At 39.3% G+C, this 72,089-nt stretch overlaps 1 protein-coding gene across 2 annotated transcripts; it reads right to left on the bottom strand.

Moving 5' to 3' along the window:
• Window positions 1–47,921: 47,921 nt before the first annotated feature.
• On the bottom strand, window positions 47,922–71,505 carry LOC137278204 (lachesin-like). 2 transcript variants are annotated; one of them, XM_067810411.1, is made up of 8 exons: window positions 71,189–71,505; window positions 57,023–57,150; window positions 54,078–54,282; window positions 53,802–53,951; window positions 53,081–53,209; window positions 51,905–52,192; window positions 50,593–50,811; window positions 47,922–50,266 (listed from the first exon to the last, which is right to left on the bottom strand). In XM_067810411.1, the coding sequence occupies exons 1-8, from the start codon at window positions 71,271–71,273 to the stop codon at window positions 50,142–50,144; spliced, it is 1,329 nt and encodes a 442-aa protein (XP_067666512.1). In that variant the 5' UTR covers window positions 71,274–71,505; the 3' UTR covers window positions 47,922–50,141. The 2 variants fall into 2 exon arrangements, with proteins under 2 accessions (XP_067666512.1, XP_067666511.1); XM_067810410.1 differs by having other exon boundaries at window positions 50,065–50,266; window positions 50,608–50,811; window positions 71,189–71,370.
• Window positions 71,506–72,089: the final 584 nt, after the last annotated feature.

The following is a 72,089-nucleotide window of genomic DNA, read 5'->3' as shown; positions in this document are numbered from 1 at the left end:
CAAAGGATTCGTCATTGACTGTTGTTCCTATTCCCGATGTCGCTGGCTCACATCTTTGTATTGTTTCAGACATCGCCCGGAGCCCAACGTCGAGATTTCTTCCGTCACTAGACGAGTTTTAAGGACACAGAAAGACGGGGACACAGGTTCTGTGATCCTAGGATTCAAAAGGATTCTTCCATTTTTCTTTTGACATTACATTGAACCGTGCCTAGAATAGGCAAACATTGATTAAGTTTGTACACAGTCACAAAACAAATGCGTTATGGATGTAACTAAATGGATGAAGTAATCACACCCGCTCTAAACTGCTACGATGTTGTATGACATGCAGCAAACAGTCGTCGGTCCCATCAACCGCAATTATATGTTTTTGCAAATTAAGTTTGCAAATTTCAATTAGCCATAAAATCATGCTGTCAAAGATTCTCCGTGATGGCTGATGGAAACAACCGGAAAAGAATCATAATCATATTAAAAAGAATATTCATTGCTGGCCAAGATGCTGCACATGTCATTCACATTGCGGCTGTCAAATGTTCTCGTTCAATGTCGGTTTTGCAGGATTGTTGTTTGAGTTTTTGTACGACCCACTCTGCCATGTCATAGAAGGGCCAGCTCGTGTCAAGGGACATGTTGAGTATGCGCTCTGTGTGTGCAGTTGATTTTATTTGATTGACAAGCTGAGACAAGGTCTTAATCGGACGTCATGACTCACATGATCACATCCTTGGATACATGACCACATCGTTGACTTGGGTTAAGGACTATTGTACTCTCGGCAATAATACAGCAGTCTAATTATCAATATGTCAAGAAAATGTCACAAAGTTATAGGGCTGATGACGTATATGCTATGACAATCTGGCAAGATACCAAACATTGTACAAGGGAGTAGAAACCAGACGTTGGACCTATTATGAAAGTAATTAATTTCCAAGATACAGACGCTGAATATTGAAACACCAGATACTGTTCATAATAGTTCATTATTGTGTTAATTAAATCGCAATGCACATTTGCTCACGTGTCAACAGCTTCAACAATGACAAACCTGTACAATGAAAACTGAATATCATGTAAAACTCAGTTGATGTTATTTCAAAATTAATAGTGTACGGTATTTACATTGCAATGTTAAAAAGGCGTGACGCTATCGGTACTGTACGCAGCGGAAACAGCGAGGTTGTATATTGATGAGTCGCTTCTCCACCTTAGCAGACAATGTGATGGAAAAAAGAATGACAGTATGGCTGTGTTTAGTTAAAAGGATTTGGAGCATGGTATAAATTATATTGCCTTTAGGCAGCCGTAAAATACCAGCACTTTCTTTGTAAGGTTGCATTACGTATTGTACGTATATTATTTCATATCCCTGATAAGACATCTCATATTGACTAGAACTGATAATGTAGAGACAGGGTGACATAGTTGGCGTTCTATATTCATCATGGACTTACAAACTAGTGTCAGGATCATATTGACTAAGTTGAGTTTATGACAGAATCTACAGCAACATAACACTGATGGCTGTTGATTGTAACGTTGTCTGAAATCTACCATTTCTAGTCAGACTTGTAGATAATCCCTGACTACCGAAACGATTTGGTGAATTGTTTTTGACATATATAGTGTGAGTACTGATTGTTCTTATTGTTCTTCTTGACGTGCCCTGACTACATTCAAACGTCAAGTTAATTCATGATTTACATGTTGAGGAACATGCCACTGTTTAACATATAAACGACACGGCTATCTTTCTTTAGTGTTGCCAATCATTCGTTTCAGAACTCGGATCATGAAGCCTCTCTTCAAAAGATCGCGAAGACCTCTAAATCTGTCACCTCTGATCGAAGCCTTGGAGATTTACAGGGCGTTCTGTGCTAAAGCTGGTCTGAAACTGGAAATATTTTCTTCCCCTAGCCGATTCAGGAAGGATCTGGAACCGTGACGGCGCATGGACAGTTCTATTGACAAAATGTCTCCCTTGGATAGAGAGACCAGTTATCAACTTTCTTGAAAATACATGCAGTGTCGGAGGGTCTTTACAATCAATAGGCTATCAATGGCAAGGAGATGCTTATAACCCTAAAGTCAACACAGTCTTGATTTGCCATGTACTACACCCGATGGGCCTTGATAGAACTTGGACTGTGGTTTGTTTAATGTAGCCAACATGAGGCTCCCGCTGGTTGGAGAATGACGTGTTTATGGCGGCGCTTGGGGTCGCCGTACACCGTGTTGCACTATATGCGAGGTTATTGTTACTGCTCATGTTTGATCCTGATAAAATACGAACGTTGAATGTAATAATTATGTTTGCTCTCCTTGAAAATTATTTTTACTTTTTCATCAAACCGACTTTATCTAAGGTCTGGATTGAAGGTTCTAACAAGTCAGGAATGTGAAAGGGAACGTGTGTGTTCTTACTGGACTTACTTTTTTATCTGTGATTAAATGTGTACACATATTCTTTTCATTTCATTTTAGGCAAGATTGGGCCTGTTTTTTCGATTTCTGACAGGAATTAATCCATATTTTTCGTCTTTAGTTGTAGGTTTTGCATTAAAAATGAAATCTGTATTTGTAAACCTTTGTACAAGTGTGTAGTTAACTCACACACTCACAATCTCTCTCTCACTCCATCTCTCTCTCACAAAACGTGGTGTAAATGCAAATATATATTATCTTGGGAGACCGACCATTAGGCTTACTATCATTGTATGCCATTCACATGGTAAATCGTAAAAACAGTGTTTAGCTAACTATTAATGCGCAAACATTGGCAGACATCGATACCAACCCAGTATTGCCGACAGATTTCAATAAAATTACATCTAACAAATATCGAATCGAATTGAAGTCGGAAGTTACAATTAATAACACACTGAGAAAAATACAATCTAAACTAGTGGTAGCAGTACTGAAATACACTTCTCTCCTGAAGTACAAAAGCTACAAACAAACGTTAACCCAAATCAGCCATGTTCAGCTGTCAATGCCGTTAGACTATCAGTTTTTACTACATTAAGCATCTAGCAAGAAAAGCCCAAAACACATGTGTTGGCAGTAAACTCGGATAGATAGTACATGCGTCTGTAGGGCATATCTTTCTGACAGTAACGGACACCTTATAATGAGTAACTAAGATTACATTTGAACATCAACGTTGCTACGGCAAAGACTATCCAATTAGCTTTCACGTGTCCAAGGGTTTTCAAAATGGTTTTTGAAATATGACATGATAAGAGACAAGTGACATATACACCAGTCAAATATATGAAGTATCGCATTTGAACCTATTAAAATAAATGATTAATGTATCTAGATTTCATGATGAGACATTTCCTACATGACTCATCTTACAAAAGTCGGAATCCGATGTACGTCGTGATCTCACATACCTGGTTTGTAATTAACTACCACTTTCGTGTGCCTGAATTAAGTACCTGACTAATGTGAACATATAAATAAACAATAAAACAATAAAACAACATATGAAGGATTAGTGAGGGCTGCTACATTCAGCATGGACACACATGAAGACCTGCACGCAGCAAGACACTTGGTGTAGACGTGCTGGAGGATCTTCACCAGTGACTCATGCACTATCCTCACATAAAATATTCACACAGCGTATGTCTTAATGCTGACATTTGAGGGACTACATTTTAACCAGACCTTGTTTTTTTTGTTAATCTGTTGAAACCTTTTTGAACTGAATTACGTTTCTTCGTGGTAAACGGCACTGATGCAAAAATCGTTGTATTTACTCACTGGTTTAGCTAAAACAACCCACACACAACAGTTTGTTTTTGGAAGCAAACCAATTTCTCGTACAAGCAAATCAAGTTTAAGAATGTTCTAAGACGGTGTCTCAAGCCCAGATTTACTTGCCAACAGGATATTGCGCTATTACAGCTTGACGAGTTAGCTCGCCATATCACGCTTCAGAAATTCGGCCCTCTCGGAGTTTTTTCAGTGATGTAACACCGGCCAATGTACGAGTCTTATTTCACACTGTCACAGATGCATGCGTAAGTTATCCTCACTCAAAGTAGCCATAGGCTATACAGATTTTTCATCATTTAAAGTAGCCATAGGCTATGTAGATTTCCATCATTCAAAGTAGTCATGTGTATATAGATTCCCCCTTAACGTAGTCATAACCAAGGTGTTTCCTCATTTAAAGTAGTCATATGCTATATAGATTTTTCCTGATTCAAACAGAATGTAATATGGCCACATATATTTACGCATTCAAAGTAGTCATATGTCATAAATAGTATAATTCGTTTCTGGTCTTTTGTATCACGGCCTCGTTCAAGCAATAATTTCTTAAAACATTCGGTACTGAATATCTGTATGGGTTGCAGCTGACACTGTCCACATTAACTCATGAGGAATTCTCTTACCACACTGTCACAGTTGCCTCATACATTTTAAAGATGAATGAGAAGGGAGGTGATGTCCATACTGAGTGTCTCTGCCTGAGGAATTGACCAATTTAACACCATGTCCCTTTTAAGTGTGATGTTTATCAAACAGTGTCATTTATCAAATAGCCATCTATAACAAACGTATTGCACTTTCTCTACTCCCCAGTGGTCGTTCTGTGGGTTCTGGAGAACAGATTATGCTCGTTGACACAAGTGGGACTGTACGTGTTAGAACTAACACTCTACAGTAGTAAGGCGACTTAAGTCAACTGTGTCGCATTTTCATACGCGGCATATTTGTTTCAGATACCAACTTAACATATTATCAGTGCAGTGATATAATCTGTTCGCGAGTTTGCCTTGCAGTTATATTCAGCTAAAACAAATGGATAAATATTTGATATATCGCTGTCCTGTAAGCGGGATTTCAAAGGGGTGAGAGGACAGTCTAGCACATAGTCACATTTGCATTTTCATTGTCAGATTGCTCAAATTATAAATTTATAGGATTTGACATGTTTGTAGAGTTGGTAGGCATGTTATTAAAACATGAGAGAAAGGATGTTTAACTCATCAATCCATTTGCCTATTGGTTCGGAAAAAAAACACGCCTTCAGACGGAAGTCTTGACGCTGTGTTGCTCGATCTGGGCCAGTAATAGCCAACATTTACAGGTTAGGAAACATCTTAGAACGGATTTAAATGGAACAGTTTGCTGACACCTTTATCTAAAATATCACCAAATCCGAAACACCCATTCTCTGTTCTTTCCGGAGTGGACACACTTGTACAACACAGGTCCTATTTAAACGGCATCGTTCATTTAAGTAATTAAGTTCAAACTAATATTTTAGGGTTAGGATCGATTGTGTAATTTGCCAGGGTAGCCATTGACTCCACAAATGGATGCCTATCAGATGATGAGGGAGCGGGCAACTCCATGATTTAGGAGCAGTTGCGTCAGCACTAGGTCCAGAGATTTGTTTATTGCCATTCATTTAATTTCCTTCTAGTATTTGAACAAAGTGTATCTGCTGGCCACAGTCTCTGATTTCATGAGCTCACCGGCGTTAAGCTGTTACCAATCACACAAAAAGTGGGAATCGAGCGATTGGGGGCAACTAATCAACGGGAGGCTCGTAGAAGCAGTAAATCAATGGCATGTAAAAGAAGCGGATCTCAAGCAGGAGCGGAGGAAATTACGAAAAAAAACTACGCTTTTCCCAAATTTTTACTTTTGGTATTTACATCAACGGTAAATGATTGAAATACACCAGACCATGGATACGTTGAAAGTGTCGTGATTGATTTTACAATTTTTAAAGAGTCGAAATGTCTGTGAAATGTTGAAACACAAACAAAGAGAGCATCTCTGTCAACTGGTGGGCATGTGTAGTCTAAAAATTTACTACTTTAACTTTCTCACCGGAACAAAGGCTTGATTGAAATTGAAAGTTAGGTCTAATGGTATTCAAACTCACGCCTGTTGAAATGGCTCCAAACAGAGTGGCAACTGTGGAACTTGCAGACGCTTGAAATTAATCGGGTTTGGTTACCTCCCTTTGACTATGGAATGTATACTTGATAAATCAGATATGACTGATTGAGGATACGCGTTGCATCAGCGAACCAGTGTCCTTACTGAAGACAGTAGTATATTAAACAATCCTCAACGCAAGTAAACAAGTCACATTACACAGCAGCGTGAAATGAATACATAATATGAATGTAACTGCAAAGATAATAAGATACCTTACCCTGTGCCCTATTATGAAAAATCTTGAAGCTCCAATAAAAGTACATTTAATAATCTAGATGCTAATCAGCAAGAACGCCAAGAGGTCTTTAAACCAGTAATACATTCCGACCCCTGTGGATTCCAGGCAGATGTCCTGTGTGTAATTCTCGTATCAAAATAAGTTATATTCTGTTTATAAGATTTAAACAAGTGCATATAACCCTTTTGGTTACAATTAGGTTTACAACGGTCTCTGCCTAGAGATTGGGAACCGATGCACATGTCTGATCTTTGGTTAAAATGAAATAACCCCCTGCAAAGGGTAGGTCGTAAAGTTAGGTGATGCGTTAGGCTCCAGACACTCTTAGGGACCGGTAGGACAGCTCGACAAATTCGGCCTCACTCCGACCGGTACTAAATTGAGCGTAGTCAAGAAACTGCGAGCTTACTCAGATAATATGATGAAACTCCCGTGAAGCAAATAAATAAAGCTCTCAATAGCCCTTTTAGGTTTGTGTGCATTATCTAGAAGGGCTAAAACAACAGGAATGTAATGACGAGGTTCGAAGCCCTAGTCCCACGGGTCTAATAGCATTAACTACATAGCGTTTATCACCCCAATCATAGAAGACGGTGACAGAAGAACGCGCGCTTGTCGCCATCACCTCCAGACACTTTCATTTGGAACTTTAAACGACACTAAAGTGATGCTGAAACAAAGCACCCTTTCCCCTTACGGGCAGTAGATGTGTGTAATGCTGGTGTGAACAGAGTGAGTTAGTCGTAGGATTAATGAGTGAATTGATCTGTCAGAATCAATTTTTTTCAGTCAGAGTCAGTCACAGAGTCATTTACAATGTCAGTCATTTACAGAGTCATTTAGCCAGTCAGTCAGACAGAGTAGTTGAGATAGAATCCCGATGTCCAGATGTTTAGATTCAACAAACCAGATCCCTTTCAAACTTTCCCTTTCAAACGTTAACATCCTCCTAGTCACTGTCTTTCTACCTGAATCATTCAGACGTCTCTTACATAACTGTTCTACTCCAGAGTGAGTGAGACATTTCAGTCGTATGCCGCTTTCAGCAAAATTCCGACTTTATGATGACGGGGCACACCAGAAATGGGCTTCATACATAGTAGATGTGAAGCAGAGCACTGAGTGCATCAATACATGTACATTACTACATCAACTGTTCCAGGTGAGTTTATTCTGGTATTTCAGCACAGTCACGAGGGGACCATGAGTTGAGGAACATAAATAACCCATGGTCTCCGAGGGACCAGTGAACAACGTATTTATCTTATCGAACACCTCAGTGTTAACTGTTTGAAGCATGGGTATCGGATCGTACACTTCAGCCAATCTGTGTGAATCAAACGATTCGAATCTTGCTTGTTGCTGTTTTTCCCGTAGGTATTGTGTTTAAGTCGCCGCGATGTAGTACCCCTCCTTAATATTTACAGGGACTACATTTGAACGTTTTGTCTAATTATATTTACTGGAAATAGAGTTGAATATTTCCGTAGCCATCGCTAGATTTTGCGGACGACACAAGAAGAGCAGATTTACAGTTATCGCCCTTCCATCGATTTCCATTCGCAAAACATCGGTACTTTCCATGCATATAGCGTCATTTAATGTTATTCAAGATAAAAAGTAACTACCACGAAGCACCGAATGGGATACTATTGGCAGCAGGGTTGTTGCAATGCACCTCGCTTGTACTCGGGGTACATTGAAAATAATGGAAGAGCGATCAGCCAATCAGACAGCGACGTTTATGTGTGAGGTAAGATAAATATTATGCATCAGAAATATTCTATGGTCAAGTTTCATCGCTGGGACATCCCGGTATTTTGGGTGATACCTCTAGGAAGTTCCACATGCCAAGCGTTAACGCTTAAACGTTTTACTTGCCAAGCGCTTGTTGTCTGCTAGTATTCCACTGTAGCCTCGAGGCCTCAACGAAACCGACTGGCCTGGTTGTGGTGGGTAAGCTGTGAAGAAGGAGCAGGCTGGACCACAATCACACATTACAAAAGACAAAAGCCATTTTGATCCATCTAATTTCCATTGATCGCTTACTCAGAAGCCATTTTACTACAGCACTCGTACCAACACACATATTAATCTAATATTCTCCTTGTGAATTATTGTTTTTGAATTAAAGATTAAAATTCTCCAACAAAGGGGCAAAGGCCCACACTTTCCACATTGAGTTCTTATTGTGGCATCCATTTTTTCAGACAAAAATATGTGCGTGTATTTGTGAAACATGTTTAGCATATTTAGATGTCTACATTACGTGTTAACAGAAAGTACATTTGCTGGCAAGTGTTCTCTATGGTATATATAGCTCTGTATGTGATTCAGATGAGCGGTTTTGCTTCCATCGAAAGGTTATAAATACATACACTAAGCACTCCTTTATGTTTAATTAGAATAGTAAACAGTAAAATCCAACCAATCATGTCACAAAGGAAAGCAGTTTTTGTATATCTGTAACGAAACTAAATGTCTAACGATCGTTTGAGAAAAACTGAAACGGTAAATTCAACAAGTGCAAACTATCCTCATCGACCGACCTGCTAAGTACGCTGTACTGTGTGGTGTTCTTGCCACCTAACATAGTTCCCACCCATACCAATACAGCTAAGCATATAGTTGGTATATAGACGTATGATCAGTTCAGAGCAGCTTCCAGGAAATCATTACTGTGAGTCCGCCATTACCAACTTTGTCTTCCCGTCATCCTTTGCCATAGGCGCCATCTATCACACTTCCTCCGGGGATATGCCCACGGAATTGGAATGGACGGAAGGAAAACATTTGCGCAGATTACCTCGTTTACCGGTTTATCTTCCGATGTTTCCAACAGCTTGTTATCGGCAAATTTGTGCCACGAAGCCTTTTGGGTATAGTTCGGCTAAAATTAACCACGAACCGAAATGATGATACTCCAACGTTTTTAGCAAAAGCACAGGCTAAAATATGTTACCACATAACAGTGATATGATGATTTGCCTCCCATCTTCTACAAGGTGTAGACGTCCAGATGTTTATGTTCCCATTGTAGATACATGAGGTAGGACACGTGGTTTATGTCATGGCAATCATGTCATACAGAATCCATTTAGAACTTCTAAAAGACTAAACATACATACTAACTAAAATCATCCGTTAGTTACAATCAGTGCTGCAACATATAAACAGTTCATTCAAATGATCCCGATACATCACGCCATCGCCGAAGTCGATTTAGGTTTACACTACGGCCATTTTCTAAAAATGCACGGTCTACGTATACACTTTGACGTTTAGTTTGCTTGTACTACCCCGACCTCGGTCCACTTTATCAGTCATTACGGCATTGTGTGATGGGTAAATATGTTCATGTCGTCCATTATCTTTTAAATCTGGCATGGCAATTGATTTAAAGTTTAAATAAGCTATAATTCACATTTGAGATAAGAAAACGATTTGCTTCAACTTCCTGTAAGGTTTCCATGGAAAATAGGTTTCCAGTCCTCAACGTTCACAAGAAGATTAAAATACAATGGTGGGCATAAAGAAATGAAAGCTCAGTGGGTTACTGTCGGAGGTTGGTCAATACTGAGTTGTGAATGAGCAGCGCTTTCTCCTTGTGCAATGCTCTGACATCAACTTTGACACAAATGTCATTCCGCCAAAAATAACACTGAACAACGTTGATCCTATTTAAATGATAATCATTGTAACATTGACGGTTTTAACACTGCATTAAAAGTGTAACTCCACTTGAAAGACACTACAGAACATGTCAATGGTAGAAACGTTCCGCTCCTGCCTTGACCCGGACATAAGACTATAGGCACTAGGGGCACATTACTGCCATAACAAATTCAATTAGTCTCGGAAGATTATTCCCAAAGTTGCTAACACTGCCTTGATCTTGTTAATGTCTCGTCAGAATAACAATAAATACAAACTGATCCACTTTTCCGTCTGTATATTAAATAAATGATGCTCGGCATATGCATTGCCACCAGCTTCATCAAATGTATATTTTTATTCCGTGTCCGCTTGATTTACATGGTGCATTAATAACCTCAGATAGATAGGTAATAGAATCGTAAATAATTCCTGGTTACTTCAAAATTTAGATTATCTTTGTCTGCCAAATGTGATGAAACACAGCATGTGATAAATACATTCTACACGCAGACTTTAGCCTAAAGCGGTTATCAATAAACCAGCGGGTACCATCGAGAGGAAGGCAGGTTGTAAGACTGTTGTATTTATTGGGTAACGTGTAGTTGTACCAACTCCAGAGGCGTGACCTGGGACTTGAAGCTTGTTCTGGTGTGCTCACTTACTGAAATGTTGAAATCTTTCCCGTGTCAATGGTTGATAACAAGATATCAAATACACAGGGTTCAACAAGTTATACTTGCTGGTGATTACCATAACGGTTCAAGTGGAAAACCATGGCCCCTTATTTAGACCATTAGAATGTGTGTGGGGACTAAACTATTTGTAACCTTGGGAGAGACAGTTCCGTATGTTACACTCTAGCAGCAACTGCATGTGCACTTTCAATATTGGTAATGGTCATGATAATAATGTTTCTAATGAACATGACAATAAAATCCTTCTCTAGACAGGATTAGAATGGCGAAGACTTTCATATGAGCTTTGTACAACCTCCAATGCGAACAGATAGCCACAAACAGATCCCATGACAAGCACCTGTTACGCCTGCGTACTATCCACGTGACCTGTCCCATGCCGTCCTCTATTGGCTGTTTTACAGCAAGAACTCTACACACTGACGACGCCGCGGCTCCTAACGACGTGTTACGGTGACCTTGCTACATTGTTCACCCCGTGATAATGCAAGTGGCCATTTTCCACGTGGAAACATTTCTCATTTAGATACTGGGTTTGGTTGTAATTTGGTCTATGAAGTGGGAGAACCAATACAACATCGTTTTCTTGTCAAGAGGTAAAAACCTACCTCGGGAGATGTGCTAGTTTTCAATCAATTCAGCTGAATGAGCGTCGCGATCGAATGAATTTGTCATCAGACGGTGCAAGGAGCTGATGGAATTTAGAAGTCTCCTCTGCCTTTCCCACTGGCCCCCATCAGCGAGTGCACTCGGCCGGGGCCTCTTGCTGATCGCAATTGAGCGCGAGTGACTCGGTGATGAGTCCAAACTATTGAATTTTCCGGCTCATTATCTATCATTGAGTTAAAATAGACGACTCTCGCTTGCAGTAGCTAGTAGGTAATGTATCTGATTGGGGTTTAATACGATCTCTCTAGCGGCTGGATTAAGGTAGTTTGTGTGGTGATGGGCCCGAGGCCTTGATCCCTGGAGACAACTCGGCAACTGATACCCATATCAACGTGTCGCTCTGACACGACAACTCCTGTAACGAACTGGGATATTAAGAAAGATCACAGGGACTAACCTTATAACGGACTGTATGAATCTGAAATGCGATCAACTGATTATGTGAGTGATGTTTACATCAGCGCATAACCTGTGTGTATAGCCTACAGTTAGACCACAACATTATGACTGCAAACTGGCCGGTGGTGTTGGGCATTATGCCATGGTTGTCCTTAGTTTTAACTGTAAGTATATACTGTCACTAGGGGTTGTCGAGTGCACAATGCACTGTACATGCATTGCTTACGTCACATAGTTACGTCATAGTTGCTTACGTCACAATCACACTACAACCACGAACTTCAGTAAGCAGAAACTGTTACAATACTGGCTCGAGGAATGGTATGTAACTGTGTGCATTGTACAGTTCGCTTCCCCAGAAAGGCGCAATTGTCTCAGTTGAGATTTGGTCCTACTTTAGCGGGGCACAGAGTCATCTTAGGAACGACACCCGGGGTTAACCTCTGGCCACATGGACAAGGGGTCCTACGTCTGATCAGAAGCTCGGTAGTTTGAATCTCAGCAAGGGACTAGGAAATTTACATTTAGCTATATTACCGGCGTGTGCCTGTGTCCTACCAGCAATATCGAGCAGTGGAGACTTGGTTGTGGGCGATCTTTACAGTGGAGTGACAAACAGACACGCTGTCCGAAGTATGAAGTATTGAAAGAAAACAATAAGCCTGACACCTCTTGTGTCCGTGACCAGCTTGATGAAACATGATGTGATGCAGCCACATCTGGTAAGCAGCAGTAACAGTCGATGGTCCTCTCTATACATCAAAGACATTGCTACAATACGTGAGGTTTACTGTACGACGGTCAGATAATTTCACAACTGTGTATCTCCATTCTGTATAAGAGACACCAAACCTACACATGCATGTAACAATGCAAGGTCAAAAGATCAAAATGCAAGTTGATTCTTTATACAGAATATTTAATATCAATGCTCATATTACTCCTGGTGTACAATATCAGTGTTTTCTCAATCAGGTGTTTGCCCCATTCTTTCTCATGGCTGTCAGGTTTGGGGTTTTATGGAAGCCCATGCAAGGGAGCATTTAAAATTTATGAAACCTATTCTATATGTGAAAATGTGAACTTCATCATCATTTCTATATGGGGAACGTGGTACAGATTTAAGGCCTGTACGTATTATCAAATATTGGATTACGATTTTGAGAAGTAACCCAAATAGATATGTTGTTCTCATATATAATTCATTATTTGATTGTTTGAATGTAAATCCCATGTTTATCCTAATTACTGAAAATTGGGCAACTTTGTTTTGTTGAGGGATACCCGTTTTAGGTTCGATTTTGGTTATGTGTGGGTTGCTCAGTTTGTTCCCCAAAACGATGTTTTGTTAGAGATATATATTCCCAAATGTGGAAAGATCAGTTGTCAACTTGAAGTGACACCAGATTATATATTTATGTGAAGGAAACTCTTAATTTATGTAATATTGACGTAAAAAAGTACAGAATTGTTATGATACGTTTTCGTCTCCTCAGTTCCCACATGTTTATGATTGAGAAAGGTAGATGGGGTGTACCTAAAATACCATTTAGTGATGGGGACTGTCCCTTTTGTTCACATGACAGTGAAGACGAGTATCATGTATTAGTTATTTTGTCCTAAGTGTCAGGAAATACGTCAGCGTTATCTATCCTCTACTCTTCTCGAAAATGCAGATGTGTTTAACGTTGATGTCAGAATGCTATAAAGTGATAATGATGAAGTTATATATACCCTTGCTCTTGGACAGTATCATAATCAGTATAATAATATTATCCTGCCATGCGCTGAAGATCGAGATCACAATATTGTAGGCGACATGTGTTATGTTGGCCTTTGAACTAATACAGCCTTGTCTTGCCTTGTCTTGTAAACATTTGGAGCCGGCGAATTAAAACACAATATGAAAAATGAGGTGTATAATGATTACGTAACAAGCCAAGGCACTCACGTTCATTTTGACATTTGAAAATGCCAGCAGCAATTAACTTGAAGAAATGTCTTAACCACGCAAATGGAAAGGAAAGTAACACTAGTCTCCTCTTAAATTGTTCCAAATGCAAAATGCATCTCATAACATGAAGTTGCGAGATTTTGATGGTAAGGACAAAAATGTGATTTTTACTAAAATAGTGTACACTTGAAACGAATGAAATACGACATTAAATAGTTGATGACATTATATTGCTACTGTGTTCACTGAGACTTGCAACAATGAGTCGATCAGTGATTAGCGGACAAGTGGTGATTAGTGGGATTAGCCACTTCATTCTGGTTAGGTATAATTTGGTCATAAATTGTAATCGCCCGCTCTTAATATAGGTGTAACTACGTGTAAGTATCTCTCTGTCCTGATCGAATATGAGCTTAAACACACTGACTAATACAAAACATCTCAGATGTATATGACATTTTTCGACTGCTTGGTACTGACTATTTCTAATATACCAATGGTATAAGTAACTAAGCTACATATTAATTTCAAAAAGATCTCCTATTAAATTATGCCATACAATTTTCAACATGTACCTTTGCAGGACAGCACAATGTATGTAGATGTTTACCGTCCTGATTTGCTCATAAATGTGAATTCGTGGCACACAGTTTTGCTGTTTGTATGTTTGTTGAGAGCTCATCGCGCCGTGGGTATGCCAAGAAAGGAAAGGTGCAAACGAATTGCCACACATTTATACTTTCATAAAAAACGAACGTTTATGTTTGGCAGACGTTACTTGCACATGTGATGTCAAATCAGCATTCAACCATGTTCAGTTGGTGCATCCACGCACGCGATACAAAACTAACATGAACAGTTTGGGCATTTCGTTCGTTAAGTCAAATCCGAGAACAGCATCTTGTTTGACGTCCATCCGGAGAACCCAGCTTTTCCTCTGGACAGCAAAGGCGGTCTCTCACGTGTCCACACTCGCCGAGGGATCGTTTCAGCGAATTTCAGCATTGACAGTTTAGGTGGATGTGTAACGGCATAACATGACTTCACAACTTGTGTTTCCGCGGAAATTTGTGTGGCATAAGCTACATGGACGAACTCGCCCCAGAGCAAGTTTTACGCTTAATGGAAATGAAGGGACATAAAGTCCGATCACATTTTGTCTCTAAAGTAAGAGACTTGTACAACGTTGCTATACTGTCATGGTCGGCTGTATAGATCAGATGTATAGATAGATGTGTTTATTTATATATATATATATATATATATATATATATATATATATATATATATATATATATATATATATATATATATATATATATATATATATATATATATATATATATACACACACACACACACACACACACATAATATATATACATAATATATATTTAGATAGATGTTTGATATATACATGCATTACGTTTATCAAAAAATCTTTGTACATGTCCAAACTTACAATTTGGTATAATAAGGATTTGTCATTTCTAATTTAATCCAACAACACTACAATAGGTCTACCTTTAGAATACAGCACCACAAACTTTAAAGACACGTCATAATACTATTTTACGTAATTGCAGGTGATTTTGTTCAAAAGCAAGTTCTTGAAACAATGCCCTCTGACGCTGGCATAGCAACAAGGTCGTCAAGCTCAGCGAGTATAAGCTCCGCTCACTGATGTTTCATCTCTACCAGCCATGGCATTACAGAAACCCAACGATGTTGACTGTTTCCAGTAGTCGTTCCCCGCGGAGGCGCAATTTTTCGCAAGCACCAGTTTTAAATATTTTTTTCTTTTTTGACTAATATGCTCATATTTCTTGGTATTAAGAGGTGCTGAGGTATTATATTTTGTGTATTTGTACATTTTCTATTTTTAAATTTAGTAAGAATGACTTACATTGGTCATATTGTGCCATGTTTTATTATTCGCAGTTTTGGTCAATGTAAAATAATCTAAATGTATTTTACATTTCGGTTTCAAACGTAACTATTTGGATCAAATAAATTATAACTGTAAACTAATATACATGCATATCTTTGTCATTCTGTAATTTGCACCATTACAAAGAAATATTTATTTCTCGAAGCGATAAGAATTCATTACACTGGATACGTCAGCCATTTTCGTGCCGATTCGGTGAGCGTATTCTATTTATTAGAATTGTTCCAAGGGTTAGGGATAGGTTTAGGGTTAGGTTTAGGGTTAGGTTTAGGGTTAGGTTTAGGGTTAGGGTTTAAGGTTTAGGGTTAGGGTAAGGGACCTAATCCCGTGTAGTAGGTAAATGCATGAGTACCAATTGTTTTCCTTTTCCAATTTTAATACTTTGTTCACAAAGAAAAACGGGAGACCAAAAACGTCAAAAGTTAAATAAACGATGAAATGGTTTAATGTCGAAATTTTGGGCTGATGGAAATCGGCCTCCAGCAACTTTCACCTCTAGATCTACATCTATTCAATAATGATTCGAAGTCTAACTCACCAAACATGCCCATGTCTCACACATTCCTTAGCGCGATCCACATTATCCTTACTGTGTTCCCTACAACACTTTTCTGTCACGAAAGCACACAATGATTTTTATACAAGCACGTCATTCATGCATGTACAGTGACATCAACGTCTGACGCCTGACGCCAACAACAGTTTTCAGTTCGAACCATATCGACTCATTCAACACAGCATGGTATCTTGTAGATTACGAAATAGGACGATTATGCCAAATGATATCAGGACCATCCGGCAACCATCAGTAGATTGAAAGCACGAGGCACCAAGTCTACCCGTAATCTTCTTAATTCGACTCTTTCAGTTCATTTCCGTGACGTCACAGGAATTACTAGCTAAATTTGCACGTTGTGCAACAATGTGGACGTAGCTCAGTCGGTTAGCTGTCGGGTTAACAATTCGAAGGTCGCGGGTTCGCGTCCGACGGGTTCTCACAAACTGGTTGCCTGTCTCACTGACATGTGACCTACGGCTGGGAACGTCCTCACGAGACATTGTGGTGCAGAATTCTAACGGTGCTCCCATTTCTGGAGTGTGAGTCAACTCTTAAGACTAAGATAGGAACAGAAGCTAGAAGCGACTGGTAACACCAGATTCGTTTGTCCAGTGTTTCTTGATAGTTGATATGACATCCCGCAGGCTGCTCTTGATTATCTGTTGCATTGTCCTTTAGGTCTTGTCGCTTTTATCCATGACAGTTTGCACTTATTTTTATTTGTGTTAACTAATTACCAAATATGTTATGTTTTGATTTACAACAACGTGTTATTTCCCTCAACTATTGTGTTTTTCCTGTGGTATATATATATTCCAGATATAAATTCTTTTAGAAATATGTGAATAATGTTTACACAACTGACTATATTTGACGACAGTGGCTGCTGTTCAACTATGTTACTGTTCAACGTCTGACTTGCTCTCATCATATAAAAAGCTTGAACACGACAATTCGCAACGAAGGGTAATTGCGATGGATCTGGCCTGATTTTAACCTTCTGACAACTTGAGTTGACTTAATCCCCCGATAATGACAAATCTAAACTACTCAATAAAATGTTGCTTTTTCATAGGTCATGAATGCATGCTTCAGGAAATTTGAATCGATGACCCCGATTTATTTATCATGTTTTGTCCTAATTTCTCTGTTACGACACTAAGCTTTTGTTTAAGAACGTGTAATTAAGTGAACTGTCACAAGTGGCCATCCCTGGAACTTGTTATTCACGACTGACAGCCATACTTGGAATCTCATGTTTCCTCAGTTCCCTTGATGCACCTGTTCTCACTATATCTCGTGTAACCACAAACTTAATATTGGATCAATAGAATATTGCACACATTTAGAAATAATATGAATTGGGGATAGGCATAAACGGAATGATTTCCTCGACTGGATTGGGTGGCGTTAGGTGAAGGGATTGCCAGGATATTTTGCCATCTGTTTCAAAGTAACATATTATCACATCGAGCTGCAAACGCATCACATTATATGTGTAGTGAAAAGCAGGACTGTATACTGGCTGTCGATGGTTATACTGTTTGTGGTAGTTACTGCTGTGCGGCGTCTTGCACCAGCACACACACACACACACACACACACACACACACACACACACACACACACACACACACACACACACACACACACATACACACACACACACCTTCCCTTCATAGACACGCACCTTTCACACGCTTACGAGTCTTCTGTCTATTTCTTAGTCCCAACTATTCCATATTAAACAATGTGTAAATTCCAGTTAAATACATGCATATATATTTCGAAGCACTGACGATTTTGAAAATTGGAACAAAAATAAAATTTATAATCAAAACTGTTGACAGCATTTGATTATAGAACCTGGTGCATGTACGGTCTTAACTGACGTGTTTGAGTCAACAGATAAAACCAGCAAAATGTTCGGCAACAATAACACCGTTCTATAATTAAAACTATAATTAAATATGCATGGGCAATTACAAGTAAACACTGTTGACATTTTGCAAAATAGTTAATTGAATTACTTTATATTGCATAACGCACATAAAAGGCAAATAAAGCTAACGCGAAACCTCAACATTTGGTTCCTGTGAACGGCTTAGTGCCCTGTAAGCAACCTCCTCTCAATTATCCCTCAACAGTCCTGTCAGTTGCTTCCCTGTGAGTAATCGGAGGAAATTATTATCAAGTTATAGCCAATGATTATTCATTGACCATTTGTCGCTGGCAAGCCACCTTGATGCCCGGCAATGTAAGTGTCAGTCAAACATGAAATATGCATGAAATGTACAAGCAAGCAATATGTAATGTGTTACACATCTGGAACATTGTGCAATTATGAGTCACAGTTTTGAAGAATTATCTGCCTGCTGACAATCATGCTTGTTTATTCAGAATATATCAGAATGGTGTGCTGTGCACAGATGTGTTTACTTTCCAGAACAGGAAGACACAAATAGAAGCTTTCCTGAATTTCGTCAAAAACAGTGAAACAATATATCACGTACTGTCGTGTTTCACCATCATTACAGAGAATCTGTTACTTAATATCGTACGGTTTTTATGTGAATGTCCTCAGGTTTTACATTCTATTAAAGTCGATTAGTCAGCTATCAGTTGCAATGAACATTATATACGTAAGCCATTTTAGAAAAAAGAGAGAGGTGAAGCGTCGTTAAGTCTTGACAAGGGACATAATAAACAAAAAATATTGCTGAAAATAGATAAGAAATATTTAATGTCACATTGGTGGAGTTGGACCACGGACAAAGGTTGGATTTACAACAACTGCTCAGAGAGGGTCCTTAGATGAAACAAAAGGATTGGTATAACGGATGACGATAATGATGCCCCGCAGTCCTACAGTGCTGGAAACAATTGAAACTGTCCTAAATTTACTACAGGCAAATCACAATGGCAATGCACTTTGCAACCCACAACGTCTTATCACATGGCTACCATGTATTTCATTCCAAGCGTTATATTTCAATCAGCCGTGCTGTTGACAGAAGGATGTTCATTGCACGAGTCTCTTCTGTAAGATGGATGACACTTAACTCTTCAGTTGCACTCGAAAACCATACATTTTCTCATCGAGTGTAGCCGTCACGTAGCACAGCGGGTTATTGTGTTTAGGTTGCCGGAAACGTAGGTGGAGTAGCAAAAACAGTTCATATTAAGCTTACGTTTTGTTGTTTGTACTACAGCATGAGCGCCGACACTGACCGTCAGGTGACGTGTCTATCATGTGAAGTTATCTGAGCCTTGAGTAGTTTATATAAGAGAATTATACGCTAATGATATATATATGCAATGGAATCCAACTGTGTCAATTAAACACATTATGAAGAGTGTTTCACGGATGCTTTGCATGGACATGTAATAGATGTGTTGCTCCATAAACATATAGTGGCTACGTATGTCTTATTACATTCTTATTATTCTTACATGCTACACATCTCGACGCCTTTATCCCAGTGTTTACAGTGTTTACATTAACATTTCCAAAGGTATTCCACTAAACGAGTTCAAAAGTTCTCTACGAACCGAATTACACAATTTTGCTGAGAGCGATGACTAATCGATGAATCTTGTTAAGCTACTGAGTGGGAAACTAAATGGGACGTCAAACAATCCATCAATGCGTTTTTGCAAACAGTCTAAATTACAATAGAAAATCATTAATAAATGATGGTTGCGACAGCAGTTGTGGTTGATAAATTTCAACATTAATTACTTTGTTGAAAGACACGACAAGTCTAATCTTTTGCACACAGACGTTGTTTCATTGTTATCCGGCGTAATTCCTTGTCAAATGGTCACCTGCACAAGTAATCAGGGACAAAGTCAGATAAAAACGGGAGCTTATCTTTACCAACACCTGTCGGTGCAATTTTCAATAACGGCACCAATGCTTAAAATGTGTGAAGATCGTGTATGAAAAGCTTGGCAGCAGTAGATTGCAGTTAATACCGGTGTGGGAGTATCTTCTTGTCATATTTCTATTGCATCAAATGATTGTATATACTTTCCCACATTTCTACCACACCTAATGTATGTGCTCTCTTCTCCGCATTTCTCTCACATCAAATGTCTGTCTGTACTTCTCAAGGGTTGTATAACATCAAATGTCTGTACACTCTTCCTCACATTTCTGTCACATCAAATGTTTGCAAACACTTCCTCAAATTTCTGTCACATAAGATGTTTGTAATTAATACTTCCTCACATTTCTCTCACATCAAATGGCTACATGTACTTCTCAAAGGTTGCATCACATCAATTGTCTGTAGACTCTTCCCACATTTGTGTCACATCAAATGTTTGTATATACTTCCCCATATTTGTGCAACATTAAATGTTTTTATATAATTCCCCACATTTCTGTCAGATCACATTTTTGCATACACGTCCCCACATTTCTGTCGAATCAAACGTTTGCATGTACTTCCCTATATTTCTGTCGCATCAACAGTTTGTAAATACTCTTTCATCAAATGTTTGTATACACATCCCTATATTTCTGTCACATACACATCAGTGTCGCAGTTTTAACATATGGAGGGAATGACGCTCTTCTTGATCGGGTACCCATTTAGAAACTGCTTTATGATGTAGCAAGCGAAAATATGTTATATCATTAGATTAATTCACTGGAAGTTATATATCCAATATTAACAATGAGTTGTGAACAACGATGTGGATACCTTGATCCCCATTTCGTTCATAAGTATTAAATGTTAATTCTGACAGTCAGATGTTTGTATCGATATATTCATTGTTCCTAGAACATGAAATATCATTCAATTAAAATACATGCCCGGTATGCACACTGCAAGGACAAGCTCAACGTCGTTTGTTTTGCAAGGATCATACAGATCAACCCGAAAGACGCTGGTCATGAAATAGTGCTTTTATGACACTGTTAAAAGAAAAAAAATAGAATGGGTTCTGACTTGAAAGTAGACAGCCTTTCAATAGAGGGATATTAGTTGTGATCAACCTCGAAGTTTTTTAAATTACTAATGAGAGACAGAAATGTGTTCAAAGCAGAGAACAGAAGACGAAGAGAGAAGACACGCTTAATACGGAGAAAAGCCTCTGGCGTTGAATTTTAAACGACAACAATAGGCTTTTCACTCTTTTGTTATGAGGTGTCAAGTATGAGGTGACGCAAGAAACTGCGAACTACATTATTTCCATAAAACAAAAAAAGAAGTATTCTCCTTCGATGCTACATCTGACCACAGTTTCACATCAGTGTCAAATTCTTCACAGCTAAATATCAACACACTAAACAGCCTTCACAGAGACAAATACTGCATATTTGATCTTCAGTGGCAAAACGGTCATGAATAGAATGAAACAACAAACACCCATGCCGCAGCCGTTTTTCAGTTACAGTAACCTGTAGCCAGAGTAGTTCTGTGATGAACCATCCTCGAGCTCCTTCATGGGAAGTTACAAACCTCAGTTTGAGTGTATGCTCATCAGATTATCGGGAGGGCATTCATGAGGTCAGGATACCCCATTCCATACGAGACTGGTATAATTGTTATCTGTTATTGCAATCCTGGCCTCTTACCTCCGATAGTATTACTTGGAGGAGTGACATCACTGTGTCGGCACGTATATGCATACTTTAACTACTGACACATTTCACAAACTGTGACACGCAGTGAGATAAAAACTGATTCCATGTCTTGTGACTCCTGTAAAAATCACGTCCTCAAATTCATCAATGTATCGCAAGAATTTGTAACCTTTCTCAAATGATCTTGCAAGCACATCATTTCCTATTGCTGTAACATTTGTAAAAATGTTTCAGATGATCTGAGCAATTTGTAATATGCAAACTAACTTGATGTATTATTCATTTCCAAATCATTGCGTCTCCACACAGTCCACATGTCTCGTTAATAGCCCCACTATAGATGTCCTCCTACTTGGAATCTCCGTAATGTCTCTCAAATGTCCCATTGTCATGATATAATTGCTGCAGACTACATTCTAACGTATTATTATATACTCTCGTGTCACAGGGGTTGTTACTGGTTTTGCAAATCGCCCTGATAAAGAGAAAACCTGAATACAAAAGCATTGTGAATAAGATACACATCCACAACCTCCAGACCTTAATATCACTGAAGTCTGATCGGGCACATCCCGCTGGACGCACAATGCTCAGCATGGCTTGCTCAAATTAGTACGACACGATAGAAAATATTTTCATTAATCATCGTGTGCTGTTACAACTGCCACACTGTCATTTGCTTCACAAACCTTTTACCACGGAGTATTAATGACTACATCAGTGTGTCATCTCATGTGGACACGTTTGTTCAGGGCTGGGAGGGTCCAACTTTGAAAGGTTTAAAAGTTTGTGAATAGCCAATACCTGTGTATAAATTCGGCTCGAGACGCTTGCGTATACACCAATGAAATAAAAATGAACAAATTAAACATCATAGTTTTTACTTTGACAAAGGCATTTGTTAAGTACAAATTGTTTATAGTTATGAACTCTATCAAGGGGATCATTTGAATCGATACCGTTACCACATAAGCTCGTTTGAATAGCTGGGAGATATGGGTAATCATGTCCTCGGTAAATCTTCATATATAATGTAAATACCACGAAGCTTGACTTAGTCCCGAGTGTATGGGACATATTACCAGGCGTTTGTGAGGTTTTAAGGGACGCAAGAGACTCAAGTGTAATAAAGAGTCTACAAAAGTCTACCTGCGTCTGCGTCAAATGAGAATCCCAGTTTGAACCAACACCTTAATCCTAAATCGTCATCAATAACAAATCCAGATCCACTTTCTATACTCTAAGTCAATATGTGTAAATGAGGCAGCTCGTAATTGGCAATAACTTCTCTTACTGTGTTGTCCCTTGTCAAACGCCCCGTGTTCCCGAGATGTAAAACACCCCCTACAATGTACGTCTCACCCCACACAACGCCTCCGAAGACCTTTAAGTCACACAAGCCTATTTTCGTCAAAGAAGGGACGATAAACCTCCTTGCTAATGGACCCCGGCCATAAAGGAACATGTTTAGATGGTGCACGATGTGCGAACAGCGAGTTTCATAGATTTTACGAGGTAACACATTTTCTTCAAGTGAAGGCTGTATCACGGAGAATGGGCCAGTCGTATTGAACTATCAATAGCACTGAAGGTATACGATCTGAGCAAGAACGGACTAGCAGAAGGTGCCAAGTCCACTCCAATTTGATGATTCACAACCGAAAGTAAGAGACAAAATTAATAAATCATGAAGAAATGAGAATTCCCCCGTTTATCTTGTGAAGGTACCAAGTGTGGTAATTACACACTTGCTGCCTTCATACAGAGAGTTGATATAAACACAACCTTTGCATTTTAAAATTGACCAATTTATATTTTTAATAAGTGTTGTCACATACTCTACTTTGAAAATTATTTACACTGGTTTCCATGAAACTATGTTCAACACGAAGTCAAGTTAGGCTATTTACACATTGAATTTATAGAATCATTAATTAGTCATATTGTCTCCGACAAGATCATTAAAGGAACAAAGTAGAATCGTCGTATCGACCACGGATATGCCTGGAACCATGATTGGCAGGACTATTACTGACTTCACTTGGACTACCGTTTGACATCTGATGAAATGAAAAGGAACTAGTGTACATACGAGGGGAAGTCAATATGTTCATAGAACTCGATATAAAACAGAACACAATGGTTGTGATATTGGTTTTATTTTTCAATATAGTCTCCCTGAACCTCGATGCATTTTGCCCAGTTGTCTTTGAGACTGTCTATGCCCTTGAAATAGAAGTCTTCAGATTGGTCCCTCATCCACGCCTCTGTTGTTGCCTTGAGGTCATCATCATTGGCAAATCTTGTTCCACGCAAGTGAGATTTCAAATTGCGAAACAGATAGTAGTCGCTGGGGGCCAGATCTGGACTGTATGGGGGATGGTTTAGTTGTTCGAAGCCACATTGTTGAAGAGAAGCTTGTGCAACACGGCTCTTGTGGACTGGTGCATTGTCGTGGAGAAGCATGACTCCAGCTGTCAACTTCCCACGCCTCTTCTCTTTGATGGCCGCTCTCAATCTTTTCAACAAGTCAGCATAGTAAGCCCCTGTGATCGTAGTTTTAGGTGGTTTATAGTCTATGAGAATCACACCCTTTGAATCCCAGAAAACGGTTGCCATGATCTTGCCAGCAGAAGGTTGTGTTTTGAACTTCTTGGGTGCAGGAGAATGCTTGTGCTTCCACTGCATGGATTCTTGTTTGGTTTCGGGATCCCAGTGATGAATCCAGGTTTCATCCCCAGTAACCAGACGAGCATGAAAGTTATCAGGATCAGCGTTGTAGATGTCCAACAGCTCACGACTGGATTCAACTCTCTGGTGACGATCATGTGCATTTAGGTTACGAGGGACCCATCTTGCGGATACCTTGGACATGTGCAGGTGTTCATGGATCACTGTGCAAACACTTCCATGTGAAATGCCACACTCTGAAGCTATCTCGTCCACCTTTATTCTCCGATCGGACATAATTAAGCGTTGGATCCGGGCAATTGTATCTTCTGTAATGGCTTCAGAAGGTCTTCCTGACCGTGGGTCATCTTCCAAGGAGCTGCGACCTCGTTTAAACTCAGCTGACCATTTTGCCACAATGGAATATTGAGGGGCTTCCTCGCCATACACATTGATCATGCGTTTGTGGATTTCGGTTGCATTCACACCTTCTTTAGTGAGAAACTTGATAACTGCACGAAACTCAGTTTTGGAGGTTTCCATGATTTGTGCAGGGTAATCGTCTCTTAAAGGCTCTAACTCTCAAGTAAATGCTCGAGGAAGGTTGGGTATCAGTATACAGAGTCACAGATGAATCAACTCAATAATGACACCAATGACAACATCACCAAGGATATATCAGCACCCACTTCTATGAACTTATTGACTTCCCCTCGTATAACTAGCTTCATTTAGGACATTACAGTATGTGCTGGGCGGAAGACGGCTCTAAAGACAATGACTTCTGTGTAAGCCATCATTCTATCGTCCCGTGTATCTGAATTGTTTCTAAATAGTGAAACAAATGAGTGGCCAATGAACGTGAAGTTGCTGCGACAGCAAGACTAGTTACACAGAGATCCTGTTAATATGTGTTTTACAGAACATCGTGGTACAGGGACGATAGCCATCTCTTGAACTGTGTCATACCTCAAAAGTCAAACGAAAATATGAGAACACTCTGAAGAAAGTGTACAATGCTGTAGCAAGCAGCCAATATGCCACTACGGATTTACCCAATTAAACAAGACGTTACAGCCAGGAGCATCGCGTCTCTCTCAGATCACCGCATAAAGATATGCAGTGACAAAAATAAACTCTGGACAAGGCTGTATAACAGGATGATGTTTCCAATAGTTAACTTTCCCTATATTTCCAGCATTATTCCAGTAGTCCTGTCTTTCGTTGTCAACATTTAACAATGTTTAATATGCTTCTGGAATGTTTCGAAGAGGTTTATAGTGCGGCGTTAAACAACCAACCAGCCATCAAAGACCCAAGAGTACCATGTGACTCGTACTTGAAAGGTTTTGATCAAGGTTGCAACATTCAATGCATCAATACTGCATCGAGCGGGTTTTGTATAAAAAATGTGGATCACATTTCCCATATCTGACACCCAAAGCGTTTGTTTCCGTGTTTCTTGACATGCCTCTGCATGTGTTCGTACCCCATGCCAGTGCTGGGCCCTAGGTGATTTATTCGCGGACACCTGCAGCTGACTGTCATTATTTGATAGTAATTCATAAATACTCATGAGATACCCGGCATCGTGCAATCGACTTTGTATTCAGTGGATGTATATTGTGCTTAATGAAAGGACTTTTCCTCATGTATTCTAAATAACACTAAAACACAATTAAACATAAAGCCTGTCCTCGTTCGTTTCCAGTATTCATATTATTAATATGTTTTAACTCAAACGAAACTATTTTGTAAGGCACTACCCCGCACGACCAACTTAAAGGAAAACTTGATTCCTTTATCTATGGGGCATTAAATTTGTTCCTAGCACAGACACAGGTGTTTTTCACAAAAAGAAAATAGCAAAGTTTGACAACTTATCGAATGCTGGGTTTCCAGAGAGATGATAATGTTAAACTGTGTATGGGAAACTGAAGGTTTGAAATCTAAGCAGGAAGACCACATCCCCATGAACACAGTTGTGCTGCCCTCCAAGCGGATCTGATTCTGTAGCCAGATTGGTAAAACAGTGGGATTTGATTATTATAACAAGCTTCATGCATAACGATCTGAACAAGAGGTAAAGGAGACCTTGGAGACTGCTTCGTCAGTTTAGGTCTATGCATAAATATTCATGAATCACAGACACGAAAAAACCCTTTAACGGTGATTGTACGACAAGACGGATACCTTGATCTTAGGAGTAATCAGCTTTCCTTTAAGCTGAACTATAGCCCAGCAATCCAAAATTTGGTGTCTACACTTCTGAAGTACAAACGAGCATGATCTTTCCCTGAAGATTTCAGAGACACCTTCATACTTTTCTTGATGGTCAAGGGCGGTGGGGTAGCCTAAAGGTTAAATCGTCCGCTCGTCACGTCGAAGCCCGGGCTCGAATGCTGTACAATGTGTGGAGCCTGTTTCTGATCTTCCCCGCCATAGTATTTGCTGGAATAATGCTAAAAGCGGTGTAGAACCAATCTTACTCATTCACTCTTAATGGCGCAATGAAGCTCACGAAATGGTCTATGGTAGCGCTTATATGAAGCGTATTTCTAAATACGACGAATCCGTTACCAACATCATGCAATCATCTATTTCATTTGTAACATAAGTTTCCTTTAGAACAAAAGACAGTCCGTTAATTTGTTCCGACAGTTGGCTCCGGATGTGGCCACAGAGCACTGATAGTCATCCATGAACACTTGCTCATGGTCATGTCGAAATTGCCCAGTCGACTCACCTGTGAAGATCCGGGTTAGAACTGATCTTCAGTAACCCATGCTTGTCGGAAAGAGGCGACTAACGGAATCGGATTGTCAGGCTCGTTGACGTACCTGACACGTCATCCTACCCCGATGCTCATGATGTTCTTCATTGGCTTGTCTGGTCCAGACTCGATTATTTAGAGGCCGACGCCATATAGCTGGAATACTACTGAGAAGTAAACTCAGTTTTCAGCAGAGATTTCTTAGTCGTAAAATGTCAGGTACAAACCGTTAGTCTTCGGATGAAAACATTAGTATCACCAGTTCTACAAAAATGCGCATTTACAGAAACAATGAGTGACTCTTGCATGATTTATGAACTAAAATGTGTTTTGTACATTTTATGTTGGTTGTGTTCACATGGCGGAATCAAACCAAAGAGGGTTGACTTTGCCAGACATCTTCTGCCGTTATAGCTTCATAGACATTTCAAGGTTTCTTGACATGGATACCACGTCAAATGTTATTATCATGCACAGTTTTTACCTACAAGTCTATATATACAAATGCCAGAGCACTCTTTTGTTCTTTAACAATTCCAGTCATTCTAAATACAAAGAGTCAACGTAGTGGACATAAAACCAGATAAAGACGCAAGCTGTTATAAAACTGGATTGTCCGCCTAACATACTACATGTTTTTATCTCTATCAGTGCGTTGTGCAGTGAGGTATAATTTACCATTTACCAAGCCACGGAACTGGAGACGACTTACTTTCAATTTTTTCATTTATTTATTTTTATTTTTTTTACTTTGTCGATGAGATCAGGAAACGAAGATGAATAAAGGTCAAACCTTGGCTTTTGTGGATATATTTAATGAAACACAACTTGATTTCTGTCGGGCATTCTGTGTTTCTGTTAAAGGACCTGATATTTCGACAAGCTGGTATGGGCTACGCGAGTGTACTTCAAACTCCTACTACAAATCTTCCGTACCAAGGGCCATAAATTGGGCAGATTTACGATAGACCTAATGAAGTGTTCCTTATTGGTTCGTTTGCAAATAACTCAATATTTATGGGAGGATTATTTGAAAAGGTAGCCACTCCAATTTGAAATAGAATACGTTAAATAAGTTATGAAGCAGGTTTGCCTGTTGCACATCATGGATATTCCTCTCAAATCAAGGCTTATTCTCATGTGTCTAGGTGCCTAAACCATATTTTATATGAATACTTCTACGAGCAAATATAATTGGAAAAAAGTGTAATCCCCGTCTTACAGTTCCACAACACACACATCCCATAACATCGTATTAAATGGCCTCATTGTCAGTACTATCAATCTACAACCACCATGACAAAGTTGAAACTACCAACTACTTTATTCGATTAATTTTCCAACTATCCCAAATATGGTAGCAGCGAGAGTTATCCAAACACTATCTGTACTCCCATGTACCGGGCTGGCTTCATAGCTAACAAGATGTTATTCCCACCGGAACATTAGCGCCAGATTGGCGAAGAATGGCTCTGTTTTTGTATTACATGTAATCATTCAGTCCTGAGATAGATGTAGTTGCACAATTGGTGTTGGGCAAACTAAGATATACAAAGGGAATATGTTTGCGGTATCCACGGTGTACTCAACTTGAAACACTCTAAAGTGGGTTTTAGTCTTTGTGCCGCCGCGCTGGTTGTGACTGATGTATATAGCCTCTGTATTTGAAACATATGATGCAAACTTGCCAATATCCTTTAAATCATTCGGTATATTTCATTCAGCTTGTCGGCCTGGTGTTGTTGTATTGTTGTTACATCGGCTTGTATATTATAACGCATCAATGATCTGAACAAATTATTCCTAGGCGCGAAAGTGTCTATTGATGGCATCTGCGATGTATCCATTCATAAATCTCTTTCCGGTTACAACATGCTGCATACTGAACTGATTTCTGCACAGTGGACAAGGGTGGAGTCAAACGCATAGCCCGACTGCCTACATATTTCTCAATTTGCTGTAAACTGGATTCTGTGAAATCGGGTTATCCCGAGTTCCTGTTCAACCTTTAAACAATGTAAGGATTTATCTCGTTGTTTCTGGGCAATGGTAATGTCTCCCAACACCCTCATGAATATTAATCAAGATGTTTTCATCACCCTCGAGCTGAATGATATCTCTTCAAAGAACATAGCTTAGCGAGCCTATTTCTAAATGACTGGAATATTGGTGCCACTCTCTGTGTAATCTATCAAGATGCAAATATCACCCCTGTGCATTTCAGGGAAGGATTCAGCCAAAGGGAAGAAAAAGACTACAAACCCAATAAATCAACATATCTCCACCGAGATGCATTCGCCTTGGTTCGAAAGGAAATTGAATTGAAGACCTTTGTGATATCAGGGGAATCTACAATAAAAGAAGGAGTTTTGATTTCTGGAGGCACTTAAAGTCTAAGAAGCTATAAAAGACATGGCGTGCATCGGCTATTTTGCTGATAAATAGCCCCGATCTACACAGGTCGCTCCATTGCAAGTGTGTGTTATCTGTGATAACACACCTCAGACATAAGGTAGTTATGGTCAGAATACAAGCAGATCATTTGTGACTTGTCTAAACAGGCTTTGAAGACAGTTCATGGTCACTTTTGTTTGCTTTATAGTCGATCAATGGATCAGTAGTCGCACTGCCTTGGACACCCCCTCTTCATTTATGGTTTGAAAGAATGCATTACTGTTGATTTTTAATAAATGCTTTTATCGTTTGCTTTCTTGCAGGATGTCTCAGATATAAAGACAAATAGACAAACGTCTAAATAGAGAAGCTGCAACAAGAGGAATCTGACACAACTCGGGGTCAAGATCGTCTCCACTGCAGTCATACCAGCCTATTTAACAATGACAAATACAGTCGACAGTATGGCTGAGAAACAACATCATGGATGGATGTAATGGATGTTATATACGCTGGAAATGATCACCGTTTTATCTTATGGAGTGTACACATGTTTTACTACTGATGACTCGTGAAGAACCATGCCGGTTAGAATTGGTCTTCAGTGACCCAAGCTTGTCGTAAGTGGCGACTAATGGGATCGGGTGGTCAGACTCACTGACTTGGTTGTGTTACGGTTACTAAGCTGCCGTGACAAAAGGTATAAGAAATCACCTTTCAACCAACGAAATGTAACACGGACAAGTCTAAAGTATGCAATAATATATTAAGCAAACAATGAGCATGTTACAATGAATCATGATACAGATTTCGATTTTAGTCAAAGGCAGACAATCGATATAGACAGACAAACGACGAGGCAGATGTACACAAGGCAGATGCGGTATATTCAGAGAGTAAGCTCGTGTGTTAGTCCATGTGTGATTTTTCCAGTCCACAACACAAAAACCAGCCTTCATATATACGACACACAGTCGAGAACAGTCCAGCAACGTGTTGTTCTCTCGACATTCACTTAGAATATTCGAATACATGAAGTAAGCAAGAGATTGCCAAGGGCAGGTAACTGGAGCGCAATAAAAAAAACCTGCAATCAATCAAAAATACCATTGCCACTAACCATTTATGATATGAATTGTGACCCGTTAAAACTATCACTCAAAACTCTAAACATTGTGACCCAATGATAACTATCACTTAATCATTGATAATGCAAATTACAGAAAACACACTCTCGTAATAGTTAGCACATCATCGCATCCCAGTTGCGTAGAACGATGCTCATGTTGGCGATCACTGAATTATCGAGTATCTACAGACCAGAGCCATGTAGCCTGAATATTGCCGTGTGTCGCGTAAAACAACAAACAAGCAACTATTGAGGGGGATTATGTCGTTCATATCACTGTGTGCCAGTCGGGATTCCCCGCAGCATCAAACTAACATTTTATAGGAGTCCACGTGTATGAGTGCTGAGTCAAATTCAGGGAGAATCGTGAACCCACACACGTCGAAGTGCAGCACTGTTGAGAATTTACCGTGACAAACGATATAAAAAATCCCTTGTGAACCAGCAAAACAGAACAAAGACAAATTATGTATTATTATGCAAAGAGAGCAAGGTATACAAGGTCACAAGTCAATTTCACAAGTACAAGTACAAGTCACTGATATCAAGTACAATTCAAGAGAGACAAAATCTAAGTCAATGGGTCACAAAATACAATCTAGCAAACTCACCGGTCTTAGTGCGACAGAGAATCAGCTATGCAGAATGTAAACTCAGCGATCGGTCTGACAGCGGATGATCTAGATAAGGCGTTGACGGATGCAGATGATGACGATGATGTAACTCCAGTGATGTGTGTCGTAACATGGCAACCAGCCTTTTTACATATCCTCAGTCATTTCCCGAAAGTTGGGCAGTTACGAGCATCGTCAACACTGCAGAATTCCCTCGAATAAGTCTCCCGGAAGTAAACACATAGGAAGCTATAAGCAGATAAATTCCGGAAAACCAGAATCCTAAAAGTGCTGACTATCTATTAAACGAAATGTGACCCATCATAATTATCATTCAAAACACTAAATGTTGTTGCCAAATAATAATTATTACTGAATTAATAACAAAATATACAGAAAATACACACTCGTAACACACTATACCAAGGTGTGTTCGACGATGCAGGCTTTGGCAGGAATACGAGTTTATTCATAAGCACTACCAACATCGGACTTGTGCCCGACCCAGTGTGTCCCAAATCTGCTGAGTCAAATGACGCGCCTATGATCACGCCCTGCAAGATACAATTCCCTTATTGTATTGTGCACTATTGGTGCTATGATTTCAACAACAATAATTTCATGTTGAACTTGAGTTCCTAACTTCACACAGATTCTCATTTATAGAACTGACAGGCCCTGATTCAACTGTTTAGACCTATCAAGTCATTAATCTAGAGGGCGGTCACGTGGCGAAGGTTACGTCACAAACCCTTCTTTCAACGGACTAGTGTGGTTGTTAGAGTATAGTGCCTAAACATGTTCTACTATCTCCTATCATTTGAAACAACTAGTTTGGTTGTAACAGTACATTACCGTAACATGTTCTACTATATCCTTTTATTTCAAACGACTAGTCTCGCTGTTTCTGTACATTTCATCATAGTATAGTAAGATGCCTCGAGCTCCGTCAGTTACATGCTTCAGATGACTTACAGAGTTACGATGCACAGGCGCCTCAGTAGGTAAATTCTATAGATAGCAAGTTTCATTCATCAGTCCCATCACTAACCATGGTGGTAACCATTTTTGACCAGTCCTCTGGACGATGGAAGACTACATTGAATTTATTAATTTGTCTGCCGCAAAAACGAGTTTGTTCACCGCATTACAAGTTATTATTGATTCTGACATTGAAATGTTCTAGATCTTCACTTGCAAAAACTGTCTCTGAAACCATTGTCACTTAAACGATTACATTTTGCAGTTTCGGTTATAACCCAATTAGGTGTTGAAACACGACATGGCTGTGTTTACCAAACCATAAATGTGTCGGAATAAATTGTTTCATGACTCCACCACTGTGTACTAAATGGGGCATTGTTGTCTGGAGATACTGGCGGGAGAGCGCCCTCACTTCTTTCCCTCAAACCTCTAACTGCGGTTACTGTTTGAATCCTTTTGGTTTAGTATTAAAGTTCCATAAATAATTCTTGTATTTCTTTTCACCATATTAATGTCACCTCTTCGTACGAAAAAAATTAGTTGGAAGTATTTCCCAGAGAATAACTTCATAATGGAGCTCGCTATTTTTTAGACTAAATAAAAAAGTGAAATATTTCACGGGCATCGGCGCGGCACTTGTATTTGTGCGTGTGACAATTTTTTATTTCTATTTAAAAAAATATTTTTGACTTGGTCACGTCCCGATTATCCCTTAGTCGACTATAAGAATGAGAGTCTGTAACAACGAGTGTGACTGAATCTACAACTCATTAACACGTGCTAAACTCCCCAAGCTGTATTTCAGGGAGAAAAAAAATAAAGTGTTCTTCCCTCGTCCTTTGTTTTTCTATCAAAAATATAAAATAAAGTACTACCGCCACTATTGAAAAAAATGTGCCCGAGAAACATTTTTTATGCAGCCTTACAGGTTATTTAGTGCGTGTGCGTTTGCGTGTACGTGTGCGTTTGCGTTTGTGGATGCTGAGTGTGTGAAGACTTTGCACATGTTTCCTCTGCGTTACTTTAGGCTAACAGTATCGGGTGTCACGAAAACTTAACCGGTTTCTGACACGAGAGATAAACCGAATTTAGTACAACGTTCCACAGAGAGACCCTAGGGTATCATCAACGAGTCTACAAAATATCTAAGAGATTTGTTGCAAACTATGCGAGCATTTTCGATTTAAAAAAAAGCATGTCAAAATATGTAATATTAAGGGGAAATCCACTTATTTCAGTCTTTGTTCAATGTGGCCTCCATTTCCTCCACAACTAAACGAAACCGTACGTTTCTTTCAAGCGGAAATGGTTTTACGTGTTTCTTGCACCGACATCTCCTCCCATGACATACTTATCGTGACCTTTAACGCCCGCGCGGTCAATTTGTCTGTCACTCATCGGTAAACTTTCTCTTCTTTAGAGAATCCCATATGGCATTGGATTTTTGGACATGCTGTTGTGAATTTGACAAAACTCGCATGATTTGCAAGCAATCTCTTAGATATTTTTTACACTTTTTTTACACGGTTACTCTGTGAAGATTTTAAAATAAATTAACTTTCTCTACTGCTGAGAAAATACTTGCCAAACATCGGTTCACTTTTTGGGGGACACCCGACATATGTAAAGAAAAATGACGCAAATTGGTAAAGCACACCGTGAGCAGGGGAAGGTGCCTCCTCACAAGTAAACCATGGTGATGACGCCACGTTTTTGTTGTTTCGGGTGTTTCTGAACACGGAACTCAACTTATTCAGTTATTCACCATATACTTATGATCGTGTGCCAGTTGCCAGTGTGCCAGTTGATTAACATTGTTACAATCTGACTCTTTCTGCACACGGAAAACTAGTATAGCATTTAGCCAAGTATGTGGCTTGTTCATACCATAACCACTCGACTAACGCCCGTGATTGGGAGGTCTGACTCGCTGACTTGTTTGACACATGTCAACCTATCCCAATGAACGATGCTCATGCTGTTGTTCGCTGGATTGTCTGATCCAGACTCTATTATTTACAGACCGCTGCCATAGAGCTGCACTATTTCTGACTGTGGCATTTAACAACCAACCAATCAAACTATTACCGCCAAATAATTCATAATGGTTCTGGAGGAATTGCCAAACGTTTTTCTCTGTTCGCGCAGTCCCCGTGTGACACAATATCTCTAAAACTTTCAAAATTGATTAAAGACCTCATACGTTCTTTAAGAATGAACCATCGGTTCACCCACGAATTACGAAATTATTTTTCATGGTGGTAAAATGACAGTGCGCGTTGTAGAAATTAGTAGAACATTGGATCGTGATTGCGTGAAAGCCTTGACGTACCCTGTCAGACACGACGTGATGCCCAACACTGGTCACGTGCCCGTTAAGCCACAACAATAAATACAACCGCGGCCCCAAAACAGGGCTACTGAATTAATGTTCCTTAATTAAGCGGTTATCCATAACTCATACACTAATGTGGCAGGACGACCGGCCACAAACAGGACGATTCTGCCGAAGAAAGTAGAAATTTATGTATAGTTCTACAGTTGAAACCACTAAAAAGGAAGGGAAGATTATTGCACCAGTGGCTAATAAATAACAACCATCACAGAAGCATCATGTTTTATTCCAGCCAATATCTTCATACGAGCTGACTGAGCAGGCGTGTTACCTAGTTGACTTTGTGTCTAAAAGTTATCTTAGCACACATTACGAATGGTCATCAGTTATTCTAAGACCTGTACCCAGCATCGTAGTAATGTGCTTGATCATGACAGATATGGTGATGCTCCATGTACTCTGAGAGTACATACTGACTGCTTGTCTCCAGGTATCTCTGATCCCACAAGGCGAGTGTGGTATGGTAAGAGCCCAACTGTGCCTGTGTACATGTCAGCCGTGATGAGCTAGCTTTGCTGTGTCAATAAAAACCACTGGCGTCTTATAAACCCATGAAATCTCAGATATGTGTAATTTACATCTGACGTGGGCCATGCATGGGTCTAACACTTGAGTAATAAACGGGACATGCCGTCCGTCCAGATAATGGGTTAATGATGTGTCTTGCAGACTCCAAAGGAAAAATTAAATAAGAAGACCAAGACAAGTCTGGAATGATTAGACAAGTCTGTACTGCCTTCAGTGCATGTGGATTGAATCATGCAGTGGGTGTATTTCCTAAAATGATAACATTTTTCCTGGGACTAAATACTCAAAGATCAAATTTAATTTCAAATCCCATACTTACCACAGAGCAGTTCGGATACTAGACATTCATGCCAGAATTCTCTCTTCAGGTGCACACGTATAGTGATACCCGATGTCTCGGGGCGTTTGTACTCTTAACGATGCAATCCAAACATGCAGAGTATGGTCAGCAGATGTTAGCCGTACGAGGCAGATGATTTCTGACCATATGGTGGTCAAGTACCGTGTCAAAATGGAATCTAAAGTTTGACGGAAATGACATGATTTCATATCATGAGTGATATCAAGGTCATCCCTGTGGACTTCTCTTCAAACATGTTTGAGTCAGTGTCCGACATGTGTTACTCTGATATGTATGTCCTGACTCTTGTCATGCATGACAGATCAGTCAGGTGGTACTTGACATGTAAGACCTGTGAAATAGAATCGAAGTCATTGTATGGAAAATGTGTCTGTTTGTTGTAAGGGTAAAGCCTTCAAATCTGCGTTGAGATTATTATAAGAAATCGAGAACGAATTACTATGCCAACAGATATGACGTCATTATGGAAGATGCTGAACGTCACGTTGAATTGGCCTCATTCCTGATACTTAACCAGTACATCGCCAACCTGTGCGATAAACCGATATTTATTGTTGGTTATAATCAATTAGGATAATGACCATTTTCAAAGGTTTTTCATCATATGTCACCTGGTAAAACATATCTGCGATGCTCACTACCCTAATTACTCTATATGACATTTTCTTTAGATTGACAGTATTAACGAGGATTGGAAAGCCAGCTTGCGCGGCAGAGGCACCAGTTTTCACTACCAACCCATACCGCAACACAATCACTTTATTCGACAGCTTAAGAATGAAGCAATTATTGGAGCATGTTTACCTCAGATGAAGACGGTCCTATCCTAGGAATCGCAATAGTATAAAACGACCACAAATGGACACTAATGATGTGTTAGTTACGACGAGTGTCCCAGCACCACCAGTGTAAGACAACGGTTTGTAAATGAGTGAATGTTATATGTTTGACACACAGTAATAATACTACATCACCACAGTGGATAGTCAAACAGTATAGGCTAGGATATTTATATAACACACATATCCACACAACTGGTACATGCTCAAGGCCCTGATCATACCACACACACTCAAGGGTAAACAGCGTAATTATAGTATGAGAGTATCTGAGACATACACCAAAATGTCTTCATTGTAGCTAGTGCCAAGGGTAGTAAGACACAATACATTAGTTCAAGATATCGCATATGGTAAAGATTTAACAAAGTATATAGACGAAAGGAAAGGTTTGTATCTGATTAAATTAACGATGCGTTTATTAGACAGGCACAGAATGATTTGTGACTGTATTTCGTCCGTATTTATACTTATTTTATCTGTCACAGGTAATCTCAGTTTACTGAATAAACTGATGATTAAATTGTTACTGTGAAATGTAGAGGCACAAAGTCGACAGAATTATATCATTTAGTTTGACCTACACACTGATGATAGGTGTGTATAACCGCTGACCAGTTGCGAGTACACCACGAATGTACACGTGGCGCGCGCTTGATTTGACCGATGCGTAATACATACACAGCTGTAAATACAGACAAAGGTATTGCACCTTGGATCTGTTAGCTTCAGTCCATCTGTTAACTCGCAAGTTTGGGGAATCAGCTCGCTTAGCAGCTAGGAGGTGTAACTATACCAACCCACACACAACACGAGAACCTGAGTGAATAAACAAGGAGTTTATTACGCCACAGTCACAGGATGATTTTTACATGATTAGGTACAAATAATTATTGGATCATATTGACACGGTAATCAGGTGTCAAAATACATTATCATTATAGGCCGATATAAGTACATAATCATCATACGTCGATGTACACGACACATACTACATAAATCAAGATACATTTCTAACACATAACATCAACACAATTTCGTTCATACATCTTATAATACTAACATATCCAAAACAACATTACGCAGTACGTAATGAAATACACAGTGTCGAACACACTCTATACATTATACCAGGATCATTCAACACGGGAAAGTATTTACTCATAATACAATAATTTAAACAATACACGACAAGCTCTACGACAGCCACGAAACCACTATTATCAAACAGACAAAACATGAACAGCAATACAGGGAGCGATTTGGGTTTTACAAGGCTTTTAACAATATTTCAGCAATAGCTTAAGACACCAGAAATGGGCTTAACACATTGTGCCCACGTGGGGAATCGAACCTGGGCTTTCAGCTTGACGAACAAACGCTCTAACCACCAGGGTACCTAGCCGCTCCTGAACAGAGCAATAGAGAGTAAAACAGTCTAAAATATATTAACGACCACGTTCCACCTAAACATACGACCTTGCCAAGGATCTTAACATGTGGTCACGATAGCAAAAATGTTTTACAGAAAACATTGAACAGTAATGGTAACGACTTGCCAAGGTAGAAGAAAGTAAAGGGTCTTACCTGAGTGAATAAACAAGGAGTTTATTACGCCACAGTCACAGGATGATTTGTGACTGTGGTCGTCCCTGTTTTATACCCTTTCCCAGTTGTCATAGCTAATCGGGTTTACTGATAATATTGCTGATAAGTTGTTGTATCTAAATCCTATTGCCTAATTCGAGTACCGATAACGTACCTACTGCGAAGTTAAGTTACTCTATCTGTCAGAATTACATAAAGATTTTCATAACGTATTTGACCACAACGGCGTTGACAAGCGAAAGACATGATGCATCTGCTGACACATGCAAGATATTGGTCTTGGACATTCGATATCAGTGTGACCACGAGTGAAGTACACGATAAATTGGATTAGCCTACCTCTATCTGTTGACACGTACAAGATACTGGTCTTGGACCTTCGATATCAGTGTGACCCTTGGCAGACTGAAGATGTGGCACGTGTAGCATTGCGATATTTCAATAAAATATTCTGTCATAGAATCTTTATAAAATATTGTGCATTTCCACCATGTTAATACATCTAACAGCACTATACTGGTCCCGAGTAATGTCTGATGCCAGTTATCAGTGTGATCTTTGGCAGGTTCAAGACAGTGGAACGTGATCAGTTAGTCTGTAATATTTACAATTTGACATGCCAAAGAATATTTGAAATGTCTTAGAATATTTCAAAAACTTGGTCCATTTTCTCCTTGTTATTAACAGTATGAACGAAACTAAACATAAGTATTTAACAAGTAAACAAATACGTTGTTACAGTTTACTCCAGATGTGATTTTTGTCCACCTAAGTATGATCGATGAGTGGACGGATGGATAACATAGTTGGATGATCATAGAGCAGAAACATTCCACTTTAACGGAGGTGAATATTGAATTACACGTGAGTGTAAGATAGTACTTAGGGGAGATTTGGCGGTTAATTCTTATCAAGTGAGTTCAAACTCGCCTTTAATGTAAGTTAGTTTAGGCGTGGGGATGTAGAATGATTGCGATCGTTGGTCGAGACAGTACCCAATCAGACTGGTAGAACAGAAAATGATAGAAAGCCTTTGTTATTGGACACACGATGGACTTGATGAAATTTAACCAAACCCTCAGCCGGGCTTCCTTCAATCATTCCGGCCCTTTAGCTGTGACTAGAGAACGCTTCTCCACCAGTCGAGTCATTGTGCGCTCGTTAGATTAAGCTTTTTACTCACTCTCCGATCGCACGCTACTTTATATATCATTAAGTCCGATTCCATGGCTCTTAGTCCAAACCGCTCATAGGATATTAATTTAATTGAGGTTTTAATCGATCTGGAAGCCTGGTCGGTATAGGTGTTCCGAGCTGTGTGCAACTCTCAAGGGGACGCTAGTCGTTTCTCTCACCTCGTGAAAGCTCGGCAATGATGTTACTCCGTCTTCATTAAATTCGGTCCTTAACCATTAGTTGTATTTAGCAAGGGCACCCAGGGGGAATCTGTGCCCAAAGGTGAGGGCGGGATCAGCGACATGTACATTTGTTACGGTTGGGAATTAAGGGAAGGGCTTTGCTTTGTTGATCTGGAGATGGAAGAGCGCCTTCTCGGAGTTTTCGATCTTATGGAACATTAATGAAGAGGCAATGGGTCTCATATCGCTGAGTTTCCTTGTCTCATTTCTTGCTAAGACGGCAACAGATGGGTGTGTGTATGAACCACAAGTGAACTGCAGATATGAAAACCATGGCACATGTCCTCCGTTTATATGATATCGTTTTAATAACATACGAGTGTTTTGATCAAGTCGGCTACTTCATTGAGGGTTTTGGTAAACCTGACTCCTATATCGAATATAGGTTGCAGTTGTTTAATATCAAGTCCCATGATACAGGTTTCGTGGGGTAATGAAGGTTGATGCTTTCGCCATCTACCCAAGACGTTCATGTGGCACTTATGCGAAGTAATTCAGTTACACGTTCGTTTAATGTTATTTAATAGTCATTTGATTTTTTCTTCAGCGGAATGAAAAAGTTATTTTTTGCTCTTCGCCATTGGCATATCATGTTTTCACATCGGATACATGGCAGTAAAATAGATTAGTCTGGTTCTCCGGTGTCTCGGGAAGCAGTGAAAACTAAGCACCGGCTTCCCAAAATAGTTTGAAACTTCTTGAAAATTCATACCTTTTTTCAGAGGGTCTCGAGGACTGTCACGCACATATATCCCTTTACAGCCTGTTGTTTGCATTGTCACATGTGTTGTTTGAAAATAAGAAACGACCGGAAATTTGTACTACCAAAGGTCTTACTCAGGATAGCATACGTATTCCAGAGAAACTCTCTCTCTCTCTCTCTCTCCTTCTCCCATCTGTCAATCTCTACTCTCAACCACCTCCTCTCCATCCCACAACCTAGCTCTCCCTTTCTCACCTTATCTATAATGCCAGGTCAGCATACCGTAGCCAGCGTGTGCTCCCCCTGACGTCACTGTTCGGCGAACATAGACTTAGGTGACAAAGACGCTTCCAAATCTAATTTCCAATCCCAATAAGAGCTGGCGATCCACTCTACTCTACCAAATCCACAATCTAGTCTGTCTGACGATTATGGAATTATATCAACTCAAATTACGGAGAAATGGACATCAAATTAAGGATGGAAACGCTTGTCAAACGCTCTTTAGCCCAGATGTTGACATGCATTGTCTCCAGAAACAAAAGGGTTTAAGGCGTAACGTGTTCACTGGGCTGATTTATTCCGGTTTAATGAAATTTCTGGTTTAACGTTCATCGTCTGTATAGACTGTGACACTGGGCCGAACTCAAAATTGTGCAAGAAAAGAGGGGACTGCAGTGAGCTAAGCAGAGTGAATGTCACTTGTCTTCTGTTTGAGGGATAACTTCCAGAGAAGGAGATTTAAGGAATGGCGTTATATGGGACTTTGTGTAGGATGTAAAACCACTTAAACCTTAAGTGTGTCAAGTCTTAGGAAGCCAACGTGACACGGTTTCTGTAACAATACATTGACCCTCTCAGCCTGATGTGTAAGGTTGTGCTTTACCGGGGGATCACATAAAGGTGGCGGATTATTAATTTAGTAAATATTAAATCCTTTTCCTGAAGAACTGCCATTGTTGTTACCAGCTGTCGGATTAAACAAGGTAAATGCCGATTACATTAAACCTATCCTCTTCCTCCTACAAAGCTGACGTAATTCTGTTTAGGCATTTTGTACCGCAAAATTATTGAATGGGAGGTTGTAAGTGGTGAATCTGTCGGACTATCATTAGATGAATGAGTAGCTGTTCGCCTTCAAGACAGCTTGTAAATTTACTCATAGGTGACACCCTGAGCAGTCAACCATGATGTCAGAATGAGATGACAAACGGTCACCTGAGTCAGAGGTCTTGGGGACCCTTGGCCTGGGCACAATGTTGTCGTATAAAAAGCTTTGTAGGAGAGGGCATTGTTGCCCGGACACTTAAAATTCAGTTGCAATAGAACATAGAGAAATGGTTGCCTTTACTTTCAGTTATTGTCATACCTGTTTATGTTATTGAAAACACTGGTGCCCGAGCAGACCTACTATAAACTGGCGGTTCGTTCAGAATGCGAAGAAACGAAAGTAGACAGTACCTTACGAATGACCATTCATTTAACATCAGAGTTCTTACCACTTTATTACCGCACGTTGAGGATTATTTATGTCTGATACATGTTTGAGTCTGGAAGATGAATTAGCATCCCATGATTGTCGTACGGGGCGCCAAGATAAGTAAGTCCTAATGAGCTGTCTTGTACACAATGTCCATGTTGACGATGTTCATAAGGTGGCTTCTGGATGAATACACGCTCTCCATGTTGATGGCTGTGATATGATCTCTGTGGGAGAGACGCACTTACTTTCTTGGTCTGTCATATCTTGCTGTTCCATCCTTAACTTGCAGGTTGTCCATTAGGTGGTTGCTGTATGATGGTCCATTCAAGATGGCAGTGTTGAGGGACCATGTTCGCTTGCAATCTCTTCGTTTGGACGTAGGACTTGGGGAATCATCCTTGACACAAGATGTTAATGCTAGACACATAGAGAGGTTTCAAGATCGGGAGTAAGCTAAAACTTTACTCCAGCCGGATTCTAACACCAGTTGTCAACGGGTGCCTGTAGTCATCGGCTTGTAGTTGTTATAGTGTCTATTTGAGGACAGCCATGTCCAAATATTTCTACAGACCAAAAACTATGTAGCCAGGCTATATGATATTTAGTTATTATTATTCAATCTGCAATCTTGATCTTTATCACTACCGCAGAGTACATTGTTTTGTAAACTACCTTGTTCCTCTTTGTCACTTCAATTAATTACTGTATATGACATCAATAGGGTGGTCAGGTTCGCTGACTTTGCTGACGCATAGATTGATGTTCATGACGTTGATCACTGGATTACCTGATTATTGTTCATGACGTTGATCACTGGATTACCTGATTATTTACAGACAGCTGCCATATAGCTGGAATGTTGCAGAATGCGGCGTAAACTCAGGAACAAAGGAACACACAGTGAAAGTTAACTGTCCGTGCTTGTTGTGTGAGGTGTAACGTAATATGGCGACTGCCTGAAAAACATCTGCACACTGTCTGCTGGGAAAAAGTTCATTACTACAAATCCAAAACACAAAAACTGTCGCAGTTGCCTTGATCTAATGCGTAGGTTGTATTCTTATGTTGTATTCCACCCACCTCTACGACATTAGAATGGCATTAATTCGTTTCACCGGCCTACCTTAATACCTGGTTGAGTGAATACATGCCATTACATAAAGTCTACAATCGACATGGACATTTGCCATGAGTGATCAGTGTATTAACAGATTTCCAAGGGGCTGTTGAATGACTGCCTAGAGATGTCCAAGAACCGCATTTCAGAGATATTTTCAAGCAAAGCCTTATCGCATCACTATACACATTGCCAGTCACAAGGGCTGCTCACTCAGTGACGAATGTGGGTTCTTTTATTAGAACAATGTAATTGAAACCACTTTCAGACAGTGTGTATAAGACTTGGTTTCATACTACTCACACGATTGTAAACTCATGATCACGTCTTACATTTGTGAAGCAGACTTAATTTTCCTAAATATTTTAACCGTTGACGTTAAGACATAAACCAGATATTTCTCACGACAGGAAGGTGTTCTCTGCTTTGGAACAGTATCACACAACCATTTCTGACAACTGAAGAACTGCAATGTTCTTTCTGCCATCCACAGAATTACGATATAAATGCCAATCCAGTTGTTGCAAAACTGTCACCCTTGCAATGTGTGTGTAGTGAAATAAATATATGAGAAAAAAAAAAAACATTTGTCGACTAGTGTCAGGACCAACTCACCTATCACAAATACAAGTTATTCCCTGAATGTCTGAATTCGATTAGCTCTGATTTTCTTTATTTCATTCGTGTGATCAATATTACAACGATGCATAGTCAAAAGAATGTGACTGTTTTACCTGGCTTGCGCATTTTTCTGTATCCATATGGGGAATAAACTGTTATACGCATATCAAACGAACTTGAAATATGAACACTGGGTGCGCCTAAGAGTTACTTATGTGTATTTAACACTTTCGACTTCGAGATAGGACACTTTCATTCGAACAACTGGACGAAGGCCAAGTGTCTGTCCAGAACTAACATCACTGCCCTCCTTGTAAGGCTCGTCATACACTAACTTCGTGAAGGCACGGGGAAGTAATAACGTACAAAGAAACTGCAGGTAGGACAGACCCCGGATCTGTATGGATACCTATATAGGGAATGATCTTGCTCCAGTCTGCTGTTTTACATACATCATCAAAATTCGATAGTTAATTCCTGTTTCGGTCCGCGCCATGCCCCCAGTATCATTTATTAATGCGACCGGATCGTAGTTTTTGTTGTGTCAAAAGAGCAGAGCACCCATGACCAAAGGGCCACATATGTCAATCAAAAGGTGAAACACGAAAGCCACGCAGACCAAGTTGGATATGTCAAACAATAGTGGAATTTCAGCTCTACAGAAATCCGACTTTATTAGATTACTGTCTCATTTAGCAAAGAGCTAAATCCTTCATGCTCAGGTCAGTTTGAAAGGAAAAAGGAGAGGTTTTTGCACAAGTTGGGTGATCCTTCTCAATTTACTCGACAAATGTCTGGTCCTATAGAGAGAGAATTTGGGAACGGCAATCGATACTTCACCCACGGGAAATGAACAAGTATGCTTGAAAAAATATGAATCACGGACGGCTTCTTTTGGCTTTGATCTTATCTTTGGTGGAGGAAATCTCAGTGTACGTGCAGTTTGTCTAAAGGAATCAGCATCTGTACTACTATTGATGCCTAATGTAAAAGTGTCTTATTGCTGTAGCAGAAGCCGATACAATGGAATGTAAAGATGTAATCTAGGCACGCTAATATCTGCATCTTGGGACATTTCATTGCTTTTAGAGGGCATAATATGTGTCCAGAAGTTTACACTAGAAGACTCCAAATGAAGACCGTTATCTCAGTACACGAGATGTGAGAGACATTGGATACTTTGGAAGCAAATAACTTCAGACAAAGTCCTTTCTGAAGTGTTCAGCCCGGTGTGCCGGAGGAAACAAATATCAATACATTCACAAATGACATCGTCTAACATCTATACTTCTCTTAAGCTAAACCACTAAACAATGTTTACAAATTGCTGCAATATTTGAATATTTCTCTTGCGTTATTGTTTATTCAACATGCTTCAGTAAAGCTGCTTGTTATAATCGCCTTGAAAACCGTAATTATTGGACCAACAGCTGGTTTGACGTTGGACTCCATCATGTCATTAATTATACCCTGACCACGATTTGTGTCGAATACAGATCGATTGATTGCTCTCATAATGTAACTGATCAAATATTATTCATAAACTGCCTGGCAAAAGAATGCATACATCCACGTTTGTTTGATCGTTGTGGGTATTCAAGTGGCCATCGTGGTGTATTTGATATTATATACATTTATTGTAGGCGATGCTTACATAAATATGACTCCAGTAACTAGTGACTGTCTGTGATTAATGTGTCCTTTACGTATCATTCAGCTTTTACACCAACAACCGGTACCTGTTCATGTCTGGAGCTAACACACCAGTGATGGATATAACGATGGAGTGATTGACATACAATCAGACAGTATCCAGGTCGTTTAGTCGCCTCCTACAACTATGCACTGAAGAAGACCCATTTGAGCCTGGAATCTCATGCGACATCTGATGTGTGGACTCAACGGAAATTGTTCGAGAATGGTTTGGAAATACTGCCATAAAAAGTATTGGAAAGATATCTTGCACAGGACCTATAAGGAGAAGCAAGTTTCAGTACATCATAAAAAATACGTTTTTTTCAAGTCTCAGCAAACGCATTTATGGCATGCTATGAAACCAATGCCAGGCTTGACATTATTTTCATTTTATCGTAACATAATAATTGCATGGTTTGGTTTGTTGAAATTCTGCAAGATCAATATTTAAAAGAAGCTTTAGAGTATTTCTTTCTTTCTAACGCAAAACACTTGACCTAATGTTCTTTGAGAAGATAAAACAGCAATGACGGGTTTTATCGTAAAATGCAGAAGTTCTTGGTTGTATGTTGTACAAACCATAAATTCAAGAATTTTGCTACGCTTCGTGAAATATTACCAGCCCTTAATGGAATACGTATTAATATACAGTGGTTTACCATTAGAAACCAATGCCACCACAATAAAAGAGTGATTGTAAATTGCATGAGGTGATCCGTGGAGAGAGATTCCTGCTGTGTGCAAGGATCACTTGCAAGGACTAGTCGGACTAAAAAATGTAACGAGTGTTTTATGAGAATAACGCTTGTGTGCTCTGGCGTCAATGTTATTGACAAAGTCGACCATTATTCTCTAACATGACGAGAAGAATTGGACTCGTGAGGCAGCAACATGCAGAGCACATTTTCTTTTGACAGTTTGCTTGTACACTGCCCGTTACATAGCGTGTCTCAACGGACCGCTTTTGACAGGCAGCTGAGTTTGAAGAATTGGGCATGGGAGACAGAGGGAATACAGAGCATATGTGCAGCGTTTATCGCCGCTGCTTTGACCTCCGTGTCAGCGCTACCGCTGTGGGACAGAAATTTACAATAAAAAGATAACTGTTTGGTTATCGCTTTGCAATATATAGACATTTCCGTGGGTAATCTGTCGTTGGTGAATGGGTGTTTTAAGTTTACGACCATGTAAACAGAAAATGTATGTACATTGCATTAAATGTTCAACACCTACGGATGTCTCTGTCATCACAACCGTTGTAAATGGGGTATGGTTGTCTGTGCCTGTTCCGTCCTGAAGGACGGAAGTTAACTTTCATGAAAGACGCATCCACAGTGATTAATACTCGATTGCATGACCATTGATCGGACATGTTGAACACTTAGCTGTAGAAACGGTATAAAATAAACCCACACATACATATAAATCGTGGTCTGAAGATGACCAGGAAACAAAGACACAAGTATCAAGTTGTCTATACGTTGCAGTAACATGCACGTAGCTTACTATTGACCAAATAATCTGGTCGGAATCTATTTTGAGCACGACAAATACGTTCATACTCTATGTTATGATTCCATCGCTAACTCGAAGATAGCACGCACGTTTTGATACATTCACAATTTTACAGCAGGGCATCTGCCATAAAATCCATATTAAATGACGGGCAGTTTACATGGCATAGGAGTTTCTTATTAGTGACGGCCGTTGTGTCATCCTTATCTCGCTCATCCCTACTCTTTCCATCACTCACTCCTTTCTCCCCCGACATGTGCTGACGTTTGGCAGCATTTGGAGTATGGAGGAAAGGTCCCAGCAAAAAAATTATGATCAAATGAAAAAAAAACAATGAATCAGGCGATGAGGCTCATTTTGAAGCAGTCACCTCCTCTGTGAAACGGCTCTGAATACACGAGATAGATGTTCTTACAAGGACGCCACGCATATCAAGGAAGGATTCGATCTTCTCAGCTTAGTGTGCGCTGCGTTATGAGGTCATGCTCCGTAGAAGACGGATCTGTGAAGTGCCAGGGGGTCATAGTTTCTAGCTGAATGATGTTACTGTTGGGATGATGCAAGGACCGTGTACAGGAGGCCTGTTACCTCCTCCATCATATTCACTGTCACCTGGTTTTTTGGTTTCTTGAAGACCCTGTCAACTAATGACGGTAGTCTTGAACACCCGGTCCAGTGTTCTGTTACGACTTTCTTCAATATTTACATGATCTACATTCACCTCTATCATATACACTTTGTATGTTGTGCTATTGCGCACATTAGAAGTCCAAATGTCACAGCAGTTTCTATTTATTATATGTCTCTATGTCCATACACTGATGGAATAAGCATGTTTTCATCAACACAACGTATTATCTTTGATTTCTCAGCATTTAGCCATTCTCGTTGAAGCGTCTAAAAGTGCATGTGTCTTTGAGTGGGGATTTCCCCACAGCGGGTTACTAACATGGATCGAGTATTCGCTCTGCTGTAGTGACTTGGATGAATATTCGACATCGTGCCTCAACAACAGAGGCGTTGGCCAGAATAATAATAGCTACGACCAGCTATGAACTGCTGGTTTATCCAGATTAAACTGTTTGTAGGTCGACGTGAAATTTAATTCTTTATTAGTGACTTACTTATCAAGAAAGTGAAATACTGCCACAGCAATATGCTGGCACTTTACGGTTGCCCATCCTTCTTTATGTCAGTCACATGAGTCACGTACTAGGCATGCAGTATGTTATGAGACAGTAGATAGCCGACCGTATGTTCAACTTTTCAAGATATTTAATACCTGTAGTAGTGCAATAGTGTTCGGACATGACAGCAGTCCTTCTTTTCCCGAAATATTGGATGTGTCCACTTTTATGAAAACACAATAAAGTATTTTATCAAAATAGTTTATTGTTCTGTCACGCCTGATATGTACACCCATGGAAAAAATCTGTAAAACTTGCACAAAATGGCACAGAAAGCTATTATAATACATCAATATGTACACGTGAACAATCTTTGACACATCGATGGCAACACAATAAGCACATAATATTGCACAGGAAGCAGAGATCGGCGTTACGCTTGTACCTGATTTGGCTTTGTAAGAAGATCATTAAGCAGAAAGATGAAATCAGTCTACATATATGACTACATGCACTTTGTAAGTTTGAAATATACCTTTCATAACACTGATATACGACAAGGATTATAAACAGTGGTGGAATTTTCATGTTGAAATTGATACGCTGCATTTAGCGGTAATATTAGAATGAAACACCCATGACTAAACATTTAAGAATCAGACTGACTATAGACTTAGATGCAGACCAAGAATGAAATGTATGATAAGAGTTTAAATAACCTTCTTATGAATAATTACTTGACCGTATATGTTATAGCCATTGGCCTTTTGTGATTAGTTTCTGACTGATTTACCGCTGACGATATGAGGCTGGAGATTCAGCAGGATATTTGCCCTTCCTGCTATTGAGCACAACTGCGTTTTGACTGAGGAACACTGCCAAACGTGAACATAATTCCGCAGTCATATCGGTAACATGAAGGTATCTCCGCCATTGTGTTTGATGCCAGAAAACATACCACATTATCCTATCAAGGCCCTAAAGACTACATGTTCAAAGGCAAGGCGTATATTTTCAGTACTTATTACACAACCATGATGAAAAACATTGCACATCAGAGGAGTCAGATTAACATCTCAAAACAACTTAGCTCTGTGCATGGTACATATGAACCTATGGCTGCTACGGGATTGTGTGTGTGCCAGTGATTTATGAGAGTCACCATCAAAACTAAAGTAAACACATTTGGTCAAATGCTATCATGAATTTCATATTTTACATAATATACATCTAAAAGCATCTAATCATCCTACAGCAGTACTCCACTGAATACTGAATATTTGTCTTCAGCATATGTGTGTGTGTTGACTCAATAAATAGTAATCATAGTGAGATATGAGCGTATGTCGCACAACTTTCAGAGGACGAATGAGTGAAGGAAATGTACAGATAATTAATACGTTTCAATAATGGAAGTATCTCAGGTAGATTCCCATTCAAGGAAACTGCCTGTAAGGGACAGGTATCACTGAACAAATATATATGTCCATCAAAACCAGCTCAACGTCATACATGTGTTCGTAGATTTCATGCAAGATAATGGTACCAAGATTAATTGTACATATGTTTACACACGACACATTATAGCCAAAATGGCATAATGATTTAAAACAACAAACAAGATCCTTGCTATAACTGTCTTTGAATTGTCATGGTATATTATGCATACAACTACATACGAAATCATCAAGTTAGTTGCAAAATGCTTTGCAGCCAATCACAATGAGTGTACATGTTCCAGAATGAGCAAAGTTAACATTGATTTGTGAACATGAACATTTCAAGACTCATATTCAGGAAACTACTTCTATTTTGTTCAAATTCTTGATTAGTCTTTCTATAAAATAGCATTTCAACGTTGATTATCAACTCGTGACAAACTCCCGAGTTTTAAACACAGATTCTCATCATACCATAAGAGGTAAATTCAACGTCTTATACTCACGTAGCACTGGATACATATGCTCTGATATGTGGTATAGTTTGACTCAAAGGGAGACTACTTTATAACAGTTACGTAGCATGGCCTGCGATGATCTGTCCAGTGGCCTCGTTATGTACAGGAAGCAATGAGGCATGGTCCAGTGGAGAAGTGCAAAGTCTTCTACTTTATTCAACTTTCATGGCAATACTTTGACTCAAACACCTGTTCAGATACTCAACCGTATTTCCATGCACGATGAAGATGAACCCCCGCAGGATCTCTTGTGGTTGGAATGGTACTTCCAGTAATGGCACCAAATGAACGTAATCTATTGTACTCGTTACTTGTCCATCTGATGATTCATGCAAATCTTGCAAATGTGCCATACATGGATTACATTCAGTGGTTGTTGATGTTGATATCTGTCACCCCGAAATTATAAATGGATAAGGCAAATCACTGCTTATCCAGATCCATTCCAATTCTTCCAATTGTACGAACCAATGCATGAGATACACACATCCTTTAATAATCGCACACATGTCACAACGTGTTCATAGCTTGCACCAGGGTAATTGAATACATCACACACAGAAAAACAACTGCAGTTGGAATGTTGAATGTCCCTGCTTGATTGTCGTACTTCACTGAACCCGTGCCATATACCCCTGGAAAAGAGAGAAAATATATGACTAAACTCGAAAATTGCTTTGACAAAAAAGGCATTTTGTTTCAGTAAAGTACTACGCCAGTCCGCACTACCACGGTGTTTGTTTGTGTGTTTGTACTTGAAACCATAAGAGGAGAAATAACTTTCTGTCGTTATTTCTGGAATTTCTTTACATCCATCAAACCATCCATCCGTCTTCACAAGGGCTACATTCTGCTTGTTTAACCATTACAACATAAATACATTTTGCATAACTTCAAAACCCATCTCTCTTCCTGCTCTGTTTCCCAACATTCGCATTTCGATGCACACATCCTCCCTCACCCGTAAGACTAGCACCTGTGGGATTCTTCTTGACGGTTGTTCCACTTTTTGGTGTTTTTGTCCCAGGGAACGTTCCCTCCCTATGTTTTCCTCGGTCACCTTTTGGCCATGTTTTGGGAGGTGGGTATTCCTTTCCACCTTCACCGCTGAAATAAATGGTTTGCCTGATGAGTTGTGTTGTAGTCGGTGGTGTTGTAGTCGTCGTGATGGGATATACCTCTGCAACAAAAAGTGACTGCATGAATAAAATGCTTGCTCGTCATGCTGTTGTCCCGCGTTCGATTCCACCACATGGGTACAAGTTGTGTCCCCAGCTGTCATATTCCTGGAATATCGCCAAAAGTAGCATAAACCATCGACACTCATTTTTTTGTGGAAAGAGAGAGATCTGAAGTTACTGAATCTTTATTATGCATGAGTGAGTGAGCTTCGTTTTACGCCGCACTCAGCCATATTCCGTCTGTAAATAATCTAGTCCAGACCAGGCAATACAGTGACCAACAGCATGAGTATGATTAATTGGGATATGATGACATGTGTCATCAAGTAAAGAGAGACGACCATCCCATACTATGTATGACATGGTTACAGGTATTTAAGTATATGCAAGTTTCATTGTAAAGACAAACACTTTATGTGATTATATCTGATCACTTTGTGATGATTTTAGTTATAACTGTATGTTATCCATTCGTGCGATATAGATTGTGCCCCGGTCCGTAGAACCGACCCGGGACCAATGCGTTTGGCATTGACTCATTACAAAGACGTTGAAAGAAACACATGGCAATATAAGTACTAGACCGGGAAAACATTTTGCTGAAAACTTCATTGAAACACCATGTTTAACGTCAGTCGTGTTTTGTCCAGATTTAGCTGACATTATGGTTCTTATTACTTTTGAAGAGAACTTATTACAGGCAGAGTTAGCTTTACATTCGACGTAAACATACACGAAAGTGCCTTATACAAACGATCGCAGGTGTGTAGATGATACAGGATGAAGTCTAAATCCAAGGACATCCAACATGTTGTCACATACAACACGACAAAAGAAAGAAAGGCTGCAGTTGTTTCACGTTCTGAGGTTAACTTCTCATTGTAAGATCCCAGCAGTCACGTGATGGTGTTGGTTCAAATACATGGAGCTGAGTTGTAACCGTTTTCTACTAAATTAGAAATTATACTCCCTAATGACGTTACAGTAATACATTTGTAAATCCAAATAATTATTCTCTTTGTATTGAGTGTAGTGTTTTGAAACACTGAAACCCATCTCAGCCATGGTAAGCACATATACAAGGCATCCTACCGTATAACTCCATCACTTCCGAGGCACTTCCCATGCTGTTGGACGCCTCGCATACATATTCCCCGAAGTCGTGCTTCTGAATATTCACTATCCTTAAGCTCAGTGTAATTGTTTGTGGCCCTTCGTTGTATACATCGAGTTCGTGTTTAAAATTGGGATGAAGTTGTTCTCCGTTTTTCTTCCACATGGTCACTCCGAGGGGTGAGGCGGTAATCCTGCATTCTAGTATCGTTTCTCTCCGTAGCTGCTGTCCGATCCGTGTAGTAAACAGGTGTATTTCGGGTGGATCTACAACAACATTGCATATGTGTGATATATGTGCACCAATAATGGATTCCCAGTCCATAGACGGGTTTATTGATCATGTAAATATGTCTAGGACAAGTAATTACTATTTGTGAGTCATGACTGATAGGTACCGAGATTGATTTAATCATTGCTGCAATTATGTTCGTTTGGTTCAGGTTGACATAACTAACTTTACAACGAGTATTTTAAACATATTTACAAATATTTATGATAAAAAGGGTGATACTCAGAGCAAACCTGATACTAAGAGTAAGTCTGGGGCTCCTTTCATGAAACAACCTTTACTAAGGTTAACCTTAACACCTATTTTTTTATCATTGCAGTTAGGTTACCTTAGTGACGTACCATCACCTTAGTGCTTTGTGAAAGGAGGCCCTGGTACTAGGAGTAAGCCGGGTACTAAGTAAAGGCCTAGTGCTGACGATAAGCCTGCTACTAAGAGTAAGCCTAGTACAAGAGTAGCCTGCTACTAAGAGTAAGCCTAGTACAAGAGTAGCCTGTTACTAAGAGTAAGCCTAGTACAAGAGTAGCCTGCTACTAAGAGTAAGCCTAGTACAAGAGTAGCCTGCTACTAAGAGTAAGCCTAGTACAAGAGTAGCCTGTTACTAAGAGTAAGCCTAGTACAAGAGTAGCCTGCTACTAAGAGTAAGCCTGGTACAAGAGTAGCCTGCTACTAAGAGTAAGCCTAGTACAAGAGTAGCCTGTTACTAAGAGTAAGCCTAGTCCTAGGTGCACGAATGATGGCACAACAATACGGCACTTTACATTCCTGTGTAGATAACGAAAGCGTATTACCAATTCCCTCCCATTCACAACAGAATTACATAAATGTCGTTGATGAGACTGAAGCAGAAACAGAAGACTCACACTCGACTGTAACCTTGATCTGCCTGGTTCGGGCTGGTGGCACTGTATTGTTGGCTACGCATTCATAGGTATCAGCACACACGCGCGATATGTTGCGAATCAGCAGTACTTGCCCTTCGTGCCCGACCTCTGCAAAGGTGAATTCACTTGCTTAGAAATTGGGTATTTTATTAGGACATCCAGACGCTCTTTGGCGTTAATTAAGAAGTCGTATTTATATATCTCAAGCGCGTAAAAAAACATAATATTATCGACAATGTACAAGTGATATCACATTATGAGGCGTGGGGCATTGAAGGGGCGTTTGATCTACTGCAAGAGAAAGTAATTTAACACAGGGTGTGTAATTTACCAACTTGATGCAATCTCCATGTCAGGCGAGAACCGTATGTATTAATTACAATTATAGCTTCCAGTTTCCAAATGAAGCAGGCGATGTAAATCTCTCTCATATCATGTCAGATTATCAGGCGATGAAGGGGGTCTCCCATAATTACAACTATGTTCTGTGACCAGAATGACTTACGCTTTACGCTTTCGGTGATTGTGGGATGATGTTCGCTGTCATAAGACAACAACAAACGAAAACTAGTGAGCTGACCTCATGTCTTCGTACGGGACTCGATAACGATTTCTCCTTCATACACGACCTTCTCCTTCAACCGACTACAGTGGCTGTATTTCAGTAATACAGCTGTGACTGTCTGTTGACTTTACTTACTCTCCTTCTTCTTGGTACTCCATACATTGAGCCTGTACCAGGTGATTGTTGGCGTGGGGATGCCGGTGGCGTTACACATCAACTCAACGTTGTCACCTGTTCTTGCTTTCACATCATCAGAATCCGAGTAATCAATTATATTTGGAGGAACTGCAATGGAAACAGATTCAGCTGAAGTTACATGTAACTTAGGGAGAATAATGTGGCTAAACAAATTTGTAATAATAATTATTTACTGATTGCACTGTTTACAGAGACGCATGTGATAATACGTACCTTGAACCACAAGTTTCACCCTTTTAGATCTGACTGGGTCTGTATTTATTTGACACTTGTATTCCCCACTATCAGTCACGGACACATTCCTGATGTGGAGATTCCAGTCGCTGACAAATGGCCTTTCAACACTAATGCGCATGTCCGTTAAAACCCTTCTGTCCTTGACACTTATGACAGTCTGTATGGGATTCTGCCACAATACCTATGGAAACAAACATACACACGGTCATTAGACAAACATTTGAGCTAAAATCATTACCATCAATAACAGTCATTAGGCAATAAACAAGCACACACAATACAGTGTCATGTTACCACTCCATGTCAGTTAATAACAAACAAGCACACACAATACAGTGTCATCTTACCACTCCACGTCAAATTTAAACAACAAAGCCGATGTCCTCGAACACCTAATATATGTTGTTCTGTATTCACATACAAGGATGGCTGCCTGTAATTATATTACCCATCCACACAAGTATGGTTACATTTAGTGACACGGTGAAACAGGAGATGCTTCATAGAAAAAAACAGGGGAAAAAACACTTAAAGCTAAGAAAATTTTGCACCCTAATTGTTGAGGACAAGTGCTTGTCGTGGTATTTCAGTCCTATCCTCTGGGTATCTTTCTGCAATTTAATGTACACGTACTACATTATGTTTCAGAGGCCGCATTAGGGACACACTCTGAACAATGTCCTGATCAACGCTCAACTGGCCTTCGGGGTTGATGGTCTAAACAGCTGGAATTTGAAACTAAATGTCAGAAACCGATATCAATCGTTTTATTTTGATATATGATTAATTGTCACGTTTCGAACAATGCACTTGACAATTCAGGGAATATATCTGCAGGCCTTTTGCTTTAGGTACATCAAGTGTAACCCCTGCAAGACAAATCACGTACAATATACGACGAAACATATCGAATTTAGATTAAAGCAGCTGTGATAACAGAGATGGGAATGTATAGGGTATAACAGAGGAGATATGGGTTTTCTGGAGATAAATTGTTCACATAATCTTAGACATTTCAACCGTCACCGAGCCTCGGTGACGCTTGATAAGTGTAAATGATTTGGAATTATATGTCTAACACCTTTCAAAGTCATAGATAATCAAAGTCTATTATGAGTTAAAGTAAAGACCACGCAATAAACAGCATGTACAAGTATTATGTGTTTGCAGATTAACAGGTTAATGTGTCACTAAGCCGTGCTATGTACTATCCTGGCAATATTCACCACAGCTGTATCAATGTACAAGCCGGTACGCTCACAGAAATCTGTTAGATATATGAACCAGTGCTACTAACCAAATCCTATATAAATGTGATGCATATTTTAAGGGTGTATCTATACAACCCGTATGTATACAAATACAATGTGTCGTGGTGACAGTCTCCATTAAATAGATGCCGCTGAAATTTATTTGTTTCATCTTTCTGGTCGTAGTTGATGATTCGCATCGAAATTACTTTTACTGGAATCTTCTTGCAAAGATATACATGTAAAGTTAATAATCACACATCATACTGGCATTTTGAATTTCTAATTTCAAAGACATTACTTCGTTAATATTTGGTGAAAATTTCATTAAGATGCTTTGAAGACAACATTAGCGATAGATTGACAGTCACTTGAGAGGTTTAATTACTTTCCAAATTGACCAATACTCACACGAGACAAGAGCGAGTACAATTTCTAATCAATATAAAAACTATACCTCGTGACGTCTTTTATTTCAGGTGGACGCCGTATTCCTTACAGTCAAAGTAATCAATTCCTTGCGCTTCGTATTGGCACGAAAGGAACAAGCGCATGACTATATGTTTCCACGTGCTGTTGCCTATAATCAGTCTTTGTATAATAAAGGTAGTTGGTCTTGCCTGTACGATGAATAAGATATATTTGCTGAAGGGGGCGTCCCTTAAACTTGCTGGTGGTAGAAATATAATAGGGATAAGTAAAGAAGATATATGTCAGTTTCGCAACAAGAGTTCTGATTATCTAATGCTTGGCAATAAATGAACATCAAGGACGAAAATGAGTTTAAGGACTATGCAGAGTGACAGTTAAATGAACACGTAACAAGGTACACATGTCGGTTTAGACACAGTACACGAGACAGGAGTGTTGTTCAAACACATGGATATCAATTTGTATACGATACTGAAAGCATGACAAACGTAAGGATAAATTCAAGTTCTGTCAATCTAATCAGTATAATCTATATAACTAGGTTAAGGCATAAAGTCGTTGAATGTGTGTATCTAACTAGATATAAGTTCTGTCAATCTGATTAGTATAATCGATATAATTAGGTTTATGCATAATGCCTTTGAATATGTATATCTAGCTAGTTCTATATTTGACGCACCCATGTTGTTTTTGTTGAGAAACGTAGTAATGGAATCGAGTAAGAGTGAGTTGTATCAGGCCGTCTGATATGCAAGTCCATGGTCACATGACGTGCGCACTCACTCATTGAGAAGCATTTCCGTCATCTAAGGTGCCCTTATTCGCCACTGCTTTGCTGCGCCCCTTCGTTGTTCTAAGACGTAACTGTATTTTATGCCGCACTTCATACTACGTTAATAACACTCTTTGCAAATAAGCCATTCACAAGAAGACACAGCACGGTCACAGTTGATTATAATTCTATATTACTGATGATGCCCAATTATTAGCGCTGTCGGTGGAAATAACCGTAAAATAACAGACAGACATACAGATATAACACACACACACACACACACACACACACACACACACACACACACACACACACTGACCATCCGATCCTGTTAGTCACGTCTTACTACAAACATAGGTTTGAAAAGTGCTTTTTCTTAATTTTCCAAATGACAACCCGATATGCGACAAACAAGACTAAATATCTGTTTGGCATTGTGTCTAATAATGCGAGACATTTCTTACACTGTACTGGTCTGCATAGCCTTCTGTATACTTGGGGTCCACGGAACATGGCAAGATGGCGGTGGAACCTGAAATGACCTTGACCGTGAGAGGTGTTTCGTCGATAACTCTGTCGTCTTGAGCAATTCCTGGAAACAGAATTTGAGATATCTTAAACTCAGACACGGTAATACAAAATATCTTTGTAATATGATATACACACTTGGGTAACCAAGGCATATATTTCATTACTGGAAACATGAAAACAATACATCAGTCCTGAGTTTGCGACATTTGAAGAGGTAACTGATATCACCTAAACATTCAAATAACAAAGACGTCAGAGGAATTAAGATATCCTTAATTGGTGAATTGCGTCATGTATTCATCACACATTAAATGTAGAAGTTACGTAACTACCAATACCGGTCTTCATCCTCCATAATACTGTGTCATATTCCAATTATATAATGTCATTCAACCTATCAGTATATTCACTGTAGCGTCGGAACCAAAGTATGGGCCTAGCGATATGCTTAATTATAAGTATTGTTTAATCCACGTATTTCCAATCCTGTGCATAAATATATAAGTAAACTGATCTCATTGATCCTGGATCGTTATATATTCTCTCGGTGGGCAGTTGAAGACTAACACATTTCTTGTACGTGAATGTGTTTCTCAACTATACGTGTCGCCTTCTGTATTTCGCAAATCTAACTTTCATTTCAAAACTTTATCTCGGCGATTGCATAAGACTTTTTCATGTGATAAATACCCTTGCCCCTCGTTTTTAGTTCAATTCACCGAGAGGCGGCTAAAATGGACGTACAGTTAGATTACAATGATGGGAGAGAGGAAACCTGTGCTGAGCTAGAGATGAGTGAAATGGAAGTCGTGATGTCACGTTTGAATCGGAGTCATGGTATTCACACTCATAAAATCAAACAGAGATACAGTGCATTGGGTTACTGAGGTCTGTTTTCTTCTGTTCACCTTCTACATCTATGATAAATTTATTGATTTCCCTTCAGTTGCATATGGAGACACAAACGCCAGATATGTTACCATGGTAATTAAATACAACTCGCTTCCGATGAATCTCTTTATTTCAGTTTTAAAATGTCATCGTCCGTTTCCTCAGTCCTAAAGACTTGTAAACAGTGAAGAGGTTTGTCTTGTACTTGTTCTATCAGTTGCAACACCACACACTTGCAGGTTTTCATAGATCAAAATCTAGTATAACACCGAGAAATTCCATTCCTTTGATATATGAACATTACCCGTAGGGGAAATAGCTCTATGTTCTCCTAGGACAATGGTACATTTGCGACACACTACTTCAAATGGATGCTTCTATTATAACATTGCTAAGGTGCCTTAAGATACTCCTGTCTCTTCTGATTAGTCCAAAGTAGTAATTCTAATATATATCAAAGTGGATAGCATTGGTGGACATCTGAGATGTCTTTGCAAAGTTTAATTCGCAACACTGCTTTAATGACTGGCTGACGTGTCTGTCCAAATACAGGGACGAAGACATTGCCAGGACGGCATCATGCATGACCACCATAAGAAGATCACATTACAATAACATGATTTACGATTTGGACAATATGTAGCACCACTTCAGTGTCATATATTACTGACAATTTCTGCAAGCCCCGAATGATGAAGACTCGTGTATTTAATATAGACAAAGTGTGGCATAACCTCCATAACGATGGGGCAGGGCCGTAAGCATGTCACCTTGGCCGTACCATCAGTTTGGCAATCAGTTGGAGACAGCACAGTTAAAGCACCATTTCTTCCATAACATTTCTGAAGTAACTTCCATGGACATATAAAATCAATACGTCCACGAAAACAACGAGAACTTCTAATCAATGTACTTCCTCTTCATCCACACACGACACTTGCGTCAGTAGCATTTCCGTGTATATGTCATTAAGGAAAATGTCATGTTAAATGAAATATACTTTGAACATTGAGTTTGACATTTCGTGAAGGGTACGACAAATTACAAATCACTTTGTCGTTTCTTTCTCGAAGACGGCCTCGATTGCTGTGCTTGCCCAGTTTGAGTATGATATGACTGCCATACATGAAGTCGTCTCATTTAATAGAATAATCTTTTTCACAGTTGCAAAGACCAAGAAGGGCGGGTATTACTCTCCTGTAACTGAAAAAAGTTACAATGTGCTGGACATTTAGGAATGCTGCTATATAATCTCGACGATCAAATATTCAAAAGTGATACATATGAAAGGTAAATGTGTCATTTCGTCGTTCGTTTCGTGTCAAGTTCCACCAAGCTTCATATCAAGTAATTGTGTACGTGTATATATCCGAGTCAGGTCAACTCCGTGATGAAGGTGTGTGTAGTAAGGCATACGATGTCACGAAATCACGTTACGAAATAACCTGAGTAGCAATGACTCAACAACCTAAAACAATTCATTTGGAACATTAATATCAAATACCTTAACCAGGGTCTATATACAAATTGCGTTTTAACACATGTACACCTGGAACTCATAAGAGAACACGCAGAGCATGTCCTGTAATCCCTGTCAAATTCTTAATGCCTATCATTGAGGCATACAATATTCGCAGGTCATAAATAAAATGGAGGTTTTGTATGAAGTTGTCCTTCCTCCTTGCAGCAAGCCCATTATAATGTTCACTCTGTTCTCTGAATAACCAACTAGATCAGAGGGTGTTGACGCATATTATCACCAAGCAGTCTGATCGTTACTCTCTATAGATCCTTGAACAACATGGCAACCGCTTCCAGTCTAGCCAGTGGATAGAGTTGCATAAATAGTGTATTCATGCTAATATAAAGTAATTGCAAAGTAAGTCGATTACACAAACATAATTCACTATTCACAGTCAACAAAGGCAAATAATGGGTTATTCGGCACATAATAATAGCCAAGGCCTCGCGATATTGACTTGCACAGCTTCAAAGATTTGGTCAAATTAGGATGATCGTAAATTAAAGCAATCGGCCTCTCATACACTGTTATGAGCAAAGTGAAAATAAACTCTGAATAATAACCATTGTAGCATTATAGAACGTTGTTTTAAATAGCAAAAGAAACTTGTCTTTGAACATCAAGAGTTCCCGCCTGCTCAAACGGGTGGTTTCTTCATAAAAGAGGCTTGACTTTCGCAATGGTTCTATTATTGACTGACTACAACGTGTAAGGCAAAACAGGAAACCTTTTCAAGCATTTGAGTTAAAATCGTGAACAGCACTTCATGAATTAATCAGTGAAACATATAACTGTAACAATAAGTCTTTTACAGCAAAACGATATACAACAATTTTGAAGTACGGCTGGTTACAACGATACAGTGTTTTAGTAAGATTCACCAATAACCATGCTTCTTCGCATGAATACATCAACGTACAAGTGATGATATTTTCAATATGTCCGTATGTATGCGTACCATATACACTAAATTACCATTGTAAGACATTGTGTACCTCTTCCATGACATTGATTTAGTTATTGTTCTTTATGAGAAGAGGATGTTCGTTTGCTGCTGGCAGGATTATCTGATGACCCTTGTCGGCAACATTGACATTAAACATTGACAAATCCCATTGTGACTTCAAATTTATTGCTGCCCGTATCGATGTGAAAAAACAGAACGTCACTTTCTTCCCAATCTTAATAATTTAGACCACGTCGAACTGACGACATGCGCTGTATCTCTGAAGAAGTCTTCCCCTTAACACATTTGGAATCAGTATCCCCAAACTGCATGGTCCGTCCGTCGTTTGTCTTATTGCATACACTGCACTGTCTGATATCATCAATGATCCACCACGTGACACATGTCGCCCTTCATGTCTCTCAACGTACATTCTACGTGGGCATTAGGTGTACCTAGGCTTGTCAACCCTATCTGTCTAACCTGGATAAGATCCATTATCCCCACATTGTGGATGATGTATACAGGAGGTATGACCCTCAATAACACAAACTAAAAGTACATATTTCCTGATCCATGGTATCAGTTTGGAAGATGCACGTTAAGTATTTAACAAGGATTTCATCTGACCTAGCCACGCACCACGTCGAGATCGATACAAAGCAAAATGACACACAGACTGAAGTATATGACAATACATGATTGGTGTGTACTCATTTCACTGGTGCAGCATTTACATTTGCTGCACAATGCCGTTGCTGATTAACAGAACCTTTTAATGCCAGGGGGTTAAATTAATAATTTAATAAAATGGTTCGTGGAGTAATTTTAGCTTGTAGGTTTTGCGAAAGGATTATATCTGCATGACAGTATATCACGGAAGGCCGGTGTTCATTAATTGTTCATGTTACTTGACATCGATTAAAATTCGTAAAGGACTGGAAATAACACCGAAAAAGCCATGGTCATAAAATACGTTGAACACGCACCAAACACCCAAACATGTCTCAGTTTTCTAGGAACAAGTAAGTATCTATATTTTTCGGTTGGCAGATTATCATGGATAATTATTTTGTCGACAGCATGTCAGTCAGTGGGCGATTTCTGTCGACGTTTTTAGTTATATTGCGGAGGTCGAATATGACTGACAGGATACCCTAAAGGGACATGCGTCGTACACGGCAGTAACTCGTAGTTACTTTCTACGGGGGTGAATCTGGGATTCGAAGGAACAACCTGCAGATTTTGGAGGTGTCAGGTCTGTACCTCAAGATATTTCAGCTAATGCATATTGTTCAGAAAGCATAATTCGCTATCGTTCACCTTAATCTGCTATCCAGGGCGAGTACCAACTTCAACTCTACTTGAATATGGTACATGATGTTATTTAAACAAGAAAGGAGCAGATCCGTTGGGATGGATGTATACTCTTGTGCAACATGTGAGTTGTGTGACGATTGGCATACAAACAATGTATCGTCTGATACTGCCATTGTGTAAACTGATCTATCTATCTAAAGCATTGCAGATATTTTTTACGGTGAGATTTTCTCAGATACGTCTTAAAAGTTATGTTCGTCACAACATGAAACAACAGACCTTATCGGGTTACTTACTTTCAGGAAAACTGACAAGAAGTCTAATTGAATAGTGACAAGGAACTGTTATAATTGTTTTTGCGAGACTCGAATATCTGGAAACAATTTAAAATTCCAGGTTTTGCCATGGGCGAATAATGAGCTGAATGCCCAAACAGGAAATTCAATTTGAAGCAGTTATTATTCTTAAAAGCGATCCAATTGTGCTATGACCCCAGGTCCGATCTTACGTTTTTATGTTAATAGCCACAACCTATGTTAGTCTTTGAGAAGAAGAGACGGCATAGAAGCAGTCCCTGTCTAACTCTAGTCATCATCGCTGTGACACGCGGTTCAATTTAGTCTCCAAGGAATGCAAGTTCCGGTAAAAGAATAAAAATATTAACATGAAGAACGGAGATAAGGCCATGTTCAAACGAATTGATTTAGAAATGCAATTTACTATTTTTATTTCCTGAGTTTCGCACAACACCACAACTTTGACGTTTAAAGATCTTATGAAACGTCAGGAAGGGCCAGGCTTCATTAGTCATCGAGAGAAGGATTCAGAAAAGTTGTAAAAAACTAATGATTTCAGTAGGCCTTTCAACGATGTAAATGAATAGCATGTTATCGGTTCTGGGTGAGATGTATTGACCTACGATGACTGGTATATATATTGAGTTGACGATAAAAGTTTTAAGATATTTAACAGCATATATGTGCTATCATGTATGAAAAGTGAAATGGCGTTCATTCTTGCGGGAATATACACCAACGATCCGAATTAAGTGGACAGACAATCACAGACATATTCCAAAATGTTACCTTGGTTACGAAGCAAAGGGCAGCAACCATTTTTTTTCTCAGAAAGACAGTTGTATTGATTCCATTATAGTAACCCCTAAATTATTTCGCTCGCATGATCCAAGATTAGGAGTATCGCTTTCACAAAACATAAGCTACAGACGAATTAACTTGCAGAACGTCATATCAAACTACATTATCAGATGTCAACCAGCAACATAATGTTATTATATAAGTTAGTCAATGACGGCACACTATCACTACAGCGCCAGCTACAATGTTATTGCTGTCGTCAGTATAATTTGTATTTGACAAGTGGGTCCTTTGAAATTAGGCACATAATTGAAGAGGCGTGATAAGAGACACTGATTGATTGAATCAATATCACCCCACGGGCACATACTTTGAACCGGTAAATATAAAATGTAACCTGATATGGCCTCAATATTGTTTAAATCGATAATTTCGCAACCAGAAAAGTGTCTTTCAGTGACGATACCCTACATTATGAAAGGTCTTTCATCAACAATTGGGCATATAAACTTAACTCTAAACGTGAATTAATATGACACTTTTTCACAGGTCAAGAAGTCATGGACAGCGTCAATCACGCTAATTATTTTGCTCTATCTGCAGGAAATGAATGCATTTTACATTTAGATGGTGCGTATTTAGTTACAGCATAAATTATTTGTACTTTTCACACAGTGTATATGCCGTCATTGGGAACCAAGGCCTGGTTCTGTAAACCGTATAGAAATGAAGGAAAAAGCCCATATCATGTAATGGGACGTATCATTATACCAACTGCAGTCTTAAGTTTTGTTTTTTCGGTGAATCAGCGATAATGTGTGTGAAATCCCTATGCAAATTAAATGTCTCCTTTACTACAAGACCGATCGGAACTGGGGAAAAGAGTAAGAGGTAAATCATCTGATTCGTGCCCAAAGTTGCGATGAACACGAACTACAACGCTTTTCTATGACACTGATCCATAAGATTCTTTAATAAAAAAAGATCAATACGATATCAAGTTCACTCTAAATGTCATTAAGACCCTACATTAAGGGCCGGTTTGTGTCAGAAACTTCACAGGACACACCACTTCAAAATGTAATGACGGATATTAAACATCTTTCCTGGAAAAGGACACAAATGTATTGAATCAGTGGCTCAAACTGACAAGTGGCATTTGCCAGATGTATTGTCTTTCTATTGTTTCATCCTCAGCCTTTGTCGCCTCCCTCTTGAACGAGGGTTTAAAAGTGAAATCTTGCCAATCAATTGATTGTGGGGATTTCTGCTGATAGAGTAGGTCATATTCTATAGTACTGTGGATTTCTTCTTCTTCAGCTTGCATTCTTTATGGCAAACTGTTTCACTCATTTGGATTGGTGCTACTCGGACCTACAACTCAACGCTAAGCATGTAGTTGGTCTACTAATACAATACAATTTATCAGCTGTTTGTGTACATTGTCAGTCACAGCACACCCGTCATTACTCACACTGCACATGTCTGCTGTATTGTATATATATCTATAGTACCCCCATTTCAAGTAGATGTGTATGGCAGATACATAATTATAACTGTCAGATGTGCAATACTATATCTACCGGAATGTTTTTATGTTCAAGAAATGCTTACTTCAACCAAACAGGCTGGTGAATGCAGCTTATGCATAACATACATCCAGTGCAGCTTATGCATAACATACATCCAGTGCAGCTTATGCATAACATACATCCAGTGCAGCTTATGCATAACATACATCCAATGCAGCTTATGCATAACATACATACATTGCTTGTTAACTTGTATCGAAGCTATGCTTGAAACTATTACTGCCGATTACCACAGTTTTTTCACGGTCGATGTAATAAATTTAAACAATATGTGACTGGGTTTTTTTAGTCAAGAGATGACTCCTCCACTAATGTTATTTATTTATTTATTTATTTATTTATTTATTTATTTATTTATTTATTTATTTATTTATTTATTTATTTATTTATTTATGCTGATTGTTTATCATTTAACCATATATATTATGCATGCATGCAAACCAAGTATTCTGCTTATCTGGGTAAAGGTTAGGTAATCATCACCTACGAATAAAAACTAGTCGACAGTACAGTATAAGTTGAGACAAATTTTTATGTTGTTATGTTACCTCATGTACGTGACAGGTGCCATTTCGTTTTATAGTGCCCAAGCTCAAATGCCTCCAGAAAACAATATCTTCCTACTATTTTGCATCAGCTACAATGTATAAAAAGTATGTTTATATAATTCTGTGGAACACATACGCTTCTTTGTTCCAGCATAAGGGTTGTTTATGGCTGGACGACTACTATGAATTCCAATGTGTACTCTTAACAACATTGTGATAAGCAAGCCCGATAATATATGATAAAATAATGCAACATATGACATATTGCTCACAAGGCAATTCTTCTTACATAATAAATAATACACAAAACGTAATACACAGAGAGGAACAAACGTTTGTGATAAACAGTTAGGAAACAGATATCCACTACTAGGGATTTAAAATTTACTAACAGCAAAGACAGTACACATGGTTGTTGAAGAGCTTAAGGCAAAGACCGACGGTGTGTATGTGGTGTTGAATAGCTTAAGGCCACTTGGATATAACCGTTGTGATTTAAAATGAAATGCTAACTGGAATAATAGAGATCTTGGGTCGTTTAGATTTCGTTGTGGAAATTCGCATCGTAGACAAATACTAATGGCAAAAACAGAATAACAAGAATTTAAAATAATAACAAGAATTTTAAAAAGGAGATTGTGTGAAATTTGAGAGGGAAAATTTACAGCATTGTTTTTGTAGAAATCATCACTGTTCTCACATACAGATTCGACAATCTTTCTATCTGTCTTTGGTGGATTTCGCAAAAGAGAAGTTACAGTCTATGCATTTCAAAGAAATAGTAAATGCAACATTTACAAACCAAAATCAGTATCAAATGAAAACATGTTAGTTTAATAACTTCTGGAGGCGATATGATTCCGTACTCTGTGTGGTATCTGTAGTTTGAGAAACAACCACGTCATTTCCACTGATGGTCCTGAGGTATTTGTATTCAGTCACAAAGTGAACGACATCGCCGTTTAATGGTCACTGATGCTATGCTGGTGGCACTGATTCTGACATTGTTCTTATCATTCTTGCAGTAGTAACAATGTCGATCGATTTGCGTACTCTAAAAGCCCAACAATCAGTATGAAATGAATGTCTGGACAGTATATAGTATTTCCATCAACACTATCAACTCTGTATCTGCATACCATAGTAACGAAAACATTTTCGTGTTTTTTCTCAGGCAACACATTTTTGACTGTATCAATAATTTACAATAATAAAAATATATTGACGGTGGTTTTGATACTTTCTATCGGAATCAAAGACATTTCAGTTTTAATCAAAACAATGTGTTCTTTTCTCTTCTATACATGACGTTTCCCATGCTGTCAGCTTGTTATACGAGGACATGTCACCTTCCACGGGCTTCATGCAGCCTCCAGTCAAACTACACAGTCAACATCATGCGTCACGCTAATCCTATTTGTTTTGCTTCCTGTTGCCAAACAGTGTCTTCTGGGGCTTTGTCACAGTCTCAGTGCAGTCGTCCTTTGTAACGGAGGCAATATGTTTTTGTCCTGCCTCGCTGGAACATGGCTTGACATCAATCTAAATAAACATTCACCTTTCAAAGGTTGTCGTTAAACATGCATTGATGCAAAGCTAGGCATTTTGGGTTTTCAAAATGTGATTTAACATAAACAAATCTTGCTTGGATGTGGACATATCAGTTCGGTAGTTCTGTTCAACTCTAGTTGCCCATGTCGTTACTTTTTCCTTAATCATCCCACTGACTTCGATAATGCCAGATCTACCACGCGATACACACTCGCAAATCTATCAATCTATATTAGCACGGGAGTTAACTGCATTGCGGAACAAAATCAGTTTTATTTGAACAGTTTTCGATTCACTTACAAAAGGAGGAGCTCTTAATTGAATCGAAGATGCGTTAGCGAGATCACAAAGGAAAACATCTTTGGATAAGGAAGGGCAGAGTAATTGCCCTTGTCTAGGCGTAATTACTGTATTTAGATCCATATTAGAGTCCTATTATTCCCGTAAGCTAGCTTTGCCTTGTGGAAAGCATCGTTATTTGTGAAATGGTTCGATAGAGCTTTAGTTTTACACACGGGGTTGTGATGATGATCTGAATGAATTTCTTTGTTCTTCGTGACTTCACAATATCTATTTATCAGATGAATTTCTTTTTAAAAGAATTTCGGTCTTCAGAAACCTCACAGGCAAATAATGAATGGGCAAACATGTGTTACTTATTGTATTCCTTTATTGATCACCACCTTTCTATTTTCAACACTAATATTTTTTAATTTAAAAGAAGAGTTAATAAATCAGACGTTTGATTCGCCTTGACATGTTTGAAGTATGTTCTGATGGTGAAAAGCAGGCCGGTAGACAGTGAGTGGTTCGTGGTCACAATAAGAACACATGCTTACTGGATACAGCTCTGTACGCTATGTATGTATGTATGTATGTATGTATGTATGTATGTATGTATGTATGTATGTATGTATGTATGTATGTATGTATGTATGTATGTATGTGTGTGTGTGTGTGTGTGTGTGTGTGTGTGTGTGTGTGTGTGTGTGTGTGTGTGTGTGTGTGTGCGTATGTATGACTAATGTTCCATAATAGTAATTATTGAATAGTCAAAGACAGAAAGTTCAAATTAGATAGTCGAAGTTCTCAATTATATCGGAATAAATATACATACATATAGATAGGTTGAATATCGCTTTTGCAAGTTCCGTTGTGTCAATGTAGTTTCGGCCTAAATACTGATGCTATCATAACCTCGTTGTGTTACCCTGGAACATTATACCAGTGCAATCATAAACGTACATAAGGTGTCTTCAGTGAAATGCAAGTTGGTTCACACAAACAATGGTGTTGGATACAGGGCCAGGGTGGCCAGTTTGCCAAGATCTGATCCCACTCTACTGTGTGAAATCCATTCTATTTTTTAAATTAAGTGGTATATTCACAGTTAAAGACGTTATTAACCTACTCCTCCCGCCAGGTACTAATGGTAAAACAATACACCCATTTAAGGTTGACTGAACGGCAATAACGTCACCTGGTTGTAAACGTCTACTTTTGTGATGAATGAGAAATACGTTTCCACGACCTCGAAATTGGAGCACCAACATTCCATGTGATGGTCAGCCAATTGGATTGCTTCCTCGTACAGTCTTTTAATTACACAAATCCTGTGAACTTATGGCATATCGCTTGATCAGGACAGAATATTTAGATAATGCAAATTTCTGATTGCGCGAAAGACGTGTAAACTTTGTAAACAATAAAAGTATGTCATTTTATATCAAAAGATGTTTTCCACTGTTGCGTGACGCTGTTGATCAAGCTAACACAAGCCTATTGAGATAACGTTAGCTGCACGTATGGCTAATAACCCTGAGTACTATGCTGATGCTGGATAACTTCAAATCCATACAGTCGAATACCTACAGTTGTGCTGTTGCTCCTCAATAACAACGGTATAGACACAAAAAGGTGGGCGAGTGATGATTGTTTAACGCCTCGGCATCGTAATCCGGTAGTTGTTCTCGGTCTTGAGATGAAACGAAACAATTAACAATTTAGTGGCAATAGCATATTTAATTTATAGAAGAGCAACGGTCAAGAGCTACATAATGCAGTAATGTAGCATAGCCTTAGGACTATTGTCATTCATAGTTCACAAACTATGATATTTTAAGTAAATATTACAGATGACAAACAGTAATCGTCGTAATTCATCCCCCATCTGAAAATTTCTACCTTAAAATCACAGTAATTGCTTCTCCAAAGAAGAATCTTGATTGAAGAGTATTTAGGCAAAAGGTGAAAGGCATCAATTCATTACCAACAACTGAAACTCAATATTGTGGCGATCAGTCACTTCATTCCGGGCATCGTTGAGAAGTCTACTCTTCTAATTATCCCCACTTTCATAGCAACTTGAGCTATCCCATAGAGTAGTTGTGTCCACGGTTACAGTTTCAGAGAAAGGTGTATATCACATTCTCGATTGTTCACGTAAAGGGTACATGCCACCGATATAGCGGGACTGTCCGTTGGCAATTACCCAATTATGTTTTAAAGCATTCTTGTTTTGTGTTTTATGAGATAACAGTTGTAGCTCAGCACGTACACATTACTTACTCCCCTCTCATTTGTAGCGAATCTTCTCATCAAATATTGATACTGAGCTTGCCGAGGTGTTGGCACAATTGTGTTTCGCGCAGCTAATTAGATAATGTCCAGGGAATGCCAACACGTCGTGATTATATATCGTGTCTCACACAATTTAATTATCACTTTTATAACCGTTTTCCACGAAATATCAATATAGCATTTATATATGCAAGGAATGTTGTCTTTTCAAAAGAAGGCTCGATTAAGTAATGAACATATTAAATTTTGCTATTTTGCTGACAAACTATTATGATTTTGTCATATCCTGTGAAGGTAGCAAATCGTAACATGAAGTAACTCATATGTGACATTAATAGGAAACAAAGACGACTTTCACATTACTACCAGAAACATCATCAGCATATTCCAAAACTCAGTATGTTTCATGTAAATACGAATTTAGTTAATGGTTTGATGTCCAGCAGTGGTGATTTATGTTTAATCATATTTGTGATTTGATTTGTACTACGCAAGCGCTATTTGTATGACGTGTTTCAGATAGCCCTTCTCCGTCCTGACGCTGTGTACGTGGAGTATGTTGCAAGATATCTTCATCTCTTTTCGAACGTGGAAAACTAACCCTTTTTTGTTACCTGTGAATATTCCAGAGAGATTATACCTGACCCGCAGCAAGTGTTGGTCGGTTTTCTAGACAGTGTTGTATGGGTATTTAACGGATCCGAACAAAAGTCATTTATATTGTCTACACCGTGTGGATGATTGTTCATAACAATAGGATGCTTATGGAATCGCGAGGGCGGTTTGTGAGTTGGCAAAAAAATACGCTTTCCATTTATCAATCACAAAATGCCAACCTTTCAAATGAACATCATCTAGATGTGATTGTGGGCATGACATCCTCATGTGGCCATCATACTCGCTGTCTTCAATCAATATTGCCCACTGCAATACGGTCACCACGAACTGATAGGTGTAACCTAGCCTAGTCATATACATTTCTGGTCGACTCAGTATAAATACTAAAGTGTACACTTTTCCTAAACCCTCGTCGAACCACGAAGCCATAAACTTTGTATGAAAGCTAAAGGTCGTATCGCGTTAAACGATCGCGTAGCTTTGTCTGACGAAATGCCTTTTTAGCGCCAATTGCAACCCGATGCTCTACCGGTTTTGAGTTCTAGTTAAGCTGAAAACACACGCCTCTTTTATTGGGCATTTACAACACGTATATCGCAGATTACGTAATTCCCCGCAAAACATTTTCTTGTAATACACAGTTCACTGTAAATTATACTGAGTGGTTGTCCTAAAACCACATAACATCATGGCCCCAAGCTTGAGGTCTGCAAATAAAACTAGACAAATAAACAAAAAAAAATTACAAACAACAAAACACAAAAGAACCTCGACGCCTGCAAAGGTAAATGCCTCCAGGCTGCTCAGCATAACATGAATGCTAACCATTCCTCAGAACGGAGTCTGTCAAGGAAATGGAATGTCTATTTATTTCACAAGAGACACTACAAAGATCAAGGTTTCTTCAGGACAATGGGAGTTCAGCAGCTCATGCGATTCCCTGGGAACCACATCCTTGTCCCGCCATGTCAGGTGTGTTTCTGGTTTAGTCTACATTAGATACATCGTCCACCACGTGGCATCAGTTGACGGTTGTTTGTAGTTTTTTTCTCCCAGCTCAAACCACATAACACATTGCTTATCGCTGTTGGTTCCCATGAAGCAGTAACGAATGATGCACTCACTGTGATAGAACCAATGTTCTACCCAGTGAATTCAATGTCAAAATGGTATTAGCTGCGTTGTGTTTAGAACTAGTAACGCGTCGCATACATAATCGTAGGTCCTACCACGTTCTTACCACTGGAACTAAGATTATAAAGTTCCAGCAGTATCCTTTAGTTTCTGTCAACTTGCAGTTGTGATATCTACACTAGAGTTAATCCCATTGACATAATCAACTGTCCATTACGGCTTGGGGAACAACATCAGTATTACATCAGTTTTGTTCCCAGAACTACACAATATGTATAATTATTTTAAAAAGTTACTTACCTAATTCGAAAGCCACACAGAGGTGACACACGGTCAGAAGGATCTCTACATCTACCATGGTGCTCATGAGTACTCCTACATCCATGAGAGTGCTCACCACATGTCTCACTCCAACACGTAGGTGATGTTAACAGTTGGACCAGCAGTCACGGGTCAACAGGACAACATAAACATCCTCTTTCCTATTGCGAATCATTGTATACTCAACTCAACAAGCTATACCAATGCAGTATTAACTTTGTCGATCCATACACCCCAATAAATAGAGTGAGTAGCGTTAATGAGTCATTACACGACAACAGTGAGCGATAACTGACGGTAGCTGTACATGTTCAACAACAACGGGCTCGTTCTCTCACATCCCTTCACTAATGAGACACGTGGTGTGTGGGGAAACGCAGAGCGATTCTGTAAGTCGGCCACCAATAACACATGGTTAGAGGCCCGCCTCAGTCAGATCTCGGGCGATTCCGGCACCGCCCCCTGGAGTCTTGACAATGATGGAGAAGGAAGCGTGTACCAATGAGGAACTGAAACTGTGAGGTCCTAGATTACACTTTTCTGTAAAAGTCTCTTGCTGAATAATGCATTGCTTTCTTGTTTCTATACAGAAACAAAGAGTCCGGGACATCTTAGCTGATCGATGCCGTGCGATTGTTACACATTGTCATTGCCTTGCTAGGCTAATTACCCAACTTCCGATGGTGGGTCTCTGATGTGTTTCAATTTTAAGGATGCGGCTATTATCTTTCTACTCTCTCCCTCTGACTCCGTGGCGCGTGCCTGCTTTACCTTTCGTTCCTTCATTTCAGATCCTTCTCCTAGCGCGTGTTGTACTCTTACGGAGTTTTTTTACCCCTCTTCATCCTATTCCCCACACATCGGGTGATATTCAATTGGC

The sequence above is a fragment of the Haliotis asinina genome, chromosome 3 (genome assembly GCF_037392515.1).
Source record: "Haliotis asinina isolate JCU_RB_2024 chromosome 3, JCU_Hal_asi_v2, whole genome shotgun sequence".
NCBI lineage: Eukaryota > Metazoa > Mollusca > Gastropoda > Lepetellida > Haliotidae > Haliotis > Haliotis asinina.
The sequence above is the reverse complement of the archived record's forward strand: the minus strand, read 5'-3'. Positions and strand labels throughout refer to the sequence as shown.

Excerpts from the sequence above, each read along its gene's own strand:
- LOC137278204 (XM_067810411.1), bottom strand. The coding sequence starts at position 71,273 with ATGGATGTAGGAGTACTCATGAGCACCATGGTAGATGTAGAGATCCTT. Across the intron at positions 57,151-71,188 it reads CTGTGTGGCTTTCGAATTAG|GAATTGCTCAAGACGACAGA; the intron begins GTAAGTAACTTT and ends TTCTGTTTCCAG. Across the intron at positions 50,267-50,592 it reads CACAGGTGCTAGTCTTACGG|GGGTATATGGCACGGGTTCA; the intron begins GTGAGGGAGGAT and ends TCTCTTTTCCAG.